The 70874-nt window shown below is 48.3% G+C and overlaps 2 protein-coding genes across 7 annotated transcripts in view; one reads left to right on the top strand and one right to left on the bottom strand.

The window, feature by feature from the left end:
- Positions 1 to 6776: 6776 nt before the first annotated feature.
- On the bottom strand, positions 6777 to 29462 carry P4HA2 (prolyl 4-hydroxylase subunit alpha 2). 4 transcript variants are annotated; one of them, XM_048960684.1, is made up of 17 exons: positions 28932 to 29153; positions 28686 to 28781; positions 24273 to 24372; positions 22563 to 22659; positions 20887 to 21038; positions 20048 to 20185; positions 18676 to 18915; positions 16880 to 17076; positions 15984 to 16160; positions 13152 to 13222; positions 12810 to 12909; positions 12183 to 12236; positions 9792 to 9851; positions 9658 to 9723; positions 8283 to 8351; positions 7828 to 7924; positions 6777 to 7020 (listed from the first exon to the last, which is right to left on the bottom strand). In XM_048960684.1, the coding sequence occupies exons 3-17, from the start codon at positions 24352 to 24354 to the stop codon at positions 6950 to 6952; spliced, it is 1671 nt and encodes a 556-aa protein (XP_048816641.1). In that variant the 5' UTR covers positions 24355 to 24372; positions 28686 to 28781; positions 28932 to 29153; the 3' UTR covers positions 6777 to 6949. The 4 variants fall into 4 exon arrangements, with proteins under 4 accessions (XP_048816641.1, XP_048816638.1, XP_048816640.1 ...); XM_048960681.1 differs by lacking the exons at positions 9792 to 9851; positions 28932 to 29153 and adding an exon at positions 29423 to 29462; XM_048960683.1 differs by lacking the exons at positions 9658 to 9723; positions 28932 to 29153 and adding an exon at positions 29423 to 29462.
- A 22901-nt stretch (positions 29463 to 52363) lies between these two features.
- PDLIM4 (PDZ and LIM domain 4) overlaps positions 52364 to 70874 on the top strand; it is a 32587-nt gene continuing 14076 nt past the window's right edge. Inside the window, exons 1-3 of one of the 3 annotated variants that reach the window (XM_048961129.1) lie at positions 52364 to 52554; positions 62532 to 62683; positions 69451 to 69535. In XM_048961129.1, the coding sequence (XP_048817086.1) occupies positions 52462 to 52554; positions 62532 to 62683; positions 69451 to 69535 (330 nt within the window). In that variant the 5' untranslated portion in view covers positions 52364 to 52461. Of the gene's footprint in view, positions 52555 to 55076; positions 55414 to 62531; positions 62684 to 69450; positions 69536 to 70874 lie in introns of those variants that run through there. The other 2 variants (XM_048961127.1, XM_048961130.1) reach the window with 2 other exon arrangements.

Here is a 70874-nt window from a genome sequence, read left to right on the forward strand (position 1 = left end):
CAGACACTTTCAGCACTGAAATGGTTTCTCCCTTCCCATGCCTTTATCGAAGAGTGAGGAAATACAAGAGGTGCTGAGGCTACGGTGCCTATTTATCACTGCAGAGATATTTCATGCTTTGTTTTTCTCTTTAAAGACAGAGCTGTTAGCCACATCCTCCAGTCATGAGTGCAAGGAGCTGCAGGGGGTAAAGCACCTGTTCTTATTCAGAGGCACCAGAACTGCCTCTAATAATATTAGCACTATCACACAGAATGGGAAAATAATTTTAAAATACCGTCCTCTGAAAAGAAAAAGTCAGAGAAGAAATAGCAGGCATTAAATCATTCACTTGCAGTAACACTCCATCAGAAATCCATAGACTGGAACTGCAGACGCCAGCACCAGTATCTCTATGGGAAGTGTAAGAGAAATCATTTCCCAAAGGCTTCAGTTCTCCAGAAACCCAGTCTGCTCCTGCTCAGGAAGTCCTGAACTCACCCTATTTCTCTGTATGCAATTTCCTAAGCTATTTGAACCTTCATCCAGACTTTGCAGCACAAAACTCCAAGTATTCTCAAAGGCAATCAGAAGAAAGTGAAATCTGGATCTGATATCATTGGCAACAGCACAGTCTCCATTCTAACAACTTCCATAAGCGCTGGGCTCTCGTGTTTTCATGCATATTTTACATGTGATACAGCCCATGTGAGAAGGATTTTAATTCTTATTACTGCCAATTAAACATCTCTTCCCAGCCCTTATGACAGAGTCTGAGTCACCTCCGTGGGCAGCTGCAGCACAGGAAGCACATTGCCCTGCTGCCCCTTCAGTAATGGATCCATAGCAATCAGCACCAACCCACCTGTGCCCACTCTTGGAACCCAGACACTGGGTTTTTGTAAAGCAATGCCCCCCAGAACCCACTTCAATGTCAAATGCTGCAAAACAGTGGCTGTTCTGCTTCAGCTTGAACACTGCCATCGAGGAATTGCTTATTTTGATGAAATGGTGGGGGGGAAAAAAAAATGCACCACCAGTGCAAACCTTGTTCCCACAGATCAGAGGCTGCCTCAGTGCATCAGCAAGTTGCATCATGGAAAGACACTTACCTGCTGGCTTTGCTGCTGCAGACAGGATGCTACAGGAACGGAGATGTTGACGGGTGCAGTCTGCGATGGGGGACGTTCACGATGTATTTCAGCTTCTGAGGAGTCATAGACAACAGCTACAACAATCAAGAAGAGAGGGGTGAGATGCAGGGAACACCCTCCCTCAGACCACGGCCCACGATAAGGCTGTGGTTGAAGAGCAGCAGGAGCTGAGAATGCACGCAGTGGTCATCGCTGTGCCTCAGCTTCCTGCACAGCCCAGCTGCATTCCCAGCAAAGGGCTGTGACATACAGCAGATGCAGGCTGAGCCCCAGCACAGAGCCCTGCACTCGTAACATCCCCACCCTGCAGAGCTCCAGCACAAAACCATGCATCTGCCACATCTCCATCCCGCAGCGCCCGGCCCTGGCAGCCCACAGGAAGCACAGTGCAGCTTCCCGACACACAGGTGACTTCTCTGCAATGTAGGCAGGATCCAAATGACTCAGCAGAGCACCCCTCATCCTACTGTTACTCAGCCCAGCATCTCGGTTCTGCAGAACACTCCTTAGCCTCAGCTCTTCCAATTCTGCAGCTTCCCAACGACAATAACATTTCCAAATTGCAAGAGCCTTAAAATACAACATGAGGCACTATCTGCTTGCACTGTAGCCCTTATTTCCAAAGCTCTTCAAGTTATAGCTATCAACTTAATAATGCAACATCTCAGATGCCTCCAGGCCTACAAGCAATCCACATCACATGAAAAGGTCTGCTCATAACTGCTGCTTGCAGAACTAATAGCTGCTCTACCCCAAAGCACCCGTGGAGGATTACACCACTCAGAAAAGCACTGCAGCCATCTCCAAATAATTTCTCCAAATGCTGCTTTACAGCCAGGGTAGATTTATTTACAACAAAAATCAGCTCCTGAAAGCATCGTTGCCACCCCATTTTAATAGAAATGTAATCCCAATACCTGGCTCAGGCACTCCGCTTCAGGCCTGCAACAAGCAGCAAGAAAGGAGAGGATGCAACCCTGGGAGGTGGGCACAGAGCAACCTCTGTCAACACCCCAAAGAGGACCTTACACTGCTCAGTGTCCCAAGCAGGAGCAGCACACAGCATTCTGCTGCCAGCAAACCCACCAACCCACAAGACCCAGCCCTGCCAGGTTCCAGGCACGCAGGTGTGCGAAGCCTTCTGGGAAAACCATTTGCTAGAAGCAGAGCTCAGCTGTGTCTCATTTTGCTGCTCTGATCTCCCAGGTTTCAGGAGTGTGCGTGGTGGCTCAGACCTGCCCCTGATGTGGGTTCCATGTGAAGTGTCCACATCAGGTCACAGTTCGGGATGAGTCTCTCCAACATCTCTCAGGCTCTGGGTGTCACCTCCACTGGCCCCCACCCTGCACGCCTCACCCTGAGATATCCCCAGATGGCAATGAGCCTGCACAAGGGGACACAAGCTGCACTGACAGGATTGGTGGCACTGGTTATTCTTATGCACCAAACCCTGCAGATATCAGATGAACTTTCCCAGGCATCAGCCAGACACAACCTTACCCCACGAGTTAAAGAAGCTGCTAAAATTGGGTAAAATACATTTACTACAAACAGTGAGCCAAGGAGGCAGAGCCACTTCTGTGTTTTCCCCTCTTCATGAGGATCTTTCGCCACCTTACCATGCATACAGTGTGCAGTGACTGGATTCCTATGACTCATCCTATGGAACAATGTACATTGCATTGTGCAAATTGTGATGCCTTCATCCCAAGGGCCAGCAGCACGGTGGCCACTGCTCCAAAAAGTAAGAATCACTCACATGGAAGGAAAGCAGGGCTTCGGGAAGGAGGGAGTTTGTTTTCAGTTTCATTTCATGTATTTCAAATTGGATGTTGCTGTTTTGGGGAGATATCTGCTCACACGTAGCAAACTGAGCAACTAGCCACAGCCTCGGTGCTTGCAGCAAGCAATGCTTCATGCACTTTCTGGCTGCAGTGTGTGCAGTCTATTTGTTTTGTTTCTTTCTGACATGGGAGCACATCTGTGCCATTTTGTTCACAGAGCTGTGTCCGTGCCCAGTGTTAACCCTGGTGTCTGTCTTCAAATTTAGGACAGGTACAGAAGAGAAACAGAAGAGCGTAACACTGGAAAGAACCTGCAAAGAACCAACCCTAGAGGAAGTGGCCACAGTAAATAACAGTAGGAGATGAGCCCCTTGCTACTGTTTGCCTCTAAGATTAGATGCACCCCGGCTTTCACGGCTTCACAACCAAACTCTGCTCACTGTTTCCCACTTCCTGCAAGTGCATCTTGCTGCTTACCAAGAAAACCCAGGTCATCAAGTAGAGCAGAGAGTGCAAACCAACCACAGCCATGCGGGCTGTGCAGAGCTCTCCCCACAAGCACAGGGGCATAGCTGCCCTTCCACCATTGGCATTGCACACAAGAAAGCTGTCCTGGGAAGGGATGTGTGAAGTCAGGAGGGAGCAAAGGCTCTTCTCCTGGAGCCCCAATCTCCTGCTGCGTCCTCCCCAGCCCCAGGGATGAAAGCCAAACTCTAAAACATTGCACATAGTGAACAAGCAGAGAGCAGCATGCCCTGGAAATGCAAATATGGACAACTAAGATGATTGGAGAGCTGGAGCACCTCTGCTACAAAGAAAGGTTGAAGGAACGGGGCTCGTTTAGCTTGGAGAAAAGAAGGCTGCAGGGAGAACTCATTGTGGCCTTTCAGTACTTGAAGGGAACATATAAGCAGTAGGGGAAATGGCTGTTTATGAGGGTGGGTAGTGATAGCACAAGAGGGAATGGTTTTAAACTGAGACAGGGGAGGTTTAGGTTGGATATTAGGAGGAAGTTTTTCATCCAGAGGGTGGTGACACTGGCACAGGTTGCCCAAGGAGGCTGTGGATGCCCCATCCCTGCAGGCATTCAAGGCCAGGCTGGATGTGGCTCTGGGCAGCCTGGGCTGCTGGTTGGTGACCTGCACACAGCAGAGGGTTGGAACTGGGTGAGCGTTGTGCTCCTTTGCAACCCAGGCCATTCCAGGATTCTATGGCTCCCAAGGACAGCGCTGCTGCTGCCTCTCACAGCCCGCAGTACTGCTGAGATGATGCAGTGTGGTGGAGGCAGAGCAGGGCTGGGCAGCAGTAAAAAGTGAACACTTTTGAGGAAGCGACAGACTGAGGCTGGGGGGGGGAGCAGAGCGTACGAGTTCACACATCGCACAGAGTCGGAAGTCTTTTGTTTGTTTCTTCTCATTCAAGAGCTGAGATGAAAGTGAAGGAAGGCAGCGTGGAACCCAAGCAAAGGCTGTGAGATCACAGCAGAAGGGCCTGGAAGGCATCACAGCACCTGAGCTGCTGTAGCCATGAGGAGCAGCAGTGCTGCCTGTACCATCGCAGGTGCCACTCTCTACCCTTCGGACCAAATGTTGGTTTTCCCCTCTCAGATGATCAGATGGGAGATGCTTGTTCACTGTAATCAGAAAGCAGCAGTTTCTAACACAGAAGATAACATCCTTCGCTGAGCCTACAGCGCTGAATGTCTGTGCTTTAGGTGATGCCTAATCTGCACGGAGGGCTGCAGTATTGCTTGGCAACACACCACATGCCCACACAGCTGTGCTGAGGCCATGGTTTAAGAAACCACATGCTCACAGTGGATGTGGATTACCAGCAAGGTCTGGGGGTGGCTGCTCTTCTTATGAGTACAAAAGCAGCGATAAGAGACCATAGCTCCATGACAATTCGTGTGGTATCTGCTTCCATCAGTACCTGAAGACCACATCAGTGAGTACAGACGGCCTGAAGAGCTCTGAAAGATCCCAAAGCATAAATATCTGTGCCAAATACTCAGACCCTACAAAATAAAGCAGAGTCAGCAACGTGTCAGAAGATTCAGTCCAAACCAAACTTTTAAGCATCTATCATTGTCACAGCAGTGAGACATTACAGAAATTCCCTGTCTCTGAGTTCCAGCATAAGAATTCTAAGTCTAAAGACTACTATTTGAGCTCCATTTTAGGCTTACCATCATATTCTGTTCAGCCTGATACAAGACAGAATAGGGAATATAATCTGACAAACTGCACAAACACGCCTGGGAGGTTATGGAATGCCCCCAAGTCACATGTGCTCTTCTCCCTGAAATAAGCATTATGCTTCAGCTCATAATAGCAGTAAGCATAACTTGAGTACAGCACAATAAGCAGTTTTAGTGTTGAAGCAGCTCTGCATCCCCACTTACTGCATCCACTTCAGGAATGGCCTCAGTCAAATTGGAGGACAAAAAAGCAGCTTTTCCTTAGAGAAAACAAGCAAAAAAAATCAGTATTAAAGGTCCAGTGTGATATAACTGCTAACAACAGCATTCCCAAGCCAACACCACAATTTGAGGAGGATGTACAGGTTTTGGGCTGGAGGCCTGATGTGAACTTCAGCTGTCAACATGGTATGTTGACAGAAAGCCTAAGTAGATTCTTTTTCCTCCCCACAGGATCAAAGTGGTCCAACTAGAAATTGGGGGTTTGGCTCTCCATCAGTTCTTCACATCTGCAAGGCAGTCATGTTGAATGCCTTGTAATAAAGCAAAGCTCCTTGTTCCCCACGTTTATGCTGCGCTGAGACATTTTACTAGGAAAAAGCAGAGGTCAGAAATGAAATATTCTGAGCAGCCTGCCAACAACCACAGCATTCATGGCAGGCAAAGGAGTGCTGTGAAATTAGGCAGCAACTACTAAACTCTGCCCTGCAGAAACAATTGCTCGACTTCACTGAGCCTGGAGCAGGTAAAGGGGGATGGTCTAGGAGATTGGCAGTGCCTAAGAGCTGCTTTAAGTGTTACCTTCTAGCTCACTCCGTACTTTTTCCACTCTATATTGTGCAGAGGAACCCAGTGTTCATTATGTTTGACTTTAGGACTGACCGAAGGTCTCAGTGCGATTGAAGAGTCTTCTGCTTACAAGCCTGTCTCATACATTGGGACATTAACAACTGCCAGCTCAAGTGCTCCCATAGGAAAAAAACAGTCAGCATTACATCAGTGACAGTTATTCTTACAATCAAGGATGGTCACAACTGCTTGGAAAGGGCATCAGGTTTTCCTGAAAGCCCCTCACAAGTAACACTGGGCAGGGCTTCTGATAATGAGTGCGATACAATGAGTGTGATACTGAGATCACCCTGCACACTGCCGTTAGTGTGCAGCCTGTCTGCTCTTACAGTACAGTTTCAAAACAAATCAATCTTTCCAACTTCAGTAGAAGCTGCAGGAATTGTGTCATGCTCCAACCTTTAGCATCATCCAAAGCCATGTTGTTTTTCTCAAAGAAAGGGTAATGAAGAAACAGACCCTCAGAAAAGGAGGAAATAGAGGCTCCGTGTTCCCTAAACCCAGTACTGATATCCATCATGGACACAAAAATTTTTGAAAGAACATTTATTTCAAAACTCATGATCCATAGAAATACAATAAAATTAACATGTACACAAAACTTAAAAACTTTGGTTTGAAGAAATATTTAACATCTAAAACTTCTGAGGTACAAAAGGCACAAGACCAGGCACCCGAGCATTCTGGATCACCCACAACATCATTTGCATCATTACTAAAGAGAACACTGAGGGTGGAAGACCACTAAAATGATGAACATGGCAGGGGAAAGGGAAGGTGGAGACAAATGACAGCAACTAAGACAAGAGATGTGTACAAAGCCATTTACTTTCACTCACAGGTGTTACATTTGTCTTTTTGTGACAAGTGCCAGGACTTTCGGGGGGAAAAAAAACAAAGATGGATCATTTCTTAGAAATGAACTGGAAGAACAAACAGTAGAAAAAGAGACAAAGAAACAAAGGTCTGCAGCAGGCTGGATATCAGTCAACCTCTGTTCTCCCACAAGGTCGTAAGAATTCATTTCCTCTTTCATGAAACCATTTGTTTGAAACTGTGGAACAAAGGCATGGAATTAGTTACCACCATGCACCCAATCCCTGTGCAGCACCGCAACCCAGACTCTTCTTTCCATTGAGGTCTTATAGTTCTCCACCCACCCAATGGGAAACAAAGATTCACAGGGCCAGGAAGAAGATTTCCAGTTGCACAGTTGGCCAACAGTAACAAGGCAGTGTATTTTGGATCTGGTGTTATTACAGGTCATTGTGCTCTGGCAATCAGAACACCACAGAGGCGATGGGAGGTGGGTTCAGAAATGGATGACAGGAGACATAAGCTACTTCCAGCAGATAACACAACTTCCCAGTGGCCAGGCACCCGAAGCAGGGAGTACAGACTATGGGCATCCAAGGCAAGAGGGAGCATTTGTCTCCAATGAGCCATGCAATCAGGTTTGCCTGCCTCCAGAAAGCACAGATCCATCTGATCAGATAACATGATCAGGAAAGATGTTTTTGGGAAAACTGAAGGGGGATGGTGGTACAGGAAAAAAAACTTGAGGACATGCAGGTGATCTTTTAAGCTCCCTTCCAACCCAAATTGTTTTACAGCTGTCCTATACCACACAAGGCCATTCTTACATGCTTTGCAACATTACTGCCACAAAAGCTCTCTCCAGAGACAGCTGAGCAGTGTAGCTGCTTCATGCTACATACTGAGATGCCAGCTTTCATTATTGCCAAATGACTCCAGCATTTAAAATGGCAATATTTGGGTTATTAAATGCTGCTATAATGGTTCAGTATACCACCATCTTTGTATACACCAAAGGTTTTGTTCCTCAAGGAGTTTTACTTACCCCATTTACACCCTACTAGCACTGGACAAGCTGCATGCCTTGTTCTATAATCACCCTCACCACTTCTGAATAGGTTGTACCAAAACACTGCTGTTCCCTGCAGAAAAGATACCAGATGTGGATTAACCAGAACCCAGCCAACATGTTGAAGTCATTGACACGAGGAAGAGGGATAATGCCCAGGAACCCAATTGCAAGCTCTTATGAAACACTTCAGCATAGGTCACAAATAGCAGCACATGGAAAAGACAACTTGCTCTCAACTCTAATTCAGCTGTGTTCAGAGATTGAAAACAAGATTTAATAACAGCTCTACATTGAAACCATTCCCACTATAACCTCTGAGCATCAAGCAAGCTGCACGGGCACATTAACTGACTTAGATACAAGACTAATGAGGAAAAGACAGTAGATGGAGAGGGGAGATGAGAAGCAGCCATACAGAGTGACTTTACCTTCTTGGGCCATATGGCTGCCCCAAAATCTGGGAAAACTGTAGCTCCTCCAGCTTCCACATCACTCATCTAATAAAACAAAGTGAGAAAACAAAGTCAAACCAATCATTTACAGCACCTTTTGTATAAATGGCACCCCAAGCTCAAGCGCCCCTTGTCCTAACACAACTCGCACCTCTGTGACTTGCAGTAACAAAGAAGAGATGGATTTCAACCAGCATGAATTGCTAAGCTGCTTATTGAAGGCTGTTACTTCAGCTGAAGGCTTTTATTCATATGTAAGCTTGATGAAGAGCTGATCTACAAGTACATATTACACAAATTAGCCATAAAAAAACTGAACCTGCAGCATTAATAAGGCAGTACTCCAAAACAAGGGAGAAGACTTCAGAGCAAGTTAGCTTCAGAATTTCATTCTGGTTTATGATTCAATTAGAAAAATAAGTGCCTGTTAAACCACATTTCCTCAAACTGAAACCTTGTCCTTGGAACTCATTTTCATAATTTAGTTTAGCATCCTGGTCAACCACTTCAAAAAAAAAAAAAAAAACAAACAAACAATGCAAGTGGAAAACCTCAGTTTTCTGCACAATTTCTTTGCTGTTCCCCAATAGTTCTATTCTACTTCAAGTGCCTTAATAATACATACACCAATGAGGCTCTAAAGAAATGCTTGCATCTTTATGCTCTGCTGTTCTACACTGGAATGAACTGTTGAATTTGTTAGCAAAGATGGATTCACTTTAAGCCCTACAGATGTGACTCAAAACCCAAAGTCCCCAGAAACACTTTCTAAGAAACTAAGTAATATTTTCACTGATCTCAGTAGGTTTTTGATCAGGAACTAAAGGAGAGAAACAAATCAGTCACATCCATTTCCCACAAAGTGCAAACAATCAAAAACAATCCCCACATTCTTCACTGCAACTAGGATTGCTGTTATGTTATTACCACTCTGGTGTCTTCCTGCTTGGTACCTACAATAAAAGGGCACAAGATGCCATAGAAGCACAGTGCTTTGCCCCTTCCAGCTAGAAAGCTTGTGCATGCAACTCTGCAAGTTAACACCTACACCTTAACAACAAACTCTTGAGTAGAGACATCAGAACATGCTTGATATGTTCTGCATGGGACACACAAAAGGTGAAATGCCTTTGACCGTGTACAGCCAGCAGAGAATAAGATGCATGTTATTCACTGTGAGAATCAAGGTTTGTGCAGGAATCCCAATTCTGTTCACACAGGACAGCACCTGATGCTGCAGGAGCTGAAGACACTCCTTCCAAACACCCACAAACCTCTACAAAAAACTGTGCCCACTGCAAACAAAGCATCCCTGAGTTACACCCAATTCACAAAGGAGCATCATACTTACATAGTTTAAAAAAGTGGCCACACGATTTCCAGTCCCTAACCGCTTGAAAGCATCTGGCTCATCTTTCTATAAAATTAAATGAGAATAACTGCAAACTTCAAGCTCACAGACAGCAGACAAACAAAGGTACTTACATAGTTAAGAAACGTCGCTAGCCTATTTCCTTCCGATTTGAGAGTGCTGTCAAAGGGTCGCTGTAACAGACAACAACTTTAACCTCTCATTCTGAATGGGCTCACACTAGAGTTACATATGCAGCTCTGCACAAAGAGCCTCAGGCTCAGAGAGCTGGAATTAAGAGGGGATTCACAGGGCAGCACTAAAGCCAGCACAAATTGCAGCCACAGTGCATAGATGCGTGCACGTTGCACTCCGGTGCTAGAAGGAGAAGTAGCACACAAGTAATTCTCAGGGCATTATAGTAGAAGCAATGCTTTCAGGTGGTATTTAAGTAACCAACAGGCTGTTATTGTGGTGGACACTGGTCTAAAGTCAACAACTGAGGTTATGAAAAACTCAGCTTGAACAGCATTTAGGTAAGATAGATAAGCATTTAGATTCTCAATGTGTGATCTCAGAGAAACGTCACAAGAAAATCTATTTACTTCTAACAGCAACAAATTAGAATAACAGTAATTCATCTCAAGTGGTTGTCTATCTAGAGTTGAGGACTATATCAAGAAGACCAAGTGTTGAGAGTTTCATTTGTTGAAGTATGAGATCATACAGGTGCCAGTTTATAAGCAGAAAACACCCAGAAGCCCAGGGCATCTGAAGGGCACAGAGGAAAAATGCAGTTAGAGGTTTATATGTATTGCTTATTGTTGACAAGATTCAGCCAAGTAACGTTAAGATGAATTCTTCAATACAAAAATAAACTTTAACACTTAAAAAAAAATGCAGAAACCAGCATTAGGAAAAGACAAGCAGCAAGAAAAACTCTGAGATGTTGTAGTTCAATCTACTTCATTATTTCAACAAAATATCTTTCCTGAAATGGGTTCATACTAAGAACTACATGCCTGCATCAGTACATGCAAATTCAATCTAATAGCCAACATTGAAGCTCAGATAAGAGGAGTTCCCCTGTTTCCAAGACCTCTAAGGCCAAACTCAGGTCCAGTCATGCATTTCTGAGCTTCAATATATAAGATTCTTCTGTAACTTTCGAGTACCCAACACGATCTGGAAGTTGAAATACTTAAGTATTAAAGCTTCCCCATCTGAGAGCTGTAAGGGAACAAAAAGCTGTGAGGCTGATCAGACAGTGAGAGAGCAATGTCTCTGGATTCCAGTACTGGAATCTGTGACGCACAGAGCCTGGCAGACCAGCCCAAGCCCACGGCAAACTCCCCAATTGCCCTGCTTTAACTGATGACTGCAGCCAAGGCTATGTTCCAAATGGAGCTCTGTCCCAGCTGCCTAATCCAAAAGTAAAGACCATAACGACCAAATTGATATCTGAGGTCCTGGAGTTCAAAGGCTTTGAAGAGAATTTAAGAGCATTGACTTCACTCTGGAAACAAAGCAGTCTTAAAGTTGACAGAGAAATTCTCTCAACAGGCCAAAGCCAACGAGTAGGAGCTTCCACAGTGCTGGGGATTAAGATTATTTATGAACAGCATTCAGTAGGGCCCCTTCAATGCTGTTCTCAATTATTGGGTTACCCTCTGGCTGCAGCAATCCATTCTTTCTATCAGGTAAAAACACTGGAATAGTTTGAATTAAGATGGATTCGATTGGAGATGATTCTACCTGAAACCAAGACGGATTTTGTATGTGTGACAACTAGTCATCACAGCTCTTCAGCTGTGTTCATCACAGCTATGTCATCACAGCTATTCATGTACCAAGGCAACTGCAATGAAGAGTTTGTCTTCTCCCCTCTCACTGCTAACCTGAGCTCACTCTCGCCAGGTAGAGCCCTCTAGTGCCTGGTATAGACCCAACAAGTGCCAGTGACAAGTTTCCCTGCTGTTCCCACAGCACTGGCATCCTGGACAGGGGTGACAAAACTCTGCTGACTCCCTATAGCTGCAATCACAAAGGTTTTAAAGGCTTTTATCAGAAGGGTTCCAACTCAAAAGACTTCCATACATGCTGCTTTTTTGGAGGGACATGTCCTGCTCAGCCAAAGTACTTTAAAATACCCAAAAGAGGACTGACAACCTTGCTAAATTTATAAACCCAATGGAACAACTCTATCTCCATCCAGGGCTGAGTTCCCTAGCAGGGTAACAGAAGGAGTACATATAAGAAGAGTAGGACCATCTCTCAATATCTCTACATCGTGCAAAGAACCAATAGGACAAAAGCAGGCAGTCAGATTTGTTCATTGGTCTCTTGAACTTCCAGCACCAGAGAAAGGAGTGAGAGTTTTCCAGAGGTCATAATCCATTCCATGCAACTGGGCTAAATGGTTTTTTATTAGAAAAGACATTTTAATAAGGGTTTCAACAGTTCCCAAAATGATCTGTTCCCACCCTCACCCCGTACCCAAGGAGTAATTGGAAAAGTAATCTTACCCTAGAAAAATCAAAGTGTGGCTCATACTGCCCTCCCATTCCATAATTAGCAACCTAGAGAAGAACAAAGCAAAATATTTGTACACAGTGAACTGCACGACCGCTGCATAAGATAACTCTCAAAGATCCAAAACACCCTTTGAGAAATGGTGCTCTGTGGCAAGATTGCTATCTGCTTAACAGATATCCACTCAACTCCTTTTTCTTCAGATTGCCAGTAATGAGGTGTGCAGACAAGCATTGAGAGCTCCCTCCCTTTCAGCTTAAGGGTTCCACTGAGAATTTCTCAGTACTGATGTTTCTTAACAGCAGCTCTCTTTGCTTATCACCACAACAACCTGATAAACATGAACATGCAGCAACAGTTGCTATCACACTTACTCCCTCCTCCTCCGAAGAGGCAGAATCTGAGCACGGGTGTTTCTCTAGCACACGTCTGATCTAGGAGATGGTGCTGTTCATGACCTTACTCACCCACTCACCAGGAACCCGTGTGTTCAGTTAACAGAATGCCTAGGAGGAGCTGGTCAGGAGCAATGCTGATATTTGTTTCTGGATTAATACCACACCACCCCACTGAAGAGCTACTCATCAGATCTCATCCTGCTAAGGTGAAAGTGCACCAACCTGCAACAGCTCAGCTGTTTTCACTGTCAGCCCCGTGATCTGCTGCATTCGTTGATTCACCTTAGCCACGACAGGATCATCATCTTCCTCCAACCATGAACTAGGGCAAGAGAAGGGAATAGGAAGCAGTGAAACATTGTTTTAGAATACAAAGCCCCAAACCACCAGCTTCCCAAAACAGAAGGATTTCTTCTACCCCAAATTACACAGATGAGCCATTTACCATGCACTTGTTGTGCAAGCTTTTGCTGCATGCAAAGCATTTCTAGTTCTCCAATGGAGGTAGCACACAAGGGCTGTTAAGCACAGAAAACTTAAGGCTGAACTCTTCTCTAGGCTTACCTTTTTGATACCCTGTAGCTAGCCACTGTAAGGACACCGGTTTTGGGATCACGAACTGTGGCTCGTGCCAGCTGTGCCAAAAAATCCCAAACAGGAAGAAACATCAACTACAGATCAAAAAACAGACTTCAATCCTAACAGAACTAGCAGCTGCCTTATCAAATTTCAGTGTATCACAGCATGAAAGTTAAACTCCGACCTAGAGTTTGTCCCAGACTCAGGCTAGAACAGTACACAGAAAAACGCAAATGCAATCCATCACCTGCAGCTGATTCTAGAGAAAGCAATTGACTGCAAAAGCCATGATATCCATTAAATGCACAAGTAGTGCTAACTGAGGTACCTTATAAAAAGACTTCTTAAACAGCTGGAGTCCATATTAACAAGATGGAACAACAACAAAGTCAACATATGAAGCTTATGTTCTTGGCAGAAAGAATTGTTGGATGCTGCATACATTTAATCAGCCCTCTCTTCATGTGGACTGGAAAAAGCTCACTCTTAGATTTAAATACAGATGAAAACATTTGCAAAATGAATTACAAATTACAGGGCAGACAAATCCACTTGTCCTGAGGACAAGACTCAATATTACTTAGATTTTCCCAATTGGAAAAGGACTGCAACATCTGCTCTCAGTGACAGATACTTTTATAGCAGCTTACCTATGCATTTTGCACAGCAAATAATGCATCACTGTTAGGCCACATCACACAGTTAGTATATAGGAGGAGTCTGGAACCTTGCAGACCTGAGCAGATCCACTGTGGCAGCAAAGCAACAGCCTGCTGCTTGCTTTACAGGCAACTTGGGTCTCGTACTCGCAACTGAGAACAAGAACTGGGACACTCATTTGTCTGACTGCAAAGTCAAACCACATTTAAATTTAACTCCTGAAAACCACAAACACTTAAAATCGTGCCTTCTTCCTTCCGCTTAATTACAGGCCCCAGAAAGCCCTTTTATTTGCGCTTTCTTCCCAGTAGGCAGCTATTTCCTTCACTTCTCCTCAAATAAGCCTCCAGCCAGTTTTACAACCCTCGTCTCGTCCCTGTGCGAGAGCTCTTGGCACATCTGCTCATCTAATTCTGACTCAGTTATTCTGCTCCAGATTTCTCCTGTGAAAATCACAGCAGAATAAGCAGGCTGACAATGTTGTTCTTCCCTGTGCAACGAAGCACAGCTTCGGGGATGCAATTTAGCTTTCTAAACTTTCTATTATGCTGCTACTTGAGCTTGCGCACGCCTGCTTGATGTCTGCCCTTTGCATTTAGATCTAGTGGCATATCTTGGCCTTTTCAGGCTCCCACACCAAAGTTAAGAGTTTTGGAGACCATTTCCAGCACTGAACAGCTGACACAGTCAGCTCTGATGTATTGCCTGTCGAGTTGGAACTACTTTTTGGAACTGGAGTAAAAGCAATTGCATTTTGCAAAACAATAACCAAAACCAACTTGAGTATCACATACAGATGTTGTTTCTCTACAAAACAAGAAATACTGGCAAGCATAAGCTGCAGATAATATTAAGTGTTTAGACCCTGAAGTAGAAGTTCCAAGGAAATATTCATCCTTCCGAGCCCAAAACTAACACAGCGCTTCAGAGTTTGTCTCAAAGCTTCCATGACTACTAACCAAAGTTTCCCAACTGAAATTAAGCTACATTAACACTATCTCATCACAAGACTTGCATTTTCCAGTATTTCAGTAGTACTGCAGAACTCAAAGCTATTCTTCCTACAGAACAGTCAGACAGATTTGAGTAATAAGTTATAAGAAACTATTTTCTTGTAATTAAAGAAGCCCGAATCTTAAGATGACAGTATTTACCTCCTGTTGTACTGATCCTCATCCTACAGCTGCATAGGTAACATGAAGAATTCCTTGCACATTATTGACATAAGCAAAACTTAGCGAGTCTTAATATTTTCCATCATTAAAGCTTTGAACAAAAGCTGTAAAACTGGAAAAAAAAATCTAATAGCTGCCCTATTTAGAAGGTGCTTGATTTCATAAAGTAGATTTAATGATTCAATCTTTCAGTGTTTCTGTTTTATCTGAGGCTCAAAGTTTTACAGTATGACATAATAGGAAAAGTCTGTTTGTAGAGCTGAGAATCCTCTTTGAGAGGGAAGTGTTGTGCCAGCACTCCCACAGCTAGCCAGTGCTCACAAGCCCAGAATAACAAACAACTCTGGGTGTTTGAGGAACTGGTGCTTCTTCAGACCTGTAAACATCAGTAGGTACTAATGTTTACAGTTAGAAATGCACGAAGGCAATCCTTGAGTGGAATCTTATCACCACAGTTGTCAGCAGGAGCTACAGAAGTGCTGGAAGGAACCAATCCTATACAATTCTACTTTCCTGCGAGACCTGGCAAGCACAGAAGATGGAGCATCCATTGCTGATCTCACATTGCCAGAAAGGAAACAGACTGGTAACCTCACCTCTAGGGAAGTCAGATAGAATCACTAACTTTGTGGGGTTATTTTTGTGTGCACTCACATCACAGGTTAAAGCTACTGCAATTCAGGTCAGCCTCATTTCAAGAAGGTGACTGAAGCTATGTTAGGCCAGGCAGGCAGTCACCTACCTTTCCAGCTCCAGCCCTTATTTACTAAGGAATTTTGCACAGTTAAACACAACATTGCACAAACCCCTTCATGAGCCTGGGATTTAGGATCCTACATCACCAGGCAGTTTTGAAACTGTTCCCCTTAGCTTCACAGTGTATTATCCGTACTACGAAACCATTCTCTCAAATCCTTTGCCTAGCCTTTGCTTGTAGACCAAAGCATGCAATTAGCAGTCAGTGAGATGAAGGGAAACTCACCCTTGGTTTCGCCAGTTGTTTAATTTTCTCAATTTCCTCATCAGACATGACATCATAGTAGCGTACAATATGAGGGCTATCCCATTCATCTTCTTCTTTAAAGGGAGCTATGAGCAGATGGGGGTTTCTGTTTCCATTGTGGTACCTACAGAACAGCCTTTTCTGCCTCCGAGGCGTCTGAAACAAGGCACCAAGTAAAATGCATTGTTTGCTCAACCATTATTCATAAGCTTAGAAACAGGAAAAGAGTGTGTCTTATTTCATAAGCACTAGCAAGAGCAGTCAGCACACAGCTAGTGTCAGAGGTAAGCAGCAGCAATGCTGATATTTACTGTGAATGAAAACATGCTGCTCCAGATGCCACTAAAAAGATCTGAAAAAACTAATCTCTCAGTTAAATCCTAATAGGCTATAAATTCAGATTCAATAAGTAAAGTTTGGCTGTAAGAAATGCCTGGCTCTTACAATTTCAGCTGCGCAGAGAAACAAATGGATTTCTTCCTGCACTAAAAATATTTGAAGTGCCAAAGGCTGGCAGGTCAGTACAGTCACCCCCAGAAGCACCCATCAAGATGCACAAAATGTGATGCCATAACAGTGGCAAAATGTAACTAGTTCTCAGTGGAAAAAGCCTCCTATTGTACCAAAACAGCCAGCACCTGAAATGATTGGATAGACAGACTGTCAGGAGACTCAATTCTCAACAACCTTTAAGAAGAACAAGCTGAGAGCTGTTCTGTACAGAATTAACAGGTGAAGACAGAGGCTGAGGCATAAGTGCATGTCTCAGACTGGACAATTACACTCAGTTTTTCTTGCACAGCTTTACACATGAGCCAACTTGACCATCCTTATGCAGAGGCAGCGCAGTCGGAAAAGCTCTGCCTTTCTCTTACCATTTTCACCCCTTCACCTCTGCAGAGGGCCTCATAGATATCACGCTCTGGCAGGTAGTCAAGAGGTCTCTCATAGGCACCACTCTGCACCACGGGTTCCGTTGTGGCCACTGTCTTGTTTGGGGACTTCTCTCTCTCCTTCTCCAGCAGCTTCTCAAAGTACCGCAGATTGCTGCCTGCTCTCTCATGAGTGCTGTCTTCATTGGGACAAAACACACAGAACCAGTAACTGGTACAGTCTCAGGAATTGTTAATGCAAGGAAGAGTTTGCATCAAGATTCAGCAATAATTCTCTCCTTCCTAGAGCACCATCAAGCAACCAAGTGCTCTGGCTCCTGTTTGTCTCTGCAGAGGGAAGCTGGCATCCTTCTGCAGTAATTTCTGAAAGGATCTGTCACAAAACATGCAATCTGAGTGGAAGGAGGTTTTGGTCATCCCAATTCTCCTGCACTTCAAATACTGTCTGCCTAGTTCCACCCAGGAGAAACAGACCACAAGAGATCAAGCTAGGCTACTTGCAGCACCCTTCACCATGCCTCTCATCTGCAGTGCACAAGCAGGCTTCAGCCCAGTACCTCAGTGGAACCCCAGCCACAAACTTCAGTCTCAAACACTTCCTGTAAAGTCTGGAAGCTCAGAAGTTAAGCACTGTCATTTACCAGCTTACCTACAGCATCCATTCTCTTATGCCTATGCCAGAGGTATGGAACACATTAGACCTATCATTAGCGATTACTGCTGTTGCTATGAGCTAGTAAATATCATCAATAGATGACTTTAATCACCTATCATAGTTACACTACAGAAGGAAGTCCCAGTTCACAACTGTGTGTTTCTGGACATGCACCTGCAGCACTTTTGTGCTTTTGACCTTCCCAAGCTCATTGTGTCCCTTATTCAGCAAACCCAGATGGTCACTGGAGTAACCACCCCTTAAAGCACAGGCTGATATTGGCTAGATAAAGGTTAGCCCAGAGTAGAGGAGGCTCCCACAAGAGACTATCAAATCTGTTCCACTCTGATGCTGATGTGCACTGTGCTATCAGTGCTATGCATTCCTGCAGAAGGAACTAGATTCACTACGGTCATTTTATAAACTTCAATCTAGGAATCTCAATGCCTGTAGAAGTTATTCATCTTTCCCATTCTCCTCCCTGCTAATAAAATGGCTTTACTCACTCTCAGGATGCTGCCAGCATCTAGATGAAGAATAACAGCTGATTTAAAAACCATACAAATATTTCAGTCAGAAGATGTTAATTAGAGATAATAAACTTCCTCAACACAAGTAGAGCTGTATTTAAAGGAATGCCTATTTGCTCACTCAGAAGAAACCTAGAAACAGAGCACAGATAAAACTAGGTCTCAGGAAATTCTAATCTATGGTCTGACTGCTCAGAGAAATACACTGAGATCTCAGGCAAAGAAACTACCTAACAAAGAGCATCTGCACAGAAAAATGTCAAGAAATATTAAAAAGTCAGTAGGTTTCGACAGCAGAGGTAGTACTCTGCTGAGCCCATGGCAGCCTTAATCCCTACTGGAATCCTTAAGCTCAGGCATTAACCGTTACCAGACACATCACAGTACACCAGAAAATACAGTGGTCAGACAGACACTTAGGTTTCAGGTAATAACAGCACGGCCTATAGGATGGCTTGCTGAAGACATTCCATGCACAAGTAGGCTTTTCTCCATAACTTATATTTGTTTACAGGTCATCTGGTAGGAAATCCTTCCAGTCAGCTCACCCATAAGTATGGGCTGCTCTTGGCTGTTACTGGCAATGCTCTTACCGAGGGATATCAGGCGCCTTGTGAGCTCCATGGCTCTGTGCAAGTCCCCAAACTGGAAGACAGCATAGCTGAGATAATCCAGGATCTCCACTTTGCTGACTGTAGTATCCTCCCCCTCATCGTGCTGTTTTAAGGCTTGCTCCATCCAGAGCACTGTGTGATAGTAGTCACCATCATTGTAAGCAGTCTTGCCCATACCAAAGCAGTCACTCACTGTCAAAGACGACCTATATTTTGTTCCTAATAACAAAAAAAGGTCTTTAAGCAACCTGCACAGAAGCATCCTTGCCCTCACATGTGGAGGCACATTGAGAAATATCAGTAAATACACAAATTTATAATAAAAAACATCTTTTGAAGAATGCACTAACAATGATTTACATTCCATGCTAAACTGGTCACGCTCAGGAGTCAAAAATTACATCCCATCATCATCGTAGATTCATCTGTTTGGGAACCAAAGTTCAACAGATTTCTCTTAAGCTGTTCTGCCTTCTGCTGTAGACAAAGGCAGAACACACTAAAAGCTCAGCAGACTTGACAGACACTAAGGTGACACTGTTAGACTATCAGAGATGTCTGGCTACACGGCACACTGCCTCGTTTGCTCTTGAGGTGTACATTTGTGCACAAGCAGCTGATTGTTATTTAGGCAAACTAGGTTCAATTGTGTACAGATTTCCGGTTGCTCCAGATCAGGTGCACAGATATGGCTTCATCTTCAGTTCACTGTTTGTGACCTACATTTAACTACAGCTATTTTGTGAACTCAACTACCCACACTAACGAAGTCCAGGCAATTTGTAAGCAGCGCTACTGAAACAGCACACTTGCTAGCACATCTCTTACAAACACCCACTGGGACTCCCGAGAGAACAGTGGCACATCACAATATGTTTATCTAGTCTCAAAAATAACTTTGTGGCAAATATCGCTAGCCTTTATTCCACAGATAAAGAACAAGAGGGCAAGAAGAGAGCCACGCTTTGCAAAGAGCCACGAGAGCAGTGAATTAGGGAGCATCACCTCTGCTCAGCTCTTCAGTTCCCAGGGAAACAACCACGCCATTTGCCAACACAGCTACCAGCACAAGCAGCTTCCTAGCTTTGGTACTGAGACCACAGAAAAAGCCAGAACAGATTTCCCCTTAAATTAATAGAAATAAAAACTGTGCTACTTGTCAGTGGGGATCCCTGGCTTGGATAGAAAAAACCTCATTCTCAGAACATTACAGCGGATGCAACCTCTACTGCTTGAGCCACACGATTTCAGAACCACAGGCCTTTATTTCCACCCAAAACAGACTTTTGGAGAGTTTGAGGGTGTTACTGTTTGCATCTCTTCATAGCAGATGAGACCATTGTGCACTTGCCTGGCAAGTTCCCTCGAGAGAGAGTTTCAGGGTCCAGTTTGTATGTGTCCTGCAGGCGCATCAGAGCCTTGGCAGCCCCTGTCTCATCTTCTTCAGTTGGAAAAAACTGACGCTGAATCGTGAGATTTGTGATAAAGCCTTCATAGCAAAAGGAAAACAAAAGGAAAAGCTGTTACTTCGACGGTTTGAATAAGTGCAGCGCCAGATTAACACAGAACACATCTGCTTTGTTTCTAAATTCCAGGATTCAAATTAACTAGATTTGAAACCTCTCATTAGGCTCTCCATTTATACAGGCATTGCTTTCTGTCCAATTATAAGAAACAGAGTTAACAGGCAAATGACAAGAGAAATAACCATCAATACATTCACTTGCACCACATAATTACTGACATACAATGACGAAAAGTCCTATGCCAATTCAGTACAGATCTCATTTTGATTCTTATTTACTGACCAACATGGCCAAAGTGAGTGCTTACAGATTGGGAAGTAAGATGAGTAAGCTGTTACACAGAGGAATATAGAACTCAAGACAAGATATAGAACAGCTGATAACTGCTGGCCACTTCAGGACATCCTATTCTCCTTTGCTGCAAACTACACAAGCAAACCAAATGTAACGTGCCTATGACAAGTAACAGCTTTGAGTCTTGACTCAGCAGCAAGTTCCCCCTCTTGGGTACACAGTAAGCAAGAGCCCAGTCATTAGTTTAAGTTCCAAACCAAATTAGCAACGGTATTTAAGCCACAGCTGAGCCTGCAGCTTCCAGAACAAAAGGGGAAGCAACGCTGCTGTAGGGGGACCTCCCACCAACACCTTCCCTGCAGCTCCTCACCATTTGTTGTATCCTGAAGAACCAGGTTTTCTAATTCCAGCCAATCAGTATTTAAACGCTTCACCAGCTTGTAAGCGTTCACAGGGTGGGCCAGGTACCCCTCTGGATCCGAAGTGGATTTGCTCGTCAGCACATCCATTTTCTCAGCCCAGCTGGAAAGAGAGAACGGTATTCCTCAGCCTGAGAACAATTTCTGAATGCATATCTTCCTTCTGAAGTCATCCTAATTACATAGCTGGAACCAACTGGCTGCTTTTGCTACCGTAACCAGATGTAAGGCTTTTAACTTCACCAGATGAAGTGAGGTTCATTGACATATATATTTTTAATCACAATATGCTCTTTTCAAAGAGATTTATTTCCCTGCCTATTAATTTAAATCTCAGTAGGCATTCATCTCCCCTGCAATGAGTCTTAGCCATCCGTTTTCAACACATTGCACTTCAGCAAATAATAAAAAGCATCACTTATCTATCTGAGAAATGTGCAAATCCCTATCACCCCTTGTGACAAGCATTTGGCCAACCTCTCTCCAGTACCCAGTATGAAAAAAGCTTTGAGGTAAGCTAATAACTGAACATTAGAAATCCCCTTTGAGTCTAACCCCAAGCCATGACTGAACCATGGCTGTAAGCAGCTCAGTACAGCCATTGGCACAAGCTGCCAGGCTGCCTTATTCTGCGTATCACGATGTTGCAACAAAGCAAGATGAGAACCCTTAGCAGAGATGGCAGATTAGTGACACCTTAAGACATGTCTCACATCTCCTAACAAAATCAGCTTTCACTGCATCCAGTGCTTATTTTGCAAAGTAGTAATAAGGTGAAGTTTTACTCTCTGTTCACAGGGGTGTTTTGAATCAAACATCTCTATGCATAGAAAGCAATTGTAAGAAATGCCACCATATTCAAGTGATGGAATTCAGCATGTTACAAAGCATATCCCTCAGACTAGAGCTCAAGTGTTGTGACAGCTGAAATATCCTCTTGCTTACCAATACAGGAAAAAGTCAACTGCAAATTCAGCACATGCAAAGAGAAATCTGACATATGCAGATGATTTTTGTTGCTTTAGAAGTATTATACATAGCTTGAACTCTAAACATACTTGAACAGGAGACAGTTTTCCTTCAGAAGGGCAACTTTTCAAGAAATAAATATTTGTGTGTACAAAAGTGACGAGGAATTTGGCTCATTTCACTGTTTCATAACCCTATCCCCACCCAACAATCCCAAAGGGAGATCAAGCTGCCAGATACCATCTGGAGTTCAGAAAGTCCTTGGAAAGCATGGCTCCAGTTACAGGCACACAGCTCTTACCAACCCAGACCTCAGACCATCCTGGTGTCATGCCCTGTTAGGTACAACTTGCAGCTAGGTAAGTATTAACAGCCTAGCTGAGGAGAAGTGTGTTGTCAGCAAGAGCTTTAACTGATTTGAGGCACCAGGACAATAGGAGCTGCTTACAACAGGTAGCCCAGAGCAACAGCATCTACAAGCATTTAGCTCCTGCAGATAAGGCTCCTCTTCGATATCAGTGTCTTCTCCACAGGAGCACTGCTTACACTCATTATATTTACTGGGGAAGTACAAACCAGAGCAGGAAGGTGAGCTTAACTGAACACAACAGGTTACGCACTTTGTGGCCCCTCTTCACTATGCAAACCTCTCCCCTACCTTTTAATCTGAGACAGTTTGGTCTCTTCTGCTCGGATGTATTCTTTCAAAGACTGTACCAAGTCCTTCTCTGCATAAATCAGATCCGTCATTTGACCTGAAAACAGAATACAAGCAAGTAGTAATCACTCTCATGATGAGTTCCCCAGCAGCAAAGATCTCAGATGCTGCAGCCCCTTTAAGAAAAGATAAATCAAAAGGTGTGCACTTGGAGCTAGTAAGCTTTTGGACTTACTACACATACAGGTCTGACATTTAAATGCTTCAAGAGGCTATTAAAGCCTCAACTTCATTTGTTCACATAGCCTTGCCTCTTTTTTTAACCATCTCCAAATTACTTGGCTATTGTAATTATGTGCCAGGCAAACAAAATAAAGGTTTGACATTAATGAAGCTACTGCTCAAAGCAACAAGTCATCCAGATGCCCCAACATCTGTTCAGCACATGGACAGAAATGAGGTCAGCTTCTACTCCACCATTTGACTCACTTAAAATTACAGCTTTTCAGTATGGTATCTGTGGATACACAACCCACCATTAAGGAGGAACTTCAGACTCATGTTTATGGACTGACAAAGTCTCTCCTCATTAGCATTAGAGAGAATTGCCAGCACATTCATCTGAAGGGTTGTGACAAACTTCGCTTTTCAAAGAGCAACACTGAAAGACCCAATGGATATTCAGCAACAGCTGAATTGAACAGCTTTCATTTCAGCGTTCTAAAGTCTTTATTAGTGGGGCATAATTAAGTAGGAAGGCAGCAGGATGTTCTTTTCCCAGAGATAAGAAAGGTCCAGAAATGGGCAAATGGAAAGAGCAGGTGGTCCTTCACAGTAACCTTGCAGCCACGTAGGTAAGCATTCTTTACTCAACTTTGGAGCACAAGAACACGTGCTTCAAGCTCCACTGCTTTGCTCTGGCTGATAAATTCCATACATGAGTGCAAAACAAGCAGGAGTTTGGAGCTCTACCATTCAGAAGCACTGCTTCACTGAGCTCAAAGTTGAGGACAGCCAGATCCATTCACCTCTTGTCTTCACAGGGGGATTCCACACTATTCCACAGGAAAGCATTAGACCAAGTCACAGCAGAAATCAGTCTGTGCCTACTTCTAGGATCTGCTACAGAAGCCACACAGTTTAATTGCAGCTTCAAGACAAGAACTAGAATTTCATCAAATCAGTCTATTTTCAAGACCTGCAGCAACATGAATTCATTGAGATTTACTTAAGTCTTACAAAACCAGGAAGGGTTTTGGAGGAGATTTTTCCTTCCTATTCTCAAATCCAATCCCAAATCTTATATAAAAGATAAGATATGCCACATTTTGTGAAAGAATATTTCACATATTTATCACAGAAGTTCTCTGCACGAAATCAGCACCTCAGGATGAAGCTTTGTGCTGCATTCAAAACCAGATGCACAGCTCTTAAGAAAACATAGATATTGTCTTCTTTTACTCAAAGACCTCAGAGAAACTCATACAGGTTAGTCATAATGTGCTGAGCTAACCAAACGTGAACAACTTCCAGTGATACAAAGCCTGCAATGCAGAATAGCACCAAGGATGTCAAAGTGCTGCTCTCCCTGACAAAGCTGGTGTTTGATAGGGCCACACAAGGGCAGTCCTATGGTTCATCTGTAAAGTTCAACAGTTTTGGCAGTCACGTTAGTTGCATTGTAACATTGTGCACTGGTTGTTTCCATACCTATTGAAGTGAAGAACTCTGCCTCTGCATGCCAGACCAAGAAAACACTGGTAAAGAACGCCAACTGCAGCCAGGGCTTCATCTTCTAGAAAGCTCAAGCCTGGAAAATAAGAGTTGTATCATCTTCCAGCAGCAATAAAGCCCCAATCAAATGGTCAGACACAGACATGCTAGGAAACAGTTATATAAAAACTGACGAGAAACACAAATAGTGAGAAAGCCAAATAAATAACACATTTTGTAGAGTAGAAGTGGCAGCAAATGCTGGAAAACTTTAAAGTGAAAATTTCCAACTTGGATCACTCAAAATACATCATCCCAATGCTATGGGCTTTGGGCACAGCCCTTATGGCTTCTGGATTTCCAAGGCTGCTGCTCAGCAAGGAGAACAGCCACCAGAGGAGCTCTCCCAGCGTCCCCACATTAGAACAAAAGGAAGATGGTAGAAGGAGCTGGCAGATGGATGGCACCTTCCCTTTCTCCATTTTTCAAGAATGCAGTACGATGATAGGAGTCCCAGCCCTTAATCCAAGCTCCTTGGTACGTGGATGCAAACAACAAGCACATAACACCACCACCATCACTGAGAACAGGGCATACAGCTCTGCTATGTATTACCACATTGCAAGGTATTTCTTACATTTTCCTTTTGATTGCCTTAAAAGTCTACGTGAGAAGTCAGAAATACCACGACTTTGCAAGCATGAGCAAGCAGAAAAACAGCATTTCAGACAGGGAATGCAGAATACTTCTTACCACGCTGTTTCTCACCCCCCTGCAAACCACGTATTCCCAAGTGATTTGTTTAAGCTCGTTCAGAACTCATACATGGGTAACGTGAGAACCAAGCAGAGCTGAATGAACAGCACCACGCAGAGGTCTGCCAACACTGACAGCCACTATAAGTGATATAGCAGAAAGCACAGCGACTCGAGAGCACTTGGGAAGCACATCAGTTGGGATGCATTCAGCCAGAAGCATCCATCTGCATGGGCTGTTCTTGTCTCACAGAGTGGTTTTTTGGACACACTACACAGAGCCTGGCAAAACAATTACCAGGGAGCTTTCCAGTTCAAACAACACAACTTTGCTTTCTCCCTGCACCTCCCCACCATGTGCACTCATGGCTCAGGATACCTGCCAAGAAGAACACTTACTACAGCTAGCAGCTTGTCTTTACAGCATATCTTTAACAGCTTTGCCATCCTACTCAGGTTTTCTTGAGTCAATAAACAGAAACCCTCTGTAAACACAAACCAGCTCTTGCTTGAAGAAGCAGACACCTGGCCGTAGGACTTCCAAACTGTTTGTATACATTCTTTTCACAGCTGTTATTCAGAAAACCAGCAAGAAATAATGAATTACAGGAGACTAAGAGTGATGTCATAACCACAGTTTTGGAAAGCACAAGTGCATGTGTACACACACACGTGTGCATGGCTTCCCCCCCACACTACAGCCAGGCTGTCTGCTAACACAGAACAGAGCCAGAAGGGGCATTAGCACCTCCCACCTCAAAAACCAGGACCATGAGACCAGTGAAGCCTGTCTGCTTTCCTTGGTTGAAAGAACTTAGATGCACAGAAATGCCTGAACTCTGTAGATAAGAGAGCTGCAGGACAAGTACTGCCTGCACTCCTGGCTTTTTTCAGCAGCCTCTTCAGCATGGTACGCCTGTTACCCAGACAGGTGAATTTAGGATTTCCTTTCATTCCAATGAGAACAGCTACACTGCGCTAAAACAGGTTTCAGAAGACTCACACAGGTTCTGTAAGCTCAGTTTAGCCTAAGTTTAAAAACATGCAGGGGTCATGCAGGAACTGAGAGCAGGCACCATAGGCTATATTAAGGGCACAGATACCTTAAAGTGCTTTTGCTCCCTGGAGATGAGCGCATGCACCACTGTCCAACCTATGGGGCTGCAACAAGAGGCCACTCCATGGACACTTAGAGCTGAACAGCACCACATACAGCAACATTTTGTGTTTTGCTCCTTCCCTCCTCTTAAAAGTATCCAGCCAGCAGCACCAGAAGCCAACCAAATGGATACTGTATAAACACTTTTCAGGAGTGTAAGCCCTCAATGAATCATTGCTCCCACTGGAAAGAGCACCGTCAGGCTGCAGCGAGCACAGGCCGCAGGAAAAAGTTCTTGTAGACCAAATAAACCAGGCTGGAATTTTTCTTCACAAGTTAGACTGAGTTCTTTATTAAACACACTAAAAATCCTCCAGAAGATGCAAGAACATGGGCCCAACCTATAGAAGTTATGTGCACGCCTACCGGGATTACCAGCTTCTCACCCACAAATGAGGGTTACAGACTGACTCTTCTTCTGTGCCTGCCTGTGCTATTAAAGAGACCTGGAAAACCACTGCTAAAATAGTGCTTCCCCACTGCATCTAAATTTAACGTATCACAGGGCAGTGTAACAAGCAAGTCACTATTTCAAAGCCACTCAAGACCACAGATGGGCTCTCAGTGCACACACAGCTGAGGTCCCTACGCCAGGCTCTGAAGAGCAGCCCATCTTCCAACAGCAATTGGAGGTTGGACTCTTGGATGAGCCAACGTTCTCCAAATGCCAGTGCTTTACACCCAGCATCTGTTACCTGCAGACACAGCACGAAGTTCTCCATCCCCCTCACTGCATGCAAGGCAAATGGCTTCAAAAGTGGTCAACAACTCACCATTAGTCCTGACGGGTGCACACCAGGCTAATTGTATTTAAATACAGCAGTACAAACAAAAGCCTGCTAGATTCTTCTCATGCTTAAGGCCAGAGGATGGGCTGAATTGTAAATGGATTCAGGATTATTGTAAAGAGCTTCTCTTAATACTGCTATAAGAAAAGCAGCCATAAAAACAGCCAGCTCAGAGCAGTGAGTCTCACAGCCAGCAGATCTTTGGCACACGATGGCAGCTCTACAGCTAATTAAAGTGATTAAATAGCGAGGAAATGAATTTTATCCCAATAGAGCAAATCTTCACTGCTAGCAGACAATTGAGACATTATTCAGGGCCATAATCCATTACCCAGACGCAGTAGGTGCTCCAACATCCAACCACTCCCCTGACCTAAGAAGTACGAAATCAAGTTCTTGTCAGGGTCCCACTCAGAGGATTTGAACCTCACACCAGGATTACTGACACCATCAGTCAGCATGCAGTTACCCTTCTAAAACAGCAGCTCCTGCTCACAGTGAGGGAGAGAAAAGGCATTGCTTCCTTCCAAAATCACATAGCTCCTCACAAGCAAGTTCTTTTCTCCCTTAAGGCTCACCTAATAATTCCTTCCTCCAGCATACTTTAAGTTCTCAGCTCAAAGCAGCTTATGCCTACATCACCACCTTTCTTGCCAAAGGGCTTAATGTGCATCTGAAAACAATTATAACTGCCTAACAAATAATACAATATGATCTCCTTGTACTTTTCACGACAGGCCAAAAGGAAGACAGGAAAAGCTGTTCATTTGCATGCGCTGACAAGGACACAGTATGTCCATGCAAAACAGCACGCATCTTTTTAAAGGCTAAAATGCCTTGTGTTATCCTTACTAATATTACCCCAGAAAGCATAAGCATCTGGATCAGTTTCCACTTATTTAAACTATAGAAAAAATATTTCTCCAGCACTGTAGAAGACAAGAAAACTCACACAGCACAGCAAATCTGCCTGCATCTCACTCCGCAGTGCACGCAAGCTCATCGTGCAGTTGGAGCCAGACTCCACACTGTTGGTGAACATATGAGCACGGCAACACACTCTTCTCCCACTGCAATATGCTTCCCAGCATTAAGATCCAGACTGCATTTTGCCATGCAAAGCCCATAGTTTTGGTATACATATTCGCCTTCCATTACACACACACACAAAAAAATCTCCATTCAGAAAGATATATTTTTTTTAAATGACACATCTGTGGGCAGCAAGGTACTCCTTTCAACTGGTAACAACCACCGAATGCAGCTCAGATGTGCAGCAGGATCTCCACTCAGCCTGGAACACGTACTCCTGACATACCCAGCATCCTTCATACAGAGAGCCATGCACAGAAATCAGGCCCAGGCAGAGGAAAGCAATCTATGTTTACAGCTCGCTTCTCTGGAAGCTTGCCAACATGCACAGCATGGGTATTATAAACAGACTCGATTCCCGACTTCAATCCAGAACCAACTCCTCGCATCGAGCAGTAAATCGTGCTCCCCCTGCTGTTACAGCCTGAAACGCACGACCGCCTTCATGGTTGTACTTCCTGCACTGAGCTACATTGAAACGGCAATCTCAGTAAGTTACAGCATAAGCAAAATTCCTGCCCCTTAGAGTCACAGCAACAGTAATTTACAGTTCTCAGGTGGCATTATGAGAAATCAGAGCAGCAGTTAATGGTTTTGCTATATATCTACAACATACCTGTATTCCCAAAGGCCTCGATACCAGCAAGCTGCAGCACCCGCCTGGAGAAGATGGCTGTGTGACCTTCCAGAGCCGCTTCACCCTTACAAAGCACTAAAAGTCAACGGACAGGAGGTTTGATTACACACTTATCTTCAGGGAAAGCTAACCTGGGGGAGACGCAGCCTAAGAGCAGCCAGCACAGAGCTATGGGACCCCTGCAGCCCTGCCACAGGTCACAGAGAAGCTCCCTGTGCCCCATACCCCAACAGCCCCCCCAAGGGAGCACCGACAGCCCGAGCGGGGATCTCAGAGCTCTTCTCCAATCTCCGTCATTCTGTCACATCTCCGCCGCTGCTCGGCACACAGCCGGGCCGTAGGGAAAGGATTTCTTTTCGAAAACGAATCCCAGCTGAAAGCGAAAAGAGCTGGGAGCGGAACAAGCGCGTCCCGGAACCCTCGCAAAGCCGCAGCTCCGAGCAGCAGCCGGCACGGGCAGCAACACGGAACAGCTGCCCTGCAGCTCTCACGCCCGCAGGGCACCGCCTCCGAAGCCGCCGCTACCAGGTGCCGCAGCCCGCAACGCCGCCTGCTTACAGGCAGCCGTTCTGGCTCTTTCCAGCCCCGCCGAGACGCGCCGGGTCGGCGGCAGAGGGAGCGCCGCGAGAGCCGCCCGGCACCGGCAGCCTCCGGGGGGCCGAGAAGCGCCGCGCCCGGCCGCGATGACCCCCCACACCCCCCCGCCCGCGGCTCACCGCAGCCCCTCTCGCTGCTCCCCGGCCCGATCCCGGTCCCAATCCCGCTCCCCGCTGCCGGCCGCCCCGCCCCGCTCCCGGCCCCGCTGCTCTTGAGCCGCCGCCGCGCTCCGAGCCGCGCCCCCCGCTCCGCCCGCGCCGTAATGCCGCGAGTGGAAGCGCCGCGCGGGGCCGCCCAGGTCCGATCCGCTCAGCCCTACGGCGGCGGTGGGGCGGGGAGGGCCGAAGGCTGCATGGCATCCGTGGGGGCGATTCCCACCCGTCGGGGCGATTCCCACCCGTGGGAGGCGGTCGCCAATTAAGAGCGTTCATTACCAATCGTCACCATGAACAGTGATCGCTGTCGAACGTCGTTACAGTCGTAACCAAAAATAACTCCTCCTAAAGAATAGCTGGAATCAGAAACTCGATCAGATCTTAAAAGACACCGCGAACAAGCAACGTCCTGCTTTCCAGATTCAGTCCTCCATCATCGCTCTGCTCACTGAGCAGAAATGCAATGAAACGTGGCTGAAGAGCCAAGATTCGGGGATTTGGGGAGATGATTCCTACCAGAATCCAGAAAGAAAGGGAGGAATTAAGGAAACAAACAGTACACGGGTATGATTTTACCGAAGCTTTTAGCAGCTACTAAAATCACAAACCGTAACAAAAAGGCCCAGCTGCCTTGTCAGCAGGGCTTCCTACAGAACTCCATACATCTCACATAGTACATGCTGCAAACTAACATTTATTTAGGCAAAGTGAATTTCCCTCCTCTGTTTACAAAGGATCGCATGGCTGTCAGTGACAGAAGCAGTCTGCAGGACTGCGACTGCACTGCAGATATGGGAGCCCATAGCAGACTGTACAAACAGTGTCAGCCTCCAAAGATAACGCTGTGATTCACAGCCAGAGCTTTTAACCCATTTCTGACCCTTTTAAACTTCTTCTTATGGTGGATTTTTGCTGTTATGTCATGAGTACGTTGATTTCTTTTCTCTAGTTTAGTGGAAAGGACTTACAGTGTATTTGTAGGGCGAGCACAAGGATCTGGCTTTCCTCTTGCAAACAACCAGCTGTGCAGTCCTTCTAACTGTATATACAACTTGATCTAGCATTAGCACAAGGAGCCTGGACTCCGTAACGGTTCTACACCCCGTGTTGAGCTATTCTTGTAAAGTACCGTTTTTACTTTAGCTATATTTGCTTTGAAATCCTTTTAGAAGAAAATGCTGAGCTCGCAGGGATCCCCTGGCTGGGAGTAGGATGTGCATCAGGTTAAAAACAGCTCCTTTCTGCCTGCGCTGGGGCTGAGAATTGCCTGTCTGAGTTCTGCCATCAGCCAAGGGCCTCAGAGAGCACAGGGCCACAGGTGGCTTTTAATGTCAGACTCAAGCAGCCCAGGCTGATCTCCCATCAGCACAGCCCTGCTGGCACCTGGAGAGCTGTGGCACAGAGATCTGGTTTAAGGACAAGAGAACTGCACGTCTTGCTGGAGTTTCAACTGCTTTTCCTAAGAGTGGAATCAAAAGCCTTGGCTGCCAGACACACACACACACAAGCATTTTTGGATGCCCCCTCATCTCTCATGTTACGAGGTTTTCTGTCTGAGGCCTTAGCAGAGGAAATATTAAAATGATCTCTGAGTACTTACATAGTGCACTGTAGTATTTCCCATAAATCAGTGCACTGAGTCAGACCGGAGGAGGCAGGGATGTGTCTGGGTAACAGAACTCTTTCTGACCTCCGTGGGGCTCAGATTTCTCTCTGAAACAGTACTTTAAAAAGTACACATGTAGAAAGGCCTCGTACACAAATAAACTCTAAATTTAGCTGTGTACTTATTGCACTTCCCTGGTTGTTTTTATGAATGAAAAAAAAGAACGACACTGGATCCTGGAGGAGCAGGAATAGGAGCCCAAAACACAGGAAGAACGCTGTGCAGCAGGACGTGACCAGCCTGATATCACAAACGTCAGTGCAATTTACTCTTCTGGTGATGCACAGCACACTGCTGCCATGAAGGACACACCATGTCGCTCCTCTTATTCATGATGTGCTTTACTCAGTGTCTGCTTGCTGGATTGCAGTGGCATTGCATGACCCAGGTGCAGTGCTGCCCTGCGCAAATCCAGTGTATTAAACACTGACAGGTCAGTACTGTCATGCACAGAGACATTGGCTGCACACCAACTGCTGCTCTGAACACTTTTTGAGCAGCCAAACTTGCAGCAGGATCCTCCTGGAAGGGGCAAATGGCCCCTCGGCCTCACACTGCTCAGTGCCGAGCCCTGATGCTGCTGAGCACACAGCAGTATTCAGGATCACTCTGGTTTGGGGATATACCAAAGTGCAGCCGCTGGAAGTGAAAGGATGGGGTTTGTTCCTTACCCCCTGCTGCAGATAAGCCAGACAAGAATGAGTGTGAGATAAATGCTCCCATGGAAAAGGGCTGTCATAGCAAGCAGCAGCTCCAGCTGTCTCTGTGCCAGGTGGGAGGCTGAAACTGGATTCATGGGGAGGTGAGGAGCACGGGGAGGAACCGACAGCTCGAATTCCTGCTCCACGTAATTATGGTGCAGTCGGGGCCAGTCTGGCAGTGCTCTGAGCCGTGCCCAGCTGCACGTTTACAGGGTCATTTAAACTACTGCACACATAGGAATTACCAGCAGTTGCCTGAGCAGCTCGTTTAAAAGTGCACCCACAGAGAACTCAAAGGGTCTGACTACAGGGAAGGGAACTGCTGTAGCCGATCCTCCTGATGTTATTTGAAGTGACATTGCCCATATTTTAATTATATTTTCTAAACTGTCCTCCAAAAGTACTTGGGGATGTAGGGATGCAAACCGCAGCTCTGATTGAGCTCTGGTGAAGTGGGGACTGAGGCAACTTTATAAACGATGTCCTGGATATCCTGCTCCTAAATCTGCTGGTACACACTGAAGGAGGCTGACAGCACTGCAAAAGCACTGGGAAAAGAGCCCCCATCACCCACACTGCCCAAGAAGGCTGTGGATGCCCCATCATTCAAGGCCAGGCTGGATGTGGCTCTGGGCAGCCTGGTCTGCTGGTTGGTGACCCTGCACACAGCCGGGGGTTGGAACCAGATGAGCATTGGGGTCCTTTGCAACCCAGGCCATTCCATAGTTCTATGGCATGCATGGGAGCCACCACTCAGGGTGAAACATTTTCTATATCACATCCATGTTTTAGGCTTCTTAATCAAAGCTCAGCTCCCTTCTCAGCAGATGAGTCAGCTCTCTGCTACGCCTGCACGGCTGGACGGTGAATCACCCCACAGCCCCTGCCTGCACCAAGGGAGAGTCCTGGCAGCCATCTGAACCCTCAGGAGCTCCTGGTGGGCTCAGCTTGGGACAGGCATCTTCCATCTCCATCACTGCACCCTGAGGTGAGAGCAAGGAGGGATGCACCTGGATCCTGGGAAGCTCAGCTTCTGAGCATCACCTGTCTGAGCTTTATGTTCAGTGCAGAGCAGCAATGCCACTGCTAACAGCTGAAAAAAACCAGAAGCCTTGATGGAACACAAGTGAACCACCAGAGCCTGGAAAGCAACCTGTGAGAGGTTTAACTGAGGGCTTTGTGGAGGAGAAGGGCATTTTGACATAGAATAAAGCCCAGGAGGGAGCACAGAGGAGGAGGAGGACTGTCCTGAGCCACGCAGACCTTCCTGCCTGCACACAGCCCTCGCATGAGGCCAGTGCTGAACAGCTCTGAGTCATTCCTTTACAGACTGCAGCATAAATCAAATCCAGAAATAGGAAAGGCCAGTCGGTCACATCATTCCTTTTAGGTTTAGAGGAAGATGCAGTTAAGAAATGTGGGGAAAAGTCATTACAAGATCGCGAAAAGAAAAAAGAAAAAGTCAACCTTTATTTTACTGAGGCTACTAATTAGTGGATGAAAAGCCTTAAAAAACCCAACAACATCTTGAAGCAGTCAGACGGGTACGAAACCTTTCTCTTGAGGCAGAGGGTGGTTTGCAGTCGCTGTGCTTTGTGTGGCTGTCATCCTGGTGCGTAGCTCCTGCCTGCGAGTTCAGTGCAGGAGCTGGGATGATTCTCCAGGAGGGTTCTCACAAAGAACAGAAGGGTCCCAGCACAGCACAGCACCAGGCTGCCCAACCCGAGGGGAAACCCAGCAGACCAAGAAGTGCTCACACAGAGGGCAGTTCGCCTTATGCAAGCTCTGACAGTTCATCATCTCCCTCTGAGCTCCCCATCAGTGCTGCAGCAGTGCTGGCCCTCCTGGAGCTGCAGCGTCTGCCCAGCAAAATGCAGCAGTGCAGTGACTCCAAGAGCCCCAGAAATCCTTTTTGGCACGTCACTGGATTTTAAAAATATTTGGCTGGCTGGAACAGTGGATCTTTATTCCTTCCCAGGCAGCACAGTGTGCGCACTGTATGCTCAGCATAAGTAAACAATGAATGCCTGAGCGTGAACATTGGCATGGAGGTATTAAATAAAGCAGCGAGTTCCTTTCACTTCTGCTGGAAGGAGGAAGCACGTCGTCTGCATGTAGCCATGCTCCAGCTCTGTGTGTAAACGCACACTGAGCACTTATTGGGGTTATTTCTGAGCAAGCACTGCCGTGATGGGAGACGTGAGCTGTGACCCAGCGCTGCTTCAGGAGCCCAACTCTGCTTCCATGGTGGTTGCAGAGCACTGCCTGTGCTGGAAGCACCTTTAACTTCTCATTTTCTAAGCACATGTGAATAAACCCAAGAGCTTCAATCAGGATGGGGTGTGTTCTTCCTTTGTGTTATGAAATCACCAATTAAGAAATGCCAGAAAGAGGTAAACAGGCAAAGGATTTAAGCTGCAATGGCAGGAAATGTAATTCCATATCATATAAGGAGGTAACCATAACATTTTAGCAGATTCAAGGTTTCTTTACAGGGATTTTTATCATTCCTGATATAATTGGGGTGCTATAACTGTGTGTTTATATTTCCCAGACTGCTTCTTGTTATATATGCACTTCCTCCAGCTCTACTTAGCAATTAGTGAATGGAGGCTAATGATGGCTAATGAAGATCCAAAGTTCTGTGGTTAATGTAGAAAATGAATACGTTTGAAAAATCGTCATATTAAACCAAAGAGGGTAACTAATGATGCCTGTGGTAGAGATTTTAGATGACCCTTGGCTTTTTTGCTTTCTCTACAGCTGGATGGAAAAGTAAAACAAAGGAAAATACATTTTGACTTTTTTAATTTAAGAAACGCATTAAAATATCATTAAAATAATCTTCAGTTGCCTTTCCAGCCCACAGGACTTGGCTTATGTTACAGGTGTGGATGTGACAGAGCAGACAACACCAGGAAAACTGTTTTAGCCTACAGACAAATCTTCAGCAGGTGCAAAGAGCGAAACCCTCCTGATGTCAGGAGAGCGGCTTTGTCCCAATCAGCAAAGCTCCAAGAGACAAAGCTAATTTTAAGTAGCTGGAGATCAGATGCTGACACTGCAGACCTTGCACTGATTTTGAGGAGCCAAGTATTAAGTGAAGCATCCCAGGCAAAGCTACCATTTGTGCTGGGTTTCTTTAAGAATGCAATTTGTTGCACCCAGTGCAAATACCACCGTGCGAGGCGGTACCCAGCGTGCAAGGCTGTGCATTTTCCACCTCTCCTTTAAGAATCATTTTTGCTGCAGGAAATGAGAGGTCAGCCCAGCCCACCACGGGGGTAAAACACCTCTTTTTTGTGGCGTAGGATTGAATGTGGTTCCTACTGCCATGTCAGCTGGGTATGCCTCGATGACCTGACATCGGGCTGCACCCCGAGGGCAGGGCCGGGCTCACACGGCGCTGGGTCCTCACGCCGTAGCCGGGTTACCATCGTGCTGCTGCAGGACCCTGCACGCCTCGCTGCCCGCCGCCTCCCATTCCCCCGGCGGTTTCCCTGACTCACCCAATGACTACAAGAGCAGTTGGGGATGCTCCAGCCCAATCCATCCGCGAACTTCGCCGTTCATTGCAACGAGTTGGACCGGATGATCTTTAAAGATCCCTTCCAACTCAAACGGGTCTATGATTCTACCATAATCTCGCAGCAAAAGGAGCAGAGAAAGGTCCGGTAGACAGCAGCGCAGCGGCCCGGCTGCGGTTCCCTCGACGGCCGGGAGGGAGCAGCCCGAACCCGGCCCGAGCCGCAGCGCTGGGATGCTCGGAAGAAACCCTTCTCCCTCCGGCAGCCGCGTTGGCTCAGCGTGGCTGTGGTGCAATGATTCTCCCCGAAGAGGAAAGTCTGCGCTAGCCAAGGAAGCAGAACGGGGTAATTTCGAGTACGTGTTACCTCGGCTCACCATTAAACATCAATTCACATTTTGCCTACACGCTGTGGCTACATATGCAAGGAATATATTTCATCATGCACTACATGTGCTTTTTTGTTTGTTGTTGTTGTTGTTTTTTACACGATGCCAACTTGTGCTGTTCATAGTTTGGGTATGAACAAAACAGCTGGCACAAAAGTCAGAAAGCAGATTTAATGCTTCCATTGCAACCCAGCTGCAGAACAATGGGGATTTGTGTATTGAGGATGTGTGCTCATTTTCTCTTAAAGCAGAAGAGTGGATTTACGTTCTGCAAAACCTGAGCATCCTGACCTTATCTTTGGAGATGTGACCTGCTGTAGGGAACCTGCTTTGGCAGGGGGGTTGGACTCAATGATCTCTGGAGGTCCCTTCCAGCCCCTACAATTCTGTGATTGTGTGTGAAACACAGCAGCTCAGCTGACACACAGAGTTTGTGGGCTCTCGATTACCCTGGGATGGGGAATTCCAGGTTTCTCTCCTGATCCTGACAGAATTATTTTGGGTTGATATGATTCAGCTGGAAAGGAAATCTGTTCCCATTGCCCCTGCCCTGCTGCCCATGCAAATGCTGGCTCTGAAAGGCACACACTATGAAGGCTGCTGAATCTCCAGCAACGAGCAGAGCAGTGCCAAGTCCCACAAGCTGCCACCACAACGTGGTGCTAAATGCAACCTTTGTCACCGCATCTCCAGAGAGGCCAGGAAACAAGAGCAGGGGGGCCCTTAGCCGCCCGATTGCCCTCAGCCCCCCCAGTGACCTACAGAGTGTGTGTGGCCTGGGAGAAGCTGTTTTTAAATTAATTTACTTCAACTGGCACTGCTGCTTTCTGGGTTGGAAATGGGGTGAGAAGCAAGCCAGCATCAGCAGCTCTCCCTTTGATTTTTCCCTTGGCCAGCCAGGAGCTGCACCACCAGCTCTCTTGGGTGGAGAAGTGGCTGAGACATACCAGGGCTATTTCTTTGCGTTGTCTTAGAGACACATGGCAGGGGCTGAAACCCTCCCAGAAAGAGAGAGAGTGAAACCAGGACTTTGACAACCCTCCCAAATGAGCAGAGAGGCAATTAGCAACACAGCAGGAGCTCAGCCGGCCCTGAGCAGACACAGTCAACTGGCTCTGCTTCCCACAGCAGTGCAGCATGTTGAATGCACCCTCCCATAAAGATGTTTTGAAGCACTGCTGAGACAGCTGTGGCCAATGGCCAGGCACTGTGATGCTGGTGATGGCCCCATGGGTGAGGATGCTCGGGATGCTCCATGGGACTCCATCAAGGGGTTGGGGGCTCGCTGCCACACTCTGCCTTGCCAGAGCTGCTCCTTGGCATTAACTCAGCTTGTTATCCCTCCCCTCTCCTGCTGTGACACTTGGCTGCACATCCAGGTGATGCTGTACAGATGTAACACGTTCCACACCCACCCAGAACCAAATCCCTGTTGGCTCCCATGGATTAAATCCACAGTAGCTCACCGCAGGCTGTTGCGGGAGCCCTCCTCTCAGTGGGCATTTTCTGTGCCTTAACACAGGTGGGGTGGTGGCCAAGTTGGTGAATCTGTGCCTCTCACCCACCTGCCTTTTGTTTGTGGAGAACTCCCAGCAAAGAAATGCTTGGGGTTCGCTCCATGTCGTGGCCTTTCTGCAAAGCCAAAGCACATGGCTTGGTTCTAATTAATTTCGGTTAGTGGACATGGTGGTGTTGAGTCAGTGTTTGGACTTGATAACCTTAATGGCCTTTTCCAACCCTACTGATTGTATGTTTGTAGGATAATGACACCAATCTAGCTATGCATGAGCACAAGTGGGATCCAAGAGATGCTGCTGCGAAGGACTCTGGGGACAAAGCAAATCAGGGTGGGAGCAGGTTCTGCTCTGCCAGAAGCACTGGGAAGCCATCCCTGCTCTTTGCAGCACCTGCCCCAGGGCTCAGCAGGGCTGTGTTGTCTGCAGGACATATGTGGGCTGTGCGTCCTTCCCACACAACCATGAGAGCTGCAGATGTGCTCACCAACCACAGAAGTGCTTCGTTCCTCTTGGAATCTCACTCCTCCTTTCTGGATAACAGTGACCAAACAAATGACTGAAAGATGGAATATCTATCCAACATCTGGGTAGAGGATAGAGAGGCTCTCGTGCATTTGCACGTTAAAATCAGATATTTATGTGAGCTGAAGGTGAATAGAGTCTTTCATTTCTTGTTGAAGTCACATAAAGAGAAAGGAGGAGATGCCTTGTCCCATTTATTAACATAAGTGTATGGAAAACCACATAGAATTTTATGTAAGATTTTATTATGAGATGATCACAAGAGGGACAGTTTATAGTTAAAGGTCACAAGAAAAAGAAGCTCAGCCCTCAGAGCAGCCTTTCATGCCTCACTCTTCTGCTATGTCATTGTTTGAGGACAGGGCTGTGCATCCTACGCAGCACGCAGCCTGCTGCTGTACTTCTGGTCCGAGCTCCCATTCCCATGGCAACCAAACTCAACAACATTATTGGTATTTTCCATAGGATCATGCAATTTCTCCCTGCCCGGGAATGGAGGCCACGTGAGCACTGAAGGATGCAGGCGTGTGGGCAGGCGAGTGCTGGGGTGAGAGAAGCAGCAGAGGAACGTTTGGCTGTTGGGAAATCCAGCAGTGATGGGAACAGCCTGACCCTGCACTGAGGCAGATGGGCAGAGCCTGCGGTGTTCCCCATGTTGGTGCTGCAGCATAAAGCCAGCGTGGAGCGGGCTGCCAGATGTTGGAGCACTCAGAGGTGGAAATACCACAGAAATTGATGAGGCTAAAGAGTGTGAAACAGGGCTACAGGGTGATGGCAGTGCTGCTCACAGCTCTGCTTTCAGCCTGCTCGCTAATGGCACCCCAGGTTCTTCAAACAGCTCCCATAGTGTGGGCTGTGCAGCATGAGCTGCTCCGTGCTCCAAGGCAGCCTCTGTGCATGGCACAGCCCTGGCACACCTTTGAGTACATGGCACATCCCTGACTCTCTTCCCAAATGAAGACAGGAAAACTGATCTACGCACTGAGATCTTGAGATGAAGATGGCACTTGAATGCCATCTCTGCTCCTTTAATGAAGACAGATTTAAAAAAAAAAAAAAAAAAGAAAAGAAAAAACAAGCACAAGGGGGAAAGGTCTAGTTTTGAACTTGAGATCTCACACAGCGTGCCAAGAAGTGCAATTGTCTAAGCAGAGCTGCCGTTGGTTGTTTGCTTCATGCCTCTGTGCCAATGGAGCATCCCACAGCCGCAGCTGAACTTTGGCACTTCCTCTGCCTGAGGGAGTTTCCATCCCCTGCTGCCATGAGCACAGCTGCCCCTGGTCCCCCCCCCCCCCCATGCAGGTGCCAGCAGCTCAGGCCCACAGCGCCTGCACCAAAGCACGGTGCTCCTGGTGCATTCCTCCACAAAGGCAGCTGGGTTGAGTGGCACTGAATTCTAAGTCAACCCAAGGAGAAAGCAGTGAATGGCTAAGAGAAAGCTGCTGCTCCAACACTTCTTTCCATTGAGAATTTTTTTTTCCTGGGGGTTCCGTGCTGTGTGAGTCACTCCTCCTTTACACCTCCCTCCCCTGAGCACATCTGTCATCCCCAGCTGGGGTAACGAGGAGGTCATGGGGAGGAATAGGGGAGAGGCTTTAGGAACACATCCCCCAGAAAAGATCCCCTCTTTGTAGAGAGGAAATAAAAATCACACCAAATCCATCAAACTCCTCGCCTGTGTAATTAAGACGTGGCTGTAAATATACCTCACGTTGCTTTTGCCTTTTTTCACCTCCTTTCCAAAAGCCTGGGGGATAGGAGCCCCTGTTTTGCACAGCCTCCTGACACTGTGCCAACAGCAGAGAGCAGCTGAGGCTGTATTGTGTCAAATCAACCAAAAGCCAACATACTTGGCAATAAACGCACGCATGATGTTATGGTCATTTTGATACAATGACTGGTTTCCTTCCAGGGCAATCTGTTTTCACTGGTTCTAAGCATTCATGGTAATGCTGTGGCTGTGCAATTCGTTTCATTCACAACCCAATTAGCGACGTGGCCCTCGCTAACATCATTATTACACTGAATTATCAGGAGGGCTTCCAGGCCCTGCTCACATCTGCTGTTCACCTCAGAGACCAGCAGTACTGCTGCACTTGGGAAGCCCAACACTTGCGATGGTTTTGCTGGTTAAAAATAAAAACCCCTATTGAAGCATCACCACTGATTTCTCCAAATAAATAATTAGCAGTGAGCCAATCAATACACGAGGCTGGAAGCTCAGCTGTTCTGAGGTGGCAGAGCAATGTTTGCAGAGGACTGCAGCCACACAGCAGAGCACTGGGATGCCCAGAAAGCAGTACAGGAGCTGCTCCATATGCTGGTACCCAGCACTGCTCCCTCTTTCCTCCTGGAGGTGCTCTCCCAGCTGCAACCAGTGTGAGAGCTGGGACAGCAGTTTGGGTTTTCTGGCTAAAACATCCAAATTTCATGCTGGGGCACAGCAGTGTGGGCTCCTGGACATGAACAGCTGGAAGGGAAGGAGAGGGCAGCAGCTGAAATAAACTGTTTTGCCAGGATGAGCACAGCCCCATAACAATGAGGTGATGTAAACCCAAAGCGTACCTTCAGCAGTTAATTAATGGGATCCGATGTAAACAGCCCCACTGGTACCTCCAGCTTGTGCTCCGCTGTAAAACCAGACACTGACTCACAAAGAGCTGCAGGCCAAGGTTTGTAATGGGTTTTTTGGCTACGGTCAGACAGAAAAAGGGTAAAAAATTGCAGCTTGGGCTCAAGGAATAAATAAAGAGCAAATGCCTACAGACCTCAGAGACTCTCTTGAAAACAAAATAGATATTTTTAACAAGTTTCTCCAAAACACAGCGTCTTTGTGGAGTCTCCAACTGAGCTAACAGCACACAATACTGAGGTTTATGTGGGGACCAGACCCCAGAACAAAGATGCTGTCCCTGGGAGGCTGTTGTGCTTCCATGGCTGGGGGTATGGGGCTGGGCTGGTGCTGAGCACAGGGCAGCCCGTATTCACCAGGTGCCCTTATCCACAGATCTGAGCTCTGCAATAATTTATAATTTAACTGATGTATAAATTAGTGGCCTTATAAGCTGGTTGAAGAGCACACAGAAGCATCACGCATCCATGAGAGATTACCTATGATGCTAATTGCAAACCTGTTGGACTTCAGCAGCTCTGCATTCTGCTTCCTTGAGAACTGTGGGAAGGGAGATCTGACACAGCAGAGCAGAAAGATCAGTTCACTTTCATCAAACATCTCTCAGAAGTAATCAGGAGGCTCTGCAGAGCATCGCTGCTGCCCCGAATGCAGTCATGACTGTGTCTTCATTGGTCCAACTCAGATTAACCACCACCAACTGAGTTCGGTGAAAGAACCCCAGTGGATACACGGCGAGGGGGAACAGATTTTGTTAATGGGACAGTCTTTTATAGTCACACATTTACTAACACTAGTTTTACATCAGGGATGGCAACTGGCCTAAGCACACTTTTCTCAGCAGAACTCTTTGCGAACACCCGGTCCTAGGGCAAAAAAAGCAGAAAAGTTAAAGCTTAGGAAACCTTACAGTTTTTTCCTTGGCAATCACAGCAAGTGGAATATATGATTTCTTCCACGGTTTGAAAACAACAGGTTTCCTCAGCATTACCCTGAATTGAACTCCATTTAGGGCCCCAGTTCGGCAAGGCACATCGTTCCACTAACTTTGGTGGGAACCAAAGGCTTGTGAAGGGAACATTGGCACATCTTTAACAGCTCAGTAATATTCTGTGGAGCCCTTCGGGGAGTGATGACCTCATTCCCAGCACAGGGAACTGAGCTGGGGACCAAAGATCTGAGAAGAAAGTCGCTGGGGCCAGAAGATGTGTCTGGGAGCGGGGCTGGCTTCCATGTAATATCTGCACCGCGGTGGTCCTGTAGGGGAGTTTACTTACAGGCAATGAAAAACAAATGGGGTGGTTTTATATGTCAGAGATTGCTGGGCTGTGGAAATCAAAACAAAAGCAAGAGCTGCATTGTGCTCAGAAACATCCCTGTTCCATTAGCAACCTGATAGATTTTGTATTCAGCGACTACAAAGCGAAGACCTGGGAAATTTCACAAGCAATCCATCCATTCCTGTTTCTGGCCCAACCCAAAAAGCCACACTGACAAAAGGGCTGACATTCCTTGGGCCAGAGCCAACACTCAGTGCACAGGGCCGCTCCAGCTGACATCCATCAGCCTCAGGCTGCTCCCTCCCTGCCCACATCACCACCAGTGGCAACGGGTCACCACTTAGCCACCAAGGCTGGGACACCACACTGCCTTTTCTACTGCTCCAAATTGATGTGCCTGACCTGTCCGCTGCAGGTCTGCTTGGAAGAGGTGAGCAGCTATGGGGAGGAGCTGCAAACTTGTGTGCTGGGGGGGTTTGGGGAGCCAAGGGAGGGCTGGAGGCCATCACCTGCTGCTTCCTGGTGACGGCTTCCTCGGGAATTTGAAGGAAGTGGCCGGGAAGGGCGATGGAATGGAACCAGGTCTCTTTATAAACTAATGAGCCACAAATGGGCGTTCAAAGGAAATTGCTTGAGTTTCTTACATAGAAGGTTTTAGGTGACAGTGGTTGGACTGCCCAAGAGAGAAAAAACAAGAGGCGGAAAGCCCCTCTTGAAAACCCTTTATAGCAGAATTATGCAACGCACGGCCCTACACGATTACAGTATTTCCTTACCACTTACAGCAACCCTTCCAGCTTTGTCAAGGCCTCCGTTTTCCGCGAATATCAGCACTGCAACCAAAGTTATATGAGTTTTCTCAGCATAAGAACATGAAAATATATGAGGCAGACTGCTAGCTGGCACAAGGCAGCAGAGATTATTGGGCTTGGAGCCGGCGCAGACTGACACCGGCCAAGGATGCAGCCCTGCTGATCGGCCGCCTCTAGGAGGATTACAAGAAAAAAGGCCGTCAAAAAGCCAAACACCAAACTTGACACCTGGGTGCAATTTGTGGGTTTCAGTATTTGTTTAGGTCATCACATATTTCGTCTCAAATGAAGCAGCCGTGAAGTAGCGCAGCGCTGTCTGGCATAAAATAGCTCCTTAAATGGAGATAATTAGCAGGAGTTCCGTGGAACCCGGGCAGGCTGTGCTGCACATTCAGCTCCCGCATCCCTTCCTGATGTGCTGCTGCTCGGACCCCATGGATCTGGCGATTTTTCTCTCTTTTTAGCTTTTTACAGTGCGTGACCCAACCTGATGAGCTAACAGGAACCTTACATCATTCAGGACAAGAAAGCTCTGTCCAGGACTAAAAATACCACAACTGCTTGTCCAAAAAGAAAGACAAAGTGTGCTTCCTTGAGTGCTGTAAATATTCCATTGGACACCATCCTTCACAGCCTCTTACTCATGGATTCTGTCTTCTCCGTCACTGAAGCAGAGACAAGACCCAATAAGCTGCCTCGCTCGTGTGGTGAAGAATATTTTCCTAACAGCACCATCCAAGGTTTTTTTGCCAAGATCGGAGAGTGGCTTCCACCATTTCCTTTGTCAGATCCCTTGCAGGATGAGGAATACAGGGCTGTTTTCCCCTGGTGCCCGTTGTGAGTTCGATCTCCTCCCTGCCCAGTGGCACAGGGCATTCCAGGCGGCCTCTTTGTTGCAAAACAAAACCTTTGTGCCAACGCCATACAAGAAACCCAATGTTTCCCCAGTTTATACCATCCTCTGGCCAAGGATTGCCCTGAGCGCAAACCCCGCGCTTCACTTTCCTTGCAAAGAATAATTCTTCTGTCCAGGACTATTGTTTCAATCTCTTAAAAGAACAATATGACACCTATTTCAGAAATTCTGCAAAAGCACAACACAGAGAAATACCAGGGGATCCATAAAGCAGAAAGCTTCCTCCAGCACATGTTTAAACTATTCGCGGTTCTCCCGGGGCATTTTGAACCGACACAATCGACTCCGCGTCCATGAAAACAGAACAGCAAACATCGACCTGTGCCAAGTATTTGTGTGCTCACTCCTTCGGCTGTGACCCCGGCTGCTTTGAGAGTGGAATTCTTTGATTTGGGAAGAGGAGGTTCAGAATGGACCTCATGGCTGTGCGCAGCTCCCTGAAAGGTCGTGGTGAGACGGGGGTCAGCCTCCTCTCCCAGGTAACAGCGATGGGATGAGAGGTGATGGCTTCACGCTGCCCTAGGGCTGGTTCAGGTTGGATATCAGGAACAGTTTCTTCTCTGAAGGAGCAGTCAGGCACTGGCTCAGCTGCCCAAGGAGCGGGGTGTCAGTGCCCCTGGGGGTATTCCAGAATGAGGGGATATGGCACTGGGGGACACAGTGAGCATGGTGGGGTGCATTGGGTTTGACTTGGGGATCCTACAGGTCTTTTCCAACCTGAAAGAATCTATGAACCTCAGGAACGTGGTGCAACACAGGCCTTGCAAGCTCCTCCTGTGGAGAGCCCAGGTGATGCCCACACAGCATAGGGATGGCAGGATCAGCCACGGGTGAACATCAGAGCTGCTGGGAAAAAAATAAGTGAGTTTCAGAGCACCATTATGGCCTACAGCCAACCAGAAAAACATATTAAGTCTTCAACGAGTCATGGCCAAATGGAAAGGTCTGAACAATTCCTTCTTCCTTCTCATTTTATGAGCCCCCAGGACTGCCAGGCTTTGTTTGATCTTGTAACACCTCACCTTGCATTCCTACACATCCATAAAAATTCCATATTCTTTGGCAAACAAATGCTACTTCGTACGATGCCTTTTAAAGTTGAAAGTAGCCTCCTCTCAACAGAGCCCTCAGCTGCTCCTGCTCACTGGGGCTCTATCCAGAGAGGTGCAAACCACAGGGCAGCCACAAGCCCTCGGTTTGCTGCTGGCTGTTCACCATTAGGTGCCACAGTGTTTCCCATCCAGTGATAGGATGAGAGGTAATGGCCTTAAGTCATCTGCTTGAAGCACTACTGTTGTGCTGGTGAGGACAATTTTGGAGATAATGCTTGTTAAAGGCGCTTAGCTGCCTTAGCTAGAGAAACAGACGGGGCTTATTTTCCTAAGAATAAATAAAAGGTCAGCTATATTCCTTACAGTAAAGTCACACCATGCTTGAGGCAGACATATGCTTAAAGTGTGCTCAGACCATTTGCCCACTGTCATTATCATCCCTGCTGCTGCTGCTGGGAGCACTCCTATGGGCATTGCTGCATCTCGGTCAGAGCTTTCCATCCTGATAGACTTGGCTTCGTACAGGATCCTAAATATCCTTTGTTTTATTTAAACTCTGAGGGTGAATTCTACTCCAAATGATGCTACGTAGCACTCAGCCTAACTGAGCTGCCCTGATGAAAGCAGCACAGAACCTCTGCTTGGCAGAGTAAATGGCCGACCCACTTCTCCCTGTAATGACAAATCCTTCAACATACTTTAAATGCTGTTTTCAGGCTCAGCTTTTCCAAGTCTTAGTAACAACTGCATCCTTGGAATGAAGGGAAAGAGGAAATTAGGTTACCATTCGTGCAGGATGAGTTACTCCATGGGGTGTGCTCGGAAGGGATCAGCCCTGCAGCCCTGTGTGTGAGCAGACCTCAGTGCTGCCAGATGCAGGGATGGCTGCACTTCTCAGAGCCCTGGGTGAGGATGGCCCACAACCAAACCTGTTCAAACCCATCTCGTCAGGCTAAAGCCAACCCGTCGAGCAGGTATGGGGAGGGATGAACCAAAGGGGACAACCTCTTCACCCACATGGCTGGAAGGGGCTGGCACCTACAGCTCAGCGCTGCTCATGTAGGGAGGGAACCTGGACTGGAGGCAGCAGGCAGGGCTGCTGGCAGCTGGGCGAGCAGTGATGGATGGTGTTGTGGCAACAGTCACTGCAGGAGCAGAATGGGAACAAAGGGAACAGGATGCGACAGCGAAGGAGGCTGATGCGTTACATTCCTGCAGGCATTTATGAATCTGTGCTTATGTGCTCAAATCCAAACACTGGCAATCACTTCTATTTTTTTGTCCACTCAGCAGAGCTACCGCCTGCACTCAGGGCTCCAAACGTGGGCTGTTACATTTTTCTGTGATCTCACAAACACCAAGTTAGGGAATATGAAGAGAGAAATACAAGAAAAGACACAGAGGATGCCTCTGTAGATAACTTCTGTATAGGTGCTGTAAGTGATGAGAAAGGAGGGGAAAGGCCTCAGTGCAGTGCTGGGTGTTGTGCTTTGCCCCCTGCTTACCCCCAGTCCTGGCACAGTGACCATGTGCCTTCAACCCACTCCTTAGCATGCTCCTTGTCCCTCTGTCCCCATCAGGTTAAGTCTGTGGATTATTCTGGAATGAATTGTACAGATTCTGGGAAATCCACCTACAGAATCCTCAGTGATTCCTGGGGCTTAAAGTCGGCATCTGGGGAGCTCAGCCTACCAAAAACATTGCATTTGCTGAACTTATCTCTGAGTGATAAAGGGCAAACTCTTCTTGACCTGCATGAATTCGAAACTTTCAGCTTACTTCTCTCTGATTCCCTGTGTTCTGTAGCTGCACGACACCCAAAAAAGGAAGCACTGCTATCAGTGAAGACCAGAGGTAGGATGATAAATGCCAAAATCCCAAAGAAAGGCTTAAAGCCTATGCTGCTGAGTAGCTGCAATGGCTTTGCTTTCTACCTTATGAAATAATGACGATGATGATGTGTAGTCTGTCTGCAGAGCAGCCATGGAGCTGATGTCTGCAGTGATTTCACAAGGGCGAAGCAAAGAGGATCAGGGTTTGCTCAGGAACTGGCTCAGTACGTCTGAGACTCTGACCCTGATCTTCCAGGAGCTGCTTCAGACAGGAAATCAATCAGTTTAATCCCGTAAGGGGAACAATTAGCCCTACAGAGCAGCAGATCATTGTAATCTCATCTTCTGCCCACAGCCTTACGCCTGCACTTCCTGTGGCGTTCCCTCTTGGTCACTGGGTAGATTGGGGCAGGAGGTCCTTTCATCCAAAAAAGACTGTACTTCGCTTTGAAAACGTACAATGGAACACTGTGAGCTTCCCAACAGCCTTGAAAAGCTGCCTTGTCCTCGTCCCTGGGGCTGCCCTTGGTGGGGAACGGGCCGTGCTGTGCTCCGACTCAGCTGAGCATCACACTCCCATCGAGGTCCATCTGGGACCTCATCTGTGCACAGCCATGCACAGCCATGTACATCCATGCACAGCCATGTACATCCATGTACAGCCATGTACATCCATGTACAGCCATGTACAGCCATGCACAGCCATGCACAGCCATGTACAGCCATGCACAGCCATGTACAGCCATGTACAGCCATGTACATCCATGCACAGCCATGTACAGCCATGTACAGCCATGTACAGCCAAGCACAGCCATGCACAGCCAAGCACAGCCATGCACAGCCATGCACAGCCATGTACATCCATGTACAGCCATGCACAGCCATGCACAGCCATGTACAGCCATGCACAGCCATGCACAGCCATGTACAGCCATGCACAGCCAAGCACAGCCATGCACAGCCATGTACAGCTATGTACAGCCATGTACAGCCATGCACAGCCATGTACAGCTATGTACAGCCATGTACAGCTATGTACAGCCATGTACAGCCATGCACAGCCATGTACATCCATGCACTGCCATGTACATCCATGCACAGCCATGTACAGCCATGCACAGCCAAGCACAGCCAAGCACAGCCATACATAGCCATGTACAGCCATGTACAGCCATGTACAGCCATGTACATCCATGCACAGCCATGTACATCCATGCACAGCCATGTACAGCCATGTACAGCCATGCACAGCTTCTTGCTCTTTTCTCTGCAGTAACCCCACAGATCTGCAGCCCACCCTGCCCACAGCTCCCAGGCAGGAATTCTGCCAACTCCATTTCTTCCATCACTTTGACAATGTCTATCACAGCTTGGTTTTTCACCATGGGATGCCTCGATCTGTGAGATAAACTTTTAGATAAATGATTTGGACAAACGAAAGAATTAACCAGAATTCCGAATGACAGCTTCCAACACTTGGGCACTGGCCAAGGAACTTTCAAAAGCTGAAATAATAGCTCAGATCTGAGAGATTCTGCAAGGCCCATAAATTAAATAACCCTCTTCAAACTCGCCGCCGGATCTGCCATGGGGCTGAGATTTGCCTGGACTTCATCCAAATAATGGGCTTCAAAATTAAATGTTTTCGCAGGATGTTGTTTTTCGGATATTTTGGATGTTTTTAACTATTAAGTAAAGAAATAAACTGAAACCCCACGGAACTTGTTGCACACGAACATAGAGAAGGTCCCATAGGGTCAGAAAGGCACCAGAAGGTGCTAATTTAGGCCGGGGAAATGGAAATTAAGATGAAACCATCATGGACAAGTGATGAATGCATGAAAAGCTATACTCTGAGAAACAACAACTGCTGGGAGGGCCAATCCAACCCCAGCTGCACACAAGCCATGCAGCTCTGCATGGAGCTTTCCTCCTGCAGGCACTGAGTGCATGCAGTCAGCATTGCCTTAGGGACTGCTTCCAATCCCAAATGTGAGAGGTGCAGCCCATGTCAGAACCTGCAACAAGCATTCCCAACCCATGCAGCCAAGGAGCTGCATTAGAGTCCCACCTTCATTTAGAAGTGAAATACAGGTGGTTGTAAGGAATAAAAACTGCATCCTGTGAAACATGTATGTAGAATCATAGGATCGTTAAGGTTGGAAAAGACCACAGAGCCCATTAGTTCAAAATATTTCCAGCAAAGACAGAAACCTGAAGATCCCACACCTGGGGTTAACACCATAAGCTGAAACAAAGGGGCTGTAAAAATGCTTTCCCCACCTTAACGATAGAAGTATTTTAATTCTCAGGTGATAACATTAACAAGAGCTTGGAATTTTACATTGGCTACATCAGATAGAAGCGCAACAGAAGCTCTTTGAGACAAATCATTCATCCGGAACCTCCAGGCAAAAAAAGCTGAAGGAAGCATTTCTGAGCTTGATGAATGTCCCATTAAAATGAACTTTTCATCACATCTCGTTTAGTGAGCAATGTGGGGAGCTGCATTCTGCAGCACACAACAGGAGGATGCCTTTGGGCTCGCTGCCCACCTGCAGAGATGCAGTACTCTCCACACACACCCTCTGCAGCTCAATTTGTGTGGGAGTGCCCTGCAGGCTCCCAGCCCCTTTGCACACACTTTTGCACCATCTGACGCCCATCAAGCACCCAAAGGTGTCCTTTGCAAAGGGTAAATTAGCGTGGCAGGTGGACAAGTGGTCCAGTGGTCCTGCACAAAGCAGAGGGGTTGAAACTGGATGATCGTTACGGTCCCTTTCAACCCAGGCCATTCTATGATTCTATGATCCTGTGAAGTGCAGTTCGCAGCGCATTCCCTGCTGCAGGTTTTCTTGTTGTATTCCTGCATGCATTCTTGTTGTACACCCAGTTGTGCAGTGAAACGTTTTCCAAGTAGAAATGGAGAAATAGAAAATGTAACTGCAGGTGCTACAGGGGGTCAGCACTGCTGGGGGTTCCAAAGCCATATGAAGACCCTGCAGGACAATAATGCTGTGTAAGGGGTGTGAAAGGTGCCGTGCAGCAGCCATGAAGCCACCAGCAGGCACCAGATGTGCTTGCAAGGAGCAAAGCAGAAATGCTGAGCGTCTTGAGCATCTTAAGCCACATGAAGCCCAGGAGGAAGAATACATTCATAACCCGCAGATCAACATTTAAATCACTGCAAAGATATCAAAGGAACTTATGTCTATATACTCCAGGCCCAGCATCCCTCTACAGAGAGGGCTGTAGGCTGCCCTCAGCCTTTTGCCAGCACCTGGAGGAGTGCAGCCCATGACCAGAAGAAGGCAATCTGAGCTGTCAGGCTGTGGGGATCCTTAAAATCATCCTCTGTGTGGGCAGATGCTCAAAGGTGTTATGGGAGGGTCTTATTATTGGGCCTTCCAGATAAACACGGGGCTTCTGCTGGACACTGGAGGGTGGCACATGGAACGCAAAGCTGGATATCTGCAGATCTGTGATAACAAAGGAAGGAAGCAGAGGGACACCGGTGGCAAAGGAGAGCCTGAATGAAGCGCTGGAAAAAGAAACAAAGAGGTGATAAGGCTCCAGGGTGGAAAAATACTGGAAACAAACACCGAGCAAAACACTGGGAGGAAAAAAAGTAGGGTGAGTGGAGGGGTGAGATTGAATTCATGATCACGTCTGACTTTCCCTTTGAGTAATGCATGGTCTGTGTTACAGCATGCTGGAGAGTTTCATGCTCAGCAAAAGGAGCACGCCGGAGATTCTACTATCAGCTCAGGGCCAGCGTTTGCTCCCACAGTGAGATCTGTATCACCTCCTGGTGATCCTGGTGGTTTCTGTTCCAGCAGAGCAGCTCACTTTTGGAAATGACTAAAAATACAGCTGAAAAGTCATCGAGTTATCAGAGACACAAAATAGTAATAGAAATCACTGAGTCCACTTTTCATCACCACAATGTGAGTGGGACTGGGCCCTTTTCAGGCTGCAGAATTGTGTTGGCTTTGGTCAGAGAAAGCAAGGAGGTGTGTGAGCAACTGGGGGGAATGGGGCAGCGAGGATGGGGTTCTGATGTCCTCCTCCCCAAAACCTGGGGATCGAGGGGTCAGGAATTAATTCCTGATGCTGTACGGTGATCTGAGGGCTGGTCCCCACATGGACAGGTTCCAGGGGGAGGAATTGAACTGCAGATACTCTTATTCAGAGTAAAACTGGCTCTCCTTCAGCTCAGTTTAATGTGTTTTGGAATGTAATTTAATTTGGAAGGAGCACACCCGCAAGTTTGAACTGATGTGGCCGATTTCCATCGCGTTTCACATGGGTGAACAGTCAGATGAGGTGAGGGGCAGCCTGGGCTGAGGATGTGAAAGGCCTCGAAGAGAAAACCTCCCCAAGTCAGTAACTTTCCCACCGGATTTCTGAAAGGAATGCTTTAATAGTGGGGATTTCAGTGTTTTCATCATCTGTTTTCTGGGCCAGCAAATTACTTTGAGAACCCAGCAGTGCCGGGCTGCACTCAGAAACCACCCTGGGACCAAAGCCCCATCCCTGCTTCCCAGCACCCAGCAGTAGGGAATTTTCCCCTGCAGGATGGTGGGAGCTGCTCCTCCAACACTGCTCACTGTGTCAGTGCTCAGCTGGGAGGGTTTTCTAATGCAAGAAGGAAACCTCAGGCTGGGCAGCTCTGCGAGCGGTGATATCACCCAGGAATGAGGGATGATTCATCACTGCTGCACAGACAAAAGGGAGCTCTGCAGCCTGGTGTGGACATTAAGGATGGGTGAAGCACTGCTGCTCCTGCTGCATCTCCGCTCTCCTTCTGGAGGTGTGATCCCATCCAGACAAACAAAGCTTGCTGTGTTTGGGGTTCAGAACAGCCACAATCTGCCCCAAATCACGAACGAGGCTGCAGCTCCCACCCAGCCCTGGCCAAAGCATCCTGCACAGCCCAGGCACGGCAGCCTCAGACAAACCCTCCTGTGGCACAAGCGAATGCACACGAAAACATTTTGCAGAGAATAGCACATAAATCAAAGTCACAGAAACCGGGCAACATGAAGCCACTTCATGAAACTGGACCTTTCTAACAATGCCTCCTTTGTTCAGCCCTGTTTGGAAGTCAGAGATTCCGGCCCAGCCCTGCCCAGGCAGAGCACTGTTTCCCAAGCTCCAGCATTACGAGGTTCCTGCTCACAACTCTGCTTCCAATGGAGCCCAGGTGAGAACTTTGCCCACTCTGCCTCCAGGCTGCCACCCAACACCACCCAGTGCCACCCAACTGTGTCCTATCCAACACCACGTCACCCACTGCTGTCCTATCTGATGCTGTGCTCCCAAATGCCGTGCCAGCCAGAAATCTCTGTGGCACAAGCATCCTTCTGGCATCCCAATGTAATTTGGGGGATGCAGTGCATTGGGGAACAGCCCCATTTCTCACTGTACAGCTGAGGGGACACGACACTGCCTTGGCAGCCCAAGACCCTTCCTGGGCACAGCCACAGTGAGTTGGCACAATCTCCCAAGCTGCTTGAACCCAGTCCATCATTCTGTTTGGAGTTTCAACCTTCTCCTTCAACACGCATGTTGTGATGAACAACCAGTAAAGCCTCTTATTTCACCAAAATATCACAGCATCTGCCTCACACTCTTGGGGAAGCAGCAGAAATTTGCATTGGCTGTGGCCACGATTGGTTTCGGTCACTTTGTTCAGTTTTGCTTTGACCACATCAATCATCCAACCACCCCCAAAATCAAAGCGAAACCAAACTGAGCGCGTGCAAACCCCCGGGGATGTTTGGTGCTTCCCTAGAGATGCTGGGTGCCACCGGAAGCTGGGAGCCCCCACCCCAGACTCCTTTCCCGGCGGGGACAAGGAGCTCCGCTCACCTATCGGGGTGCCACCAGCTTTGTAGCACAGCACGGGGACCCCGCAGGGTCGCCCAACACGCGGACGGGTCCCAACCTCCCCCGACGGGACTCGCTCCCCAGCTTCCCCGCTCCCCGCCGGTCCCCACCCGGCCCCGCACCCCCCCGCCCCGCCGCCCGGGCCCGCCCCCCCGGCCCGCCCCACTGCAGGGCCGGCCTCGGGGCCTCGGAGCCGCTTTAAGTGGATGCGACGGCGGCGGGCGGGAGCGGAGCGCAGCGCTGGGCACGGAGCCCCGACCCCGCTATGCCGCACTCGGTGGCCCTGCGCGGCCCCTCGCCGTGGGGCTTCCGCCTGGTGGGCGGTAAGGACTTCAGCACGCCGCTGACCATCTCCAGGGTGAGCGGGGCGGGGGGCTGCGTTCATTCATCCATCCCTCCCTCCCTCCCGGGTCAGCGTTCGGCTCCGGTGCAGATGCTGCTCGGCCCCTTTTGTAGTCTTTAGTTCCTGAGATTTAGGTTTAAAGTTGGCAAGGCGCACGGGTTCGTTCCCAAAAGCGGGTCTGTGGGATCTGGGGGGGGGGCACCGGTGGGGTTGGGGCGGAGTCCTGTGCATGGCTGCGGGGTCTATGGGACCCATGTAGGACTGGTGGTTGGACGAAGTGTACTCGTAGTGCTGCATGACAGCCCGAAGATGCGTTCTGGAAACTTCTTAAAAGCATCTCGGTGAGCGCACAGTGGGCTCTGTGTGTAGAGAGAGCGAGCTGAGTCCCGCGCACGGTGGGGTTGTTCCCGTGCTCCATGCCTACGCTGCAATGGGAGCAGTGCCCATCGCTGCTCAGCCCTTCCTCTGGGTTTGGGGGTATCCGTGGGCTCGATAAACAGTGAGAGCATTGAGAGGCTCTGGGAACAGCTGGATCGTAAAACTGTTGTCCTAACACATAAAAGCTGTTTGCCATCTCTTTCTTCGCCCGCCAAAGCCATGACAGAAAATGGAAAACATTTACCCTGTGCTATAAAGAATGAATTAGGGAAGAAAGCACCTCTTAAAATCTGCTGGTTTGTGTTGGAGCTCAGATGCGCCTCTCGCGTAGCTCCCAGTGACTGCTTTTGTTCTGGTGCCCCTCATGGGGTGAAGGATGGATGTGGGGGAGCTCGGAGAGGGCAAATAGAGAGGAGGTGAAAAGAAAACTCTCTTTCCCTTTTCCCTCCCCCCCAGCTGTGCAGAGTAATACTGAACTTCACAGCTGCCTGTGGGTGTCTGCGCGAGTGTTTCTGCTGTGCAGTGGAACATCTTAAGGCAGAGGTGGGAGCTGCTTTGCTGTTGCTTTGAAAAAGTTTGGCTTAATGTTCAACAAGAGAAAACAAAGTCTGCTTCTGCACAGTGAGGCAGCGCGCAGCTGGGATGTGGGACCTCTGGAGGTGTGAGAACAGCATTTATTGGGACAGGTCCTCCTCTGAGCAGAAGAGGGTGTCGCAGGGTGGTGCTCAGGTCATGGATCAGGCTCTCCTCCCTCTCATCCATCTCCTGGTGCTGCCCTGGCTGGGCGGGAGGCGATGCTCCTGTGATGGTGCAGGGCATGATGATGGGCATTGGGCGTACTGCAGTCCCCATCCTGGGCTCTGCTCTTACCATAAAGAGCCCTTGCTGGCTTGGGAAATAACACCCAAAAAGGGTGCAATGAAGGAGGAACTGCTGGGTTCCCTCTGCAGTGGTAGCAATGGCCGGGGCTGGGGGGCTCTGAGAGCTGTGCACAGAGCAGGTGTGCTGCCATGCTCTTTCCATCTCAGAATCGTAATGAGATAATTAAACTAATTGCTTGAGCAGCATTTAGGTCCCTCTGTTGGGCGAAACTGAGGCCGTGGCCCCTGGTCCCCCCCCACCTGGGGCAAGAGGAGATCTGCAGGGCTGCAGACAGAAGTGTGGGAGGGATCCTCTCCCCGCAGCCCATTGTTGAGGCTCTTGGCTGGCTTTCGCCTCCTTCCAAGTGCTCTCTTATTTATTTTGTATTAAAACGTCATTAAATTACAAACAGAGACTGTAAAAGGCAGAAGTTGTGGTGGGAGGAGGGAGCAGACCGTGGGGCTCCTGCATGCTGCTGCGAGCATCGCCTGCCTGCCTGCTGCGTGGGGAGCAGAGTGGGGTGCTGGGTGCGTGGCTGCGTGCTGCTGCTTACAGTGGGAGCTCAGCGGCTGTGTTTTGGGATTTGAGATGGCTGTGGGTGGCTTTCAGACAGGTCTCGGTGCCAAAGCTGTCTGCCTCTTTCTAATCCTACTCCTACTTGTTGTGAAATGTGAATTCCCTGTGTAGGGATGGTGGGTGGTGGAGGGTGGTGGGAAAAAAGTCTTGGTTGCTTGTAGGTTGGTTTCTCTGGTCTTTGCTAGACTGCTGAAGGAAATGATTTGTCTTCAGCCCCAATAGACCTGTGTTGTTTGGAGCTCATGCTGCTGCCTTCCTGGAGAGCTCTTCCAAAACCTAGCTGAGTGCCATTGCTCTGATGGCAGAGATATTAAATCGGTGGAGACCAACCCCAAAGTGGGGCTGGGAGGGGAGGGTAAGAGATAAAGAAGTGATGCTGTGAGGGGAGCTGTTGGAGCAGCGGGTGCTCAAAGCCAAGCCTTGGGCAGTACCTGCAGAGGATGAACATGAAGAAAACACAGCTTTGGCAGTGTGGAAAACAATGAAGTCGTACAACACTGGTTTGAAATGGGGCTTGAATGAGTTACCAGGGCTTGCTTTACCCATGAGCTCCCTATGTGGCCACAGTTGCACAGGTGCAGCTGGTGGTGGTGAGTCCATCACTTGCAGCTGTTCCCAAGGAGCTCATTAAATTGATCCATGATCTATTTGAAAGCAATTCTCTTCCCACTGTGCTTTGCTAATGATAAATGGGGATTGCATCGAGAACAGCTGATGCTGAGCTCGAGGGCTTGAGCTGGAGCACGAAGTTCTCCAGCCTTAGAGATAAGGAAATGCAAATGCTGATGGGTGGGCCTAGGGGGAGCCCTGCTTTGCTTTGTGCTATGGTTACAGAAAGTTGGAGCTGGGCGTAGTGCATTGTGTAATTAAAGGTTCCTCCTTCTAGGGATATTTATAGGGGAAGGGAAGTGACCCAGAGCGTCTGCTTAGAGTCTGTTTAATGACTCAGTAGAAAGTGGGTTTGGAGCTGGGTTCATTTTCTGGTAGCTGTCAGCTGCTGTTCCTTGGCTGAGGGGGGTGACAACGGGGCTGTGCTGGGGCTGCTGCAGCTCCATGCAGGTATGTGGAACAACTGACACAGTGCTGTGCCCATAACCACATCAGTCACTGCTGTGGGTCTGTGTGGGATCGCAGCTGGTCTGCCCCTTCAGAAGATAATCAGTCATTAGTGTAACTAGAATGCATTTAATGGCCTGAACTTGCCTGTGGAGTTCCTGCAGCAGCTGGCATTGCCTCCTGCCCAGCTCTGCCAATGCCAAGCACTGCTGCTGTTTGTCATAGCAGCTTGGCAGGTATTGACAAATGGACTGAATCCAGTGTTAGTAAATGTTTTTTTCTTAAACTAAAAGGCTATTTAATGGCATTTAAGAAAAGGACACAGTCGTTCTTTTATCCACTGCCCCCAACATCGGTATACATGCTGGCCTCCAGGAGAGTAGCAGAGCATGCATTTTCAGCTATGGGTGTGGAACCGTAACACGAGGAGAGCAAGAAATAATGGGTCTGCAATCCATTATTTGGGCATTGTTTGGCAAGTTCGGGTTGGCTTTTCAGTGTAAGGAACTTTTCTGTTTGAGCAAATAGTTCTGTTGCAGGCTGGGGAACTCGAGGAGGGGTTCTGTCTGTGGAGGAGTTCCTACGAGGGCTGCTGTGTTTGCTCCCCCCTTGCTGTGCTCCTGCCCACTGACTGCTGTGACTTATGGGGTGGGTGTTCAGCAGGCTGGGATGGCAGAGTGGGGCTGATAACCCCATAGGTGCCCACCTGTTGGCTACAGGGATGCAGCTGGAGATGCCAGCGAAGGGAATGTGGCTTTCCCTTTGTTCAGCTGCTAGGCCATAAAGCTGTTTCTTAGCTTTGTATGCAAATGGTGTGTATTGGATTGTTTGTTAAGTGGAAATGACCCACTTTGCTGTGTGCTCTGAAATAATGGCTCTGGTAGAGCCTAAAGCAAGGAACACCTCTGGCTTCTGCTGCCCTTCAGCTTTCCTGTCTGTATGAAAGAGCTGTGTCACTGTTGCACGTTTGTGTTTGTTCCAATGTGGTTCAAATGGGAACAGTGTTTTTAAATGGAAGGAATTCCTTTTGCCTGTTCTTTCACCGTGGTTGGTCTCGCAGTGATGGCTGTAAGGGGCTCAGTGGAACATCTGTGCCATTCTGGTACTCAGCACTGAACGTGAACTGAAGATGAGCGCTCACAGAAGCATTGCAGAGATGTTTGCTGCTGAAGGTACTGAGACATGGAGGCTTCACTTAATAACTGGAAGCAGAGTAAGAGCTGGTGCAGGAGACAGCAGCAGTATTGCATGTTGGAAGGAAAGCTACTGCTAATTACCCTAATCAAGCACGCTGATAATCCCAAGTGGGAAACCAGGCGGAAAGAATGATTCACAGAGGTCTATTCATACCCAGGCTGACCTTGGTGCGGGTGCAGCAAAACAAATGCAGCACACCCCTGAGAGTGCTTCAGGCCTCCACTGGGTCGAACAAAGCAGAAAGGGTTCTTTTGGCTCTTGTTAGAATATTGACATCACCTTCATTTCAGAGATTGAAAGATTGCCTGTTGGGACAGGTAGGCAGAGCTGCTTGGAGAAGTGCATGGGTGTAACCTGCTTGATGCAAGGATAAAGTAGAATAAAGTGAGGTATCGGAGTGCTGCTGTTGGTGTGGGCAGCGTGCAAGGGAAATACCTGGGGTGTTTGGTTTGGTCTTAAACTTTGTGTTGCTCTATAGCACAGTAAGTGTTGGTTAAACATAGAATCATAGCTTGGATTGGGTTGGGATAGAGCTCTGAAGGCCACCTGGTCCCACTCCCTGCAGTGAGCAGAGGCACCACAGCTCAGTGCTCAGAGCTCCCCAGCCTGACCTGTGCCTCTCTACCTTTAGCATAAGCAACTTCTTCCTTATAACCAATCTAAATCTCCCCTTTTTCAGCCTGAAACCATTTCTCCTCGCCCCGTCTCCTTCCCTTTAGGAACTGAGGGTCCACTTGTGTAGGTGTTCCTGCTGGAGGGACATCAGTCCTTTACGGCAAGTGTGTCACTATGGGCTATGTAGCATTAACACAGACAGTTGCAATTCACTCTTCTTGCTTGGGGGAAGTGCAGGTGGTGTCTGCAGGTGACACAGTGAGTCCTAGAGCATGCACATCCTCTTACAAATAATATTTGAACTTCTGTTTGATTTGAGCTCCATGTCCTCTCCTGGCTCTGATACCCAAGCACGCAGTGAATTATCTATATGCTTTAAGTCACCTGTGTCCACGGGTGCTGGAGTGTGGGGCTGATAACGCAGCCAGAGCAAACTTGTTAACAGGAGGTGCAGGCTGTGATTTGCTGTGGGTGGGGACTGCAGTGAGGCACCAGCTGTGAGTGCGATGGGTTTGTGCACAGCCATGAGCACCACGTGTGCTGTGAGCCCTGCAGATAAGGGCTGAGGCGTTTGGTTTCAACTTCAGTGCTTGCATGCAGCCCCAAGCAAGAGGAGGATATGTTGGGCCATTGGAGCAGAGGCAGAGCCATGGAGCACGGTGTATGTGAATGTCTCCATGCATGGGGGGGGGTTGCAGAAAGTAAGCCTCTATGACCATACAGAACAGATCCCTATTTAAAAAAAAATCTCTGTGTGAGTATTTCCACTCATAAGTTTTCCAAATGTCATGAAGATGCCTTTGGAGCTCCTCCCTCGCTCCATCCTTCTTGTCAACTGGAGAAGCAAAACCTTGCAGCTCATGTTCTCACCCATTAATCCCTACATAATTCTGCAGAAATACTGACCCTGGGAGCTGTCACCCACTGTAAGGCACAGAATGCTGCCTGGAAGCCCTCAGCACACACAGGGCTTTCAGCACAAAGGCCAAACCCTGTGGGATATCTCCATGCACAGATAAAGCAGGGGAAGGTGGTGGTGTGGCAGCAGCATGGGGCTGACGGCATGTTGCTTTCACCAGGCTGGGATTTCAGGTTTGCTCTCCAGCTGGGTGTGAGCTGCTTGTACTGAGTGCCTTGTGCTTGGTGGCACTGGCAGGGTGTGCTGAGCATACTTTGAGGGCAGTTCTGCAAGCAGCTCAGGGTTTCACTCTGCAATGTGCCCATGGGATTCTCCAAAGAACCCAAATTCCTAGAGATGGTGTGGGAAGTTGGGGCTTTCCTGCAGTGCTGAGTCCAACGGCACAAGCCTTAGGTGCTGCACAGCTTCTATTTAAGCAATTATAAAAATGCAACTGGATTAGTGAGGAATGTATGTTGGCTCAAAGCACAGTGCTTTGGAGCACTGAGGAGCATCCCTGTGAAGAGTGCTCAGAGGATTTGGGGGCTCTGTCTCTGTTAGATGGCCACCAAACCCCGCTTCTTCCTGTGCTCAGACAGTGCTGCTGTCAGAGCAGCCATGGCTGCACTGTGTGCCTCCTGTGAGCACAAGTTTGCTTTGTTTAGAAGCTGAGAACTTTGTCACACTACCTTGAGAGGCTCTCCAAGGCTTTAATCAGGCTCTTTTGATCATGCTTGCAGAGCAGAAATTTCCCCATGACTTGTCAATCTTAAATCCAAGGTAATGTGTTACAGTGTGGTCTGCATAGGGTTGCGTGGGACTGTGCACCTTCACTCATTAAGTGCTGTGAAAGTGATTTCGTTAATTGATGAGATGAGTTGTTTTGTTGCTGTAGTGCTCAATATGTTCATCTACTAATGTAACTTTTTAACGTGACCCGTAAAGCTTTTGCACAAGTGTTAGATGATCTTAATGGTCTCTCCCAACCATAATGATTCATTATTCCAGCTGGTGATGTTGACCAGGTTCTGGAGCCCTCCTGTGCAGAACTGCTGCTGGGTGGGACTTGCAGTGCTTGGGTCGGTCCCTGGCTGCCCACAGGGTGGTGGCAGTGCCATCAGAGCAGCACTGGGTTCCTGCTGGGGGTTGGCTCTGTGCTGGCTGCTTGTGTGGGGCTGGTGCCCTGCAGCGGTTGTGCTCCAGAACTGAAGGAATCGTGCTATATGTGTTACAAAAGTCAACTCTTAGTGCAAATAATACTGCTTACCAAACTAGATAGCTGGTGCTGGAAGCTGTGCTGGCTTAGTGGAACACTTGCCTCAGTGTGCATTATTTCCTTGGCCCAAAGTCAGATGCTAGCACTCAGTAAATCACAGCGGGGCCCCAGCGGCCAGATGAGAGGCACTGCTGGACTTGGGGCTTTTCCCAGACCTGCTCCAGAGCATCCCCATGGCTGCTGGGTTGATCCTATTGCAGCATAGCCTGGTGGTATTTCCCATGGGCAGCGCTGGGATGGAATTGCCCTTGATGTGGTGACACCGATGTCCTCAGTGAGCAGCAGTGCTGGGCTCTGGTGTAGGTCTGGTGCTGTTACCCTGCTCGTGGTCCCCCCCAGTCCCTCTGGGCTGGTGCTCTCAGTGTAGCAGCTGTATCTGCCACAGGGACAGAGCACAGGGAGAAGGATGGTGTGTGGGCATCTGCTTCCCCTTGTTTTAGTTCTGTTTCCTCTGGTGTTTTGTGTTGATGTCTTACAGGTATACACGCTGTGAAAGGGAAACAAAGAAGCAATCCCTTACTCCTGCAGAGGGGTTAAATGCAGAAGGTTGTTCTCTCCTGACAGGGCTTGGCTCTGGAGCTCAGGGAGTGCCACACGTTGTGTGTGTGTGCTGAGGGGCACACGAGGGGGGGGGGGGGGGGGTGCGTGTGGTGCGTGTGGATGGAGCTGCAAGGCTGTGTGTGCCAGAGGCTGTGATGGGGGGGGAACTCCACAGCAGCTCCTTCCTGGCACCGCTGGGCACCTCCCAAACAAGCCTTGTTGCTGGTTTTCATAAACACGTCCTCAAGAATCAGCTCCTCTGACGGAGGCCCCTCTGGAGAGCACACAGCCCCAGTGACTCGGAGCAGATTGGTTTTGCAGCGTTTGTAACCGTGATGTATCCAGTTACTCTGAAATTGGTGCTTCGTTCACATCATGCACGCTGCTTGCAGTGCAGCAAAGCCCTCTCTCAACAGAGGCATGGATGGGTGGGTGTCTATGTTAGCAGCTCCCTGCTGCCCCAGGATTTCAGTGCCCTGCTGATGTGGCGTCCATGTGAAGTGCATGGCTGCACCCTAACAGAGCTGCAGCCGCAGAGTGTGAGGGTCAAGGCTTCCCTGTTTGTGGAGGTGGATACTCAGTGCTGGTGTGATGGCAGCTGTTGTTGGGGAGGAAATGTGGCTTCTGAAGTCCTCAGAGCGTTCAGGTTTGAGCTGACCCATGTCCCTCTGCTCCTTCCCATTTACTTGTGCATTTCCATGCGGTAAGCTGGAGGCTGGACTGGAAACGTGCTACAACAAAGCTTATTACACTTAATGCTGTGCCCTTTTCTTCATGTCTTGCAGGAGGCTGTGTGGCTCCACATAGAGCAGGTAGGGCTGTACCACAGCCTGGTCCTGCCCTCAGAACAGCACAGTGGCACAGCCTGGTTTGCTTTGCTCTGGCACCTTTTGGTGCTGATGGTGTCACACAGCTGCAGTTGGGAGAACTTGGCTTGGAGCATCTCAAGCATTCATCACTGGCAGATGTGAGCTCTGGACCTGCCACGTGTTCCTGTGCTGGTTCCCAGACTATGACCCTGATGCTGTATCTCAAACTAATGTGCTCTTGGAGCTCTGCTCCGTTTCCAGCCCTCAGTCATCTCCATGGATAGCATAAAATGCTAACATGAAGATGCTGCCAAAATAATCTGAAATAAACCAGAAACCGAAAATAGGAAACAGCAAAGAGCCCCATCTATGAGCAGCTTTTCTCCAAGGAAGGTATGATCTGGTTAAGATCAGTGTAAAGGGAGAAACGCATCAGACACGAGGAGCAGATGAGAACAAGATGTGGTGGCGTTGGGTCGGGCTGTCAGCACAGGGCTGGGTGGCCGACACCAGGGGATGCATGTGGCAGCACGTTGTTCTGCAGAGGTGTGTGCTTGGAGGTGCTCCACGGGCTCCTGCCTGGCACAGGGCAGGGCTGGCAGCTTCCCAGGCTGTGGAAGGAGCCTGGTGCTGGGGAATGCCATTGTTTCTAATGTGGGTTCAAAGAAAAACAAAAGGATAAATGAATTCCGGGGGGGGGGGGGGGGGGACTGCCAACAAAAACAATTAATCTCTCCGGGATTAAAATGCCCCATGTCACAACTCTGCAGCCGATGTGCTCTGCGGTGAGAAATGCCTCCCTTTGTTTGCTCTGGGCTGAGTCAGAGGCAGCCAGGAGGTGGCTGGGCAGGTTTGTTTGGAGGAACTATTGAAGAGCAAAGGGTGAGTGCTGATCTGCGCCGACAGCACGACAAAAGGCTCAGCATGGCATCAGCTCTGCTCAGCTGCACGGAGCGTTCAGAGCTCCCCGTGCACCTCCAGGTTCAGGGCACAGACACTGTAGTGATGCACTTGCAGACATGCTTACCTGTCCTGCCTGTGTGTTGCACTGTTTTGTCTTATCCCGAGAGTTAAAAGCGTAGTAATTGGGTTGATGTAAAGGAAAGGGTAACTTCTCAAGGTTTTTCTGTAGGCTGTGGGATTGGCCCTGTGTCTGAGCACAAGTGGTACCTTGGGAAGGGAGTTGGAAGCTCTGTAAGGTTTTGATGTTCCTACACAAACAGTCAGGATGGGCTGTGGGGATGGATGGGCTGTGGGACATTCTGTGCAGAGCTACAGAGTGACGGATCCTTGAACAACGGTCAGGAAAAACTGATGTGAAACGCAGCGTCCCTGCAGGAAGCAATTAGGGTGACTGCTCTCACCCTTAAATTACATCTTTTTCCAGAGTTTTTATGTGCTTCTAGGGACTGATTCCCAGAGCTTGTTTTAAGGCCTGCGGGCTGAAGGAGTTGGACTTGATGGTCCTTATGGGTGCCTTCCAACTCAGGATATTCTGTGATGCTGTGTTGAAGGAGTGCATTGTGGTGTTTGAAGGGGACCTGGGCACGTGCTGGGGCTGATGGAGCCCTGTGGGCTGAGAGCTGGCACCTGATGGCATCTCTGTGTGGCATGAACCCCAGAGATGTTGGTGTGAGCCCAGGTGGAACCTGAGTGCTGTTGGCTTGGCAGAACACGCAGGTCTTCTCCAGAGATGAGCACACTGAGGGAGCTGTTACTCCAATAAACGTTAATTTCTTTAAATTGAGCATTCTTTTAAATGCATCTTCTATCTCTTCTCACCTAGATTAACCCTGGAAGTAAAGCAGCCCTGGCCAACCTGTGCCCTGGAGACATCATTCTGGCCATTAATGGGGAGAGCACGGAAGCCATGACGCACCTGGAGGCACAGAACAAGATCAAGGCATGCGTGGAGCAGCTGCTGCTGTCTGTGAGCAGGTGGGAACGGCCTGCTGTGCTGTGTCCTCAGCAACGTATTGCAGTGGTGCTTTGCTCTTTTTGCTCTTTGTGCTCTTGTCCGTTTTGGTTGATCCTTCTGCAGAAGGCTTGCAGCCAACCCCAGAGCAGGCGTGCCGTGGGGTTTGCTTCTGGATGCATCCTGGTGCAGCTGTTCTGTGGTTTTAGACACACTGAGGCAAAAGCTGTTTTTGAAGGAGCACCGATTAAATGAGTGGGTCTGGATTCTCCCTCAGCACCTCTCAAAGGTCCCAGGGGCTGAGCAGGATCAGACCCTGCAAACCTCCTATGCAGGAGGTGACCTGAGCAGGAGAAGCACTGCAGCCAAAACCCCATTTGGGAGAAGCCTCCCATATTCTGTTGGCTCCTACCCATTGTTTTCCTAAATGTCTCTTCCATGAATGTGTCTGGAGGTGCTGCCAGCTACACGTGGCATTTTTGTTTCTTAATATTTCAAAGCAAAATGAAGGTTTGTTTTGGTTTCTTTGCTTTCTGTTGAAGTTAGTCTTTTAGCTAAAGGCTTTTGATGCAAGTCACAAATGATCTGTTCCTTATAAGGCTCCTAAATGGCTGCTATCTCTTAACAGATTTAAATAAATTTGTCATAATTATCCACTTCAGATTAAAAAGGCATTTCCTGCTATGAAGAAGCTGTCACTGAGTGTTTATGCATCTCTTAGGAAATATGTGGCTTCTGACTGGTAGCTGGGTCCCAGAGCGTGGTGCAGCCACCCTGCTTGCTGTGTGAGGAGCACTGCTGTGAAGCACAAACCTGGTTTTGTTCCTGGGGGTTCATGGGGCAGAGGCACTTACAAAGCCTGACTGCTGCAGGGATCACCGAGCCCAGCCATGCTGTAGTGGTTACATGGCTGCAACTTTGGGAAAGAAAGGGGGAGGAGGAGAAAAGAAAGGACCCTTCATGCAGGTGGGACTTCTCTGGCTTTCACCAGGAGCAATTTTCAGGAGGCTGCTACCAAGTCCTGTTTCTCGGCCCCTTTTTAGCATCAATTGGCATGTCTTTGCTCATAGAAACATAGAGTGGCTTAGATTGGGAGGGACCTTAAAGCTCATCTCATTCCACCCCTTGCCATGGGAAAGGTTGCCAACCTCTAGATCAGGCTGCCTAAAATGTCACCCACGTGGCCTTCAGTGCCTCCTGGGATGGGGCACTGCAGCCTCTCTGGGCAGCCTGGGTTGGTGCGTCACAGCCTCTGGGAAAAAATTTCTTCCTAATGTGTAACAGTCGTCTCTCCTCCTTTAATTTAAAGCCATTCCCCCCATATCAGACCGTGTAAAAGAAGTCTGTTCCCCTCCTGCTTGTAAGCTCCCTTCAAGTACTGGAAGGCTGCAGTGAGGTCTCCCTGGAGCCTTCTCTTCTCCAAGCTGAACAGACCCGACACCCTCCAACTTAATTCATAGGATGCTCAGCCCTCTGGCCATCCTTGCGCCCCTCTTCTGGTCCTACTTCAACAGCCCCACATCCCTCCTGTACTGGGGGTCCCAGCCTGGACACAGTACTGCAGATGGGGCCTCATGAGGGCAGAGCAGAGGGGGACAATCTTTTGTTGAGGGAGATGGAGTTGCAGGTATTTTTTGCCCTGAACACTGACTATCTGTAAATGTGTCTGTGTGTGCAGTGTCATCCTGCAATGCTGAACTTACTCAGTACTTATATGTCCATGTTTATATGCAGAAGATAAAACTTAGCTGAATAGTGAAAGGGAACATTGTCATCACAGCAGCTTGAAGACTTCTTTCCATCTGCCCAGCCAGATGTGGGGCCGTGCCAGTGGCCATCGCTCACTTTGTGCCCAGCAAAGCTCTGATTGCTCTGCAGTGTGCCTGCTGGAGGTGGAAACTTTGTCATGCCTGGAACGGGGCTCTGCCAGATGTGACTCAAGAGCCTTGATGAAATCATCAGATTTTTCAACTGATTTTTTTTTTTTTTTTTAATCTGTAAGCTGAAGGCTGTATGGCTGCCCCCAATTCATGGCTATAGAACAGGGCAGGAGGATGGTCCCCCACCTGGTGGGGACTGAGGGAGTCAGGGACAAGCATTGGAAGTCAGCCACCGAACTGTGGGCATTAAACTCTGAGCTGAAGCTGTTGTGCATCCCGCTGTAGGAGCCTGATAGAAGCTGCTGTGTTGAGGCAAGGTAATTCAGGGGTTTCTGACCTTTATCCCTGCTGACATGTTAGGACAAAGAGATGATGCTTTTGTTTTGCTCTGCTGACGGCACAGTGGTTCAGGAGTGGCAGCAGTTGCCCTGTGCAAGCATTGTGCAGTCCTGCTGTTCACCCATATCCTATAAAGGAGGTGATTTGTTCTTCAGAGCCATTTCCCATTTTGGTGCTCTGCAGCCCAGGGTTTGCTGGCAGCAATGTTTGCTCCTCAGAGGAAGCTGGCTGTATCATAGAATCATATCTGAGAGGTCTTTTCCAACCTGATTCTGTGATTCTGTGTGTGTAAATGCAGATTTAAATCCCCTGGATGGATGCAGAGAGCAGCAGGGGCCCATGTGGGGGGTCTGTGTGTGGGGTAGCTTAGCTCAGCAGCAAGGCCATCACAGGGCCTTATTGTTGTTCAGCTTTGGGGTTCTTTAGAGAGCAACTGTCTTGCAGGGCCCAGAGAGCTTTCTGTAATTCCTCCTGATGGGAAACTCTGACATTGGTGATGTGTAACAGAGTTGGTTTAGTTTTCAGATTGCATTCAGTGAATTGCCTTTGACTGAAAGTAGGGAAGTCAGAACGGGTGAAAACCATATGGGGAAAAAAGCAGGAAGGGTTGTTTGCCATCTATTGGGGCAGGCACACAGACCTGGGTGTCCCGACAGCAGCCTGACCCACCTGGGCTCTGTGTGCATAGGGTGCATAGAGCCCTATGATGGAGATGCAGAGGGAGATGCTGATTATCGTTTATCAGGGTCACTTGACGAAGATTCTCAGTCACACTGATGGGTAAGCAAATAAAGAACCAGGATGAGTGGTAGTTTGTGTGCAGGATAAACCTCTGGGGTGTAGAGCTTTCCCATGCAGCACGGACTGTTTGCTCCCTGTGCTTGGGAGGAACCAGCTGGAATGGGTTTTGTGTCACACCAGTGAGGTGTGACAGCGTGGGTGAACTGCAAATGGACGTGGGCCTCTTCCTTAGCACAGTCTGTCATTAGAGACCTTACACTGGGTTTGGCTCTCTTGCCTGGTGGCATGGCAGGAGCTGCCTCTGCTTTCAGTCTGGAAGAAGACAAACAGAGTGCTTCTGACCAAAGGCAAACGTGCAATTTCCTGGCAGCGTGATGGGAAGCAGTGCTGAGAGCAGCCTGGCTCTGCACTGAGTGCTGGGAGGATGGCAGGGGGGGCATTCAGTGTCTCTGCTGAGCAGCAATGAGAAGCTGTGAAAACTGAATAATTGCAAGCTGAAAGATTGCACCTGAATTCTCTTGGCTTATTAACATTATTTTTCTCCCCTTAACTCACCTTATCCTCCTCCTGGAAGGCTGTCAGCCCTCGGGCTGGTGTGTGCTGTGTGCTCTGGCCCTGAGCTAACTGGCACAACAGCACAGCTCAGCCTCTTCTCACGTAGTGCTGTGCAGTGCTCTTACTTTTTCTAAAGAAAGCCTCGCCTGTTCCTTTACACATCAGTGTCTCTTGGGTTCTGGTGCAGCCCTGGTTATTTGAGAAGACTTATTTCTTCAGATGGGGATATGCTTCAAGTGAGAGCAGCCACAGAGCTCAGCTGGAGCTGTGCTTTGCTGAAACCCATGTAAGTCTGCAGCGTGGGCTCTGCTCACTCCTGTTTGTCCCAGGGTGGGGGGTTCTCAGGAAGGTGCCTCCCTGGAGGAGGAAGCCCAGCGATGGGATCTGCCTGGACCCACACGTCACTGACTTGCTGGAGTCCCCTTGTCTCTGCACACATCTTTCTGGATGCTATATTGGCCTGAGCCACACTGCTGGGAGATGGAAATGTTACAGTGCGTGATGTGCCCCTCCTGGAAACTTGAGAACAACTGAAAAAGTGAATCACAGCTTCCCCTCTGGAGCCATGTGAGGACGAACAGAGGGGAAAACCAACAGTGCTGCAGTGCCTGGTGCCAGGGGAGAGAAGGCAGCAGCCCCACAGCTGTGCCCTTTGTGAGGTGCTGGTGTGGTAGGGGCTGATCCTGCAGCCCCATGGTGAGCATCGTGAGCATCCCCTCCCAGCAGGGCAATGGCCGTGTGAGCAGCAGGAGTCACCTCTGCAGCTGAGACCTTAATGGTGGGAGATGGGCAGAACCCAAAGCTGCTGCCCTACGGAGGCACTGAGTGGATGTGGTCATAGGGGGAGGTGGTGGCACATCCTGGGCTGCACTGCTGAGCGCTGCATGTGAGCATGGAAAGGGCTGCAGGAAGGGGATGTGGGGATTCTTACAGTGTGAGAATGGCTCTGTCAATGCTGAGAGCAGGAATGGCAGATTGTTACCAGGTGCAAAAACATTGCGGTGAAAATGTGTGAGTGTATGTGAGTGATTCTTTGAAAGTGATACAGAGTCTTTTTAGAAAACAAATTGTGGGGTAAAAGGTGTCTGCAGCTTGCTTTATTTGTTTTAGGTTTGTCTTGTTAATGAGCCTGTTTCTCACGCAGCCTTGTGTTGAAGGGCCTGGGTCAGTTTATTTTCCTTAGGATTGTCCGAGCAGCCGTCAGAATAGAGCAGAGCGTTGTTAATGCAGAGTAATGATTTCCACATAGCTGACTTTAATCCCCTGCAATGTATCTGAAAACACTTTTCCTGTGAATTAAACAGCTTGGAACATGTAATTGTGGTGTCTGAGCTCTCAGCCGTTGTGTTGCGGAGTGTGATTGGCCTCTGCTGTGCCCGAGCAGCACAGGGTGAGTGCCTTGGGGTGGCCCTGCTGAGCCCAAAGCCCCAGTGGGTCTCCCTGCTGCTGGGGATGCTGCTTTGGGTTCGTTCCCCTGGGAGAGGGAAAGTCTCTGAGCAGGAATGCACCTGATACTTTAGTAGACCTTGGTGTCTCTTGGGTAGGGCTGGCTGCTCCCTTGATCCCTTCTGCTTGGCAGGAAGTCTCTGAAGGTGTTGGATAAAACCAAAGCTGTGCCATATCAGTTTAATTTCAGAGCAGCTCAACTGGAAGCTGCTGCTGAGGTCAGTCTGGGTTTGTTCCGGCCATTGCTGGGGGCTGGTGAGGTTGCATCTTGTGTATGTGAGGAAACTTCTGGTTGCTCCAGGGGAGTGATGGCAAAGCTTTTGAGTTTCATCATTAAAAGCACCAACTATGATCAGGCTTCTAGCTGGGTGCCTGCACTCTGAGCGCCTCTGTCACTAAGTGTGCAGACCCACAGCTCTGGGAGATGCACATTTAGCTGCACTCTGAGATGGGGTCAGTGGGTGGGGGACTGCAGCCTGGCAGTGCTTGCACAGAGAGGATGTGCTGCTGCTTATCGCTCCTGCCTACTGCAAGCAGGATGGCTTTGTGGCACTTATTTACTGGCGAATCAAAATCTGTGGGGATTTGTTTTTATGTGAGCTGTATTTGGCATGTGGGCTGCAGAGCAGTGCAAACAGGAGAGCCATAACTGCCTGCTCCTCAGCAATGGTGTGAGCCAGCATGGGGCTGATGCAGAGCGTGGGGGGAAAGCACGGAAACTGTAATGAGGTCTCTGCCAATGCAATCAGGAGCCTTCATTGTTCTGGGCCTCCAGATGAGATTCTGAATGCAGTATTCTGGTTCTGAATGTGGAAGCAATACATGCAGCAGCAGATGATGGTGAATGCTGGGAATGCTGCCGTTCCCAGGAAGGTCAGCTTCCTCTGTCCCAGCAAACAGCAGTCTGGGAGACCAATTTAGGCAGAAAGGTCTGAGCCTAGAATCGAGTAATTGTGGTAGAGAGAGCTTATCAGAACGAGACATCTATGTAGGAAAAAAGATCAACCTCCTTCCTGTTGAGAAAAGCAGTGATGGTGAGACAGGGTGGTGATTTGGAGCAAAGAAGCCTCAGACCTCAGGACAGCATCCCACTGTGCATGAAGGGCTGTGGCAGTCTCTGCTTTTTTGGGTTTTGGGTCCGGCTCTGAGTTTGTGGGGTGCGTGGTGGTGTGTGTAAAGCAGGGCTGCCTGCAGGTGGGTTTCAGTGGGAAATACTGAGCCCAACACTCCTCATCACGGATTCCTGGGTTAAAACTATGCTCTTTCTTTTTCACACTTGGACTCTGCAGATGATTAAACCCAAACTGAGCACAGCACATGTCAGAGGCCAGAGTCCAAGCAAAGGCACTGGGCTGCAGCAATGAGTGGTTGGTGCCTCCTAGAGCAAGAACACTTCCATTAAGGTGTGCATGCAGGCAGTGAAGTTAAGCACGATGATGTGCACTGTGTGCTGCATTTCTCATATTGCTCCTTATCCCTGGTGAGGATGAGAAGCAATGGAGCAGGCTTTGTCTGTTCTGACAACAACATATGGGAAGTTGTATGGTGATGTCTTTGCAGAACCAATGTTATCTGCTTCCCATTTGGTTCCTGAGCAGCACAGACCTCTGAATTGTGTGCTGCCTGGTGTGGCAGTGCTGGAGGGATGCAGATGAATAAAAACTGGATTTCGGGGCTTTCTGCAGCAGCTGCATTGAAAGGCATGAGATGGCTCATCCTCTACATGCCTTCTCACTGGGAAGCAGCTGTTGTTCCTACTGTTCCTGTATATTGTTTCTGCCATGTTGCTTTTTAAATCTAAGCTGAATGTACCTGATTTCCTGTTACAGAACTGAGGGGAGGAGCTGGTCACCACCCATACTGGAGGATGGGAAGGCACAAGCTTACCGCATCAACATCGAGCCTGAGCCGCAGGTAAGGGAGCATCAGGATGGCTGTGCTGGGTGTGCTGGGCAGCAGAGCTGGGTCTGGGGAAGTGTTCTCCTGGGTTTGTGGGCAGAAGTGGCAGTGTGGGGATGGGGCAGAAAGCAGGGCAGGAGAGGAACTGGTGCCTGCCTGGAGCAGCAAGGCTGGGGCTCAGGGATGGAGCTCGTGGTCTCCAGCTTGCAATGACCTCCCACACTGCTTCCTGCTGCACCTGCCTCCTGCTCCTCTTCCCTCAATTCACCGTGTCCTCCTAACCCTGTGGTGGTGATCTGCTTAAAGGGTGGTTGTGTGGGTTTGCCTCATGGTCCCCGCTCTTCCTGTCTCACTCCTTTCTCCTCCTTTTTCTGTCTTTCAGCTGTTCTCCCCTCTGTCCTCAGCTCTTTCCCTCAACCTTCCTGTGCACCCTGCGTGTCCTGGCCCTGTGTCTGCACGGTGATGGCACTGCTGCCTGCAGTAGTCAGAAGGTGATGGGCTGAACTGATCTCGTCCTGCCCAGCAGGTCCTTAGCAAATTCACAGGTGACTCTGGCTCTCCTCAGAAGGCAGAGGAAAGCTGTCTTTCTGCTCCTGTTCAGCATCCCAGCTAGCTGAGTGTGCGGCATGGGATGAAATCCTGCAGTGGCCGCAGCCATTGTTCTCAGATATGGTTCTTCTCTGCCTGAAGGTGGTTTGTGTTGGAGGCTGTTCCATAAGAGCCCTTCTCCAGTGCTTGCAAAAACCCCAGGAGCAGGTGCTGCTGGCTTGGCTCTTCTGCTTGTTGTAGCAACCAAGACCCTGAGTGGACTCTGAGGATCTAGGGTGAATATCAAAGCAGCTAAGGTGATGCTGCTGCTGGGGGTAGCATTGCCTTGTTCCCTTCAAGGAGTGAGGAACTGACCTGACAGCACTGGAAGTTACCCAACGATGAGCTCAGTGCGGGGAGGATGGGGTCAGGTCCTCCATGTGCCACCAGAATCTCTGCATTCACACCCATTGATGCTGTGGCCGTTGCAACTGATCTGCCAAAATCTTGCTTTCCTGTGGGGTGACAAGGGGCAGCAGATGGGGACGAGGGCATTCACTTGAGCTGCAGCACAGTGGCCGTGTCCCTGCAGAAGGGACCCCTCTTGTCCCTCTTGCAGCTTGGGGACCAGCTGGAGCCTTGGCGTTGAGTTCTGGCCGTGCGTGCTTCATTAATCCATTACAGCAATCTCTTTTCTGACAGGCCTTCTTAATAGACTTTGATGTGCCCAAAACCCTATGAATAATGTTAAATAAGGAACAAATGTGCAGCGGTTCCACTGCCAGATACAACATTTCTGACATTTAATGCAGATTGGGTTTGATTC

Source organism: Lagopus muta, chromosome 14, assembly GCF_023343835.1.
Source record: "Lagopus muta isolate bLagMut1 chromosome 14, bLagMut1 primary, whole genome shotgun sequence".
Taxonomy (NCBI): Eukaryota; Metazoa; Chordata; class Aves; order Galliformes; family Phasianidae; genus Lagopus; species Lagopus muta.

What these genes read in the sequence shown, in the direction of transcription:
- P4HA2 (XM_048960684.1), bottom strand. Translation starts at nt 24,354, where the DNA reads ATGAAGCCCTGGCTGCAGTTGGCGTTCTTTACCAGTGTTTTCTTGGTC. An exon ending in CACACTTTGATTTTTCTAGG is followed by an intron (nt 9,852 to 12,182) that starts GTAAGATTACTT and finishes TGTCTGTTACAG; the next exon opens with CGACCCTTTGACAGCACTCT. An exon ending in GCTAGTAGGGTGTAAATGGG is followed by an intron (nt 7,021 to 7,827) that starts GTAAGTAAAACT and finishes TTTGTTCCACAG; the next exon opens with TTTCAAACAAATGGTTTCAT.